Source organism: Rattus norvegicus, chromosome 10 (genome assembly GCF_021556685.1).
Source record: "Rattus norvegicus strain SHRSP/BbbUtx chromosome 10, alternate assembly SHRSP_T2T, whole genome shotgun sequence".
Classification (NCBI taxonomy): Eukaryota; Metazoa; Chordata; class Mammalia; order Rodentia; family Muridae; genus Rattus; species Rattus norvegicus.
This window is the reverse complement of record NC_141543.1, coordinates 101,078,330-101,150,418: the sequence shown is the minus strand read 5'-3', so window position 1 is coordinate 101,150,418 and position 72,089 is coordinate 101,078,330. Positions and strand designations below refer to the sequence as shown.

General features: G+C 45.6%; 1 protein-coding gene and 1 long non-coding RNA gene across 2 annotated transcripts; one reads left to right on the top strand and one right to left on the bottom strand.

The window, feature by feature from the left end:
• Positions 1 to 30,541: 30,541 nt before the first annotated feature.
• On the bottom strand, positions 30,542 to 31,867 carry LOC148003155 (uncharacterized). The gene is made up of 2 exons (XR_015632221.1): positions 31,719 to 31,867; positions 30,542 to 30,801 (listed from the first exon to the last, which is right to left on the bottom strand). It is a non-coding gene; the product is annotated as an uncharacterized LOC148003155 (long non-coding RNA).
• A 2,850-nt stretch (positions 31,868 to 34,717) lies between these two features.
• 1700012B07Rikl (RIKEN cDNA 1700012B07 gene like) lies at positions 34,718 to 67,986 on the top strand. The gene is given in 5 exon segments (NM_001134497.1): positions 34,718 to 34,909; positions 46,846 to 47,042; positions 61,453 to 61,589; positions 65,216 to 65,389; positions 67,750 to 67,986. Coding segments are annotated over 5 exon segments (807 nt in total). The 5' UTR covers positions 34,718 to 34,841; the 3' UTR covers positions 67,981 to 67,986.
• Positions 67,987 to 72,089: the final 4,103 nt, after the last annotated feature.

Sequence of the window (72,089 nt, the reverse complement as noted above, 5' to 3'; positions counted from 1 at the left end):
GAAATCAGATCAATAGGGTGGGCTAATGCCCAGGGGTTTTTATATTAATTTATGCACCTTCTTAGACAAAAACGTTCTTTAGAAAATAACCTCAGGGATAAAATGTTATACAAATGGGAGTTACAGAAGGCATATCAATTGCGAGAAGCAATCCTGAGATGAAGTCTCTTTGGTACCTTGCTAAATAGAGCTCACCCTTTGCAGACCTTGCAAAAGTGGTGGGCCTCCTCCAGAAAGGCCACCTGCTAGCCTTGGCCTATCTTAGATGGCTCCTGTCATATGCATATGCACACATGCACACATATATGCATACATATAAGCATGTATATGAACACACATGCACATAGGTGTGTGCACATATAAGTATATGTACACATATATACAGAGCATATACATACATGCATCCACAGGCACACAATTCATACATGTATATTATACACACATGCACATGCATACACACACTTGCACACAAATACAAGTCTTGACTAGCACTCAGAGATGGCAACTTTCCTGAATTTCTGACAAGCAAGCAAGCTTCTTCCCTGTACACTACTTCTGTCTACCCATTCATTTACTCACACTGACCCACATCTGCACTGCAGCATTAAACTCAGTGCCAGAGGCTGGTGACACTGTCTGAGCCTGGGAGAATCACACAGCTAGCTTCCCTTTCAGATATAAGGCTCCAGAGAGTACAGAAAACATCCTGTGCAAACCCCTAGAAAATAAACAAGTTGGCTTTCTTTGTCAACATAATTTTCAAATTTACAGGAATGGAGACTCAGTAAATTCTGCAGAATAGTCTCCTCTTTACTGTCTTTGGAATGATATACCCTGTACGTCCCTTAATCTCTGCTTGGAGTTGGGTGAGGTTGTGGACCCGTATCGGTCAGTTGTACATTGCTGTAAGAAAATACCCCAGTCTAGTTGTTTATATTTTTTTAAAGATGTTCTCTTATTGTAATACTAAAGGTTCGAGGTGACTCATGCATTGGCTCAACTCTAGAGAAGACCCTCTTGGCTACATCACATCATGGTGATAGACAATGGCAGGTGCTTTATGCAGGAGTGAACCACGACATCCTAGACAAGCCAGAGAGGGGCTGAGAAGCTCCAAGCTTAGACTTTTAGCATCATCGTTTCTTGAGAACTACGACTCCTGTGGGAAATCCTTTCTGAAGACAAGCCCCCAAGTGGGCCTACGGATTTTCCAGAGACACTATTCATTAAAGACTCCACCACTTTCCCCAGTGCCACACTGATGGTCAAGCCTCCGGTACATGGGTACTTGGGAGCTAAGCCACACTCAACACACAGGATCACCTTTCTCACTCGGATAGTTTGCTAAACTCATGTGAAGCAATCCCTCAGGAAACAGAATTAGTTGGATTGTAAGTTTTAGTAGAGCATCCTGAGGGGTGGCAAGGACCATGCCCTCTGATAGCTTTGCAATCCTGAGGCTGTGGAGCAGGGAGCAAACTAAACAGTTCTTTGAGCAGTACTTACAAAGGGCCTCTCCCTCCTTTTAGATCACATGGGCGTCTCCATCCCAGGGCACCTTCCAATGGGTTCACCATCAGCATCAATAGACGGTTCCTATTCTGAGTCTTTGAAAGGCCATTTGGTACCCTGGGCCTCTGAAAACAATTTGACTAATAAATATTCGAGAATACTTGTTTAATTCATCCAGCCCCAAAACCATGCCACTGCCCTGGGAAGCTCACTCTCTTCTCCACCATGATAAAAGTCCCAATTCCCTTGGAAGAGCTCGTCCATCATCCTTCTATCTGTCTAAGGCAAAACCAGCTTTGTAACTTGACTGAAGTGTCTCGTGCCACCCTGGAAACATCCCTTGGGGGGTAAATAGGAAAAGCCATGGACTTAGTTCAAAGGCATGGAGTCTAATGGTTTTATCAAAATGACCCTGTAGGGGCAGGAATTGGTTGTGGAATGTCAAGTTTCCAGGTCGTGGCCTCTTCTCAGAAAAATATACTACTAACTTAGAAACAGATACTTTCTGGAGCCAAGTGACCATCTATGCCAGGCAATTTCTCCTGATCTCCCGAGAAGCTTTAGGCTCACCTTGTGGCTCTACTTCGTGGATCCCTGAAGATCTCATATCAGGAAAACCTTAGTTTTCCCTTAACCAATTACGAAGACAACACAGCTTGGTAGAATATGCCATTGGGGGCAGAGATTTATCTTTGACTGGTCAATGAGATGGTTAATGTTGACTTTCAATTTGACAGAAGTTGAATCCCCCATGAGACAAAAGACTAGGCATGCCTTTGAGGAACTCTCTGGGCTAGGCTTGCTGGGGTGGGTACACTCACCTTGGTTTTGGTGGGGCTGGGGTCCTGGAGTACAAAGGAGAAAGCTAGCTGAGGATTCTCATTTATCACTCTCTACTTCCAAGCTGGAGATGCCGTGTAAGCAGCTGCCTCCTCAGAATCCTGCTACCATAACTCACTCACCACGACTGACAGCATCCCCCAACTGCGAGCCAAGACAAACCCTTCCTTCGGTTTCTTGTCCGGTATTTTATGACAGTAATGCAAACAGTACCTAAGACTGTCAAAGGTGATCTCTAAATCTCCAACCAGCTCATCCAACGTGTTTCAGAGTGACCGATGAAAACGTCCTGTGGAAACCCATGTGAAACTTCACTGGGCTTTGATGTTCGTCTAAATTTATTAGAACAGACAATCAGCACACCCTCCGGAGGTGGGAACCCCTCCCCACATCTTAACATCATTAGACATCTGTTCTCCTCCTTAAAGAAACGATGAATGAAATTACAGTGATCTTTTAGCTTAAGATAATCTGTGTCAACTGCAACTCTCTGTGTTAGTTAGCCTTTCCTTTCTATAACAAAATACTTGAGGCTGGTTAAATTTAAACTGAAAGAGAGAGAGAGAGAGAGAGAGAGAGAGAGAGAGAGAGAGAGAGAGAGAGAGAAAAGGAAAACAGCTAAACCCAAACAAAGATCATTGAACTTGTGGGACTGATAACAATGAGATCTAGAGACAACACTACCCAAATACTTGCTTCTAAAACTCAGGATCCATGTAGTTTAAAGAGACCGGTTGAAATTTTAAGGAGACAAAATACAGCTAATTTAATTGACTTGAGACCTGTTCAGGAAGCAAAGGACTCATCTCTTAAGGCTTGCCCCTGCTTGCCTCCTCTGGGAAATCATCCCTGGCCATCTTCCACACAGCCTGGTTTGCAAGTGTGTTCCTCTTAGAGTCTTTGCCACCAGAGGCAGAACTCAGTGACCCCATGAACTCAGCACAAAGGACCACGAAGGCCTTCTCATTCACGTGAAACCCTAAACGGCTGAGAGTTACGGGAATCGAGGAAAAGATTTGAAGGCGTTGCCCACAGAATCCATCAAACCCACATCAGAGTCCTGCCTACTCACCCTACATCCCATGGTTCAATGGCCATCTCTCCAGCACCTGTGTATAAAGAGCCTTCACTCTGCCCTGGGGAGAAGACCAGGAGGGCTGAGCTTGCTCTTCTGCACCGGTCCTGTCAAGCTGTTTGAAATGTCATTGGCTGGGCCACACGAGCACAGAGGACCACCCACCCTTGTTGTCATGAGGATGATGCAACCCATCTAAGCAGAGCACAGTGTCTGCCTGACCTCACTCTTGGAGCTTCGTGTATTCATTGCACTCACTCCACACAGTGCCTTTTATTTGAGGTTGGCTTTACTCTCCCCATTCCACAATGGAGAAAACTGAGACCTTGAGGGGTTTAATTCCTATTCAACATCGGCTGGCAACCGGAAGTGGACTCCACCCCTCCCAAAGCCCCTGTAGCTACCAGCCTCCGTGGCTGCCCTCTCTTAAAAGACCAACTGAAAGGTGAAATTGCAGAAAAGGGGGAAGAGGCGTTACGGAGAGGCAGTAATATTCTAAGTAATTTTCTTTAAATGGATTTCCTTGGAAGGCATTAGGAAGGATGGAATTTTGAGTTGGAGTGACCCTGATGAAGCCATTTCCGCTGTGTCACGCTGCGGATGGCGTTGAGGGACCCGGGCTGGGAATGAATTCACCAAAGACAGAGGGATGCGGAAGTAATTTATTAGATACACTAGCACACCACAGCAGGGGAGCATTCGGGGGCCATGTCTACACAGCATTCCAAAGCGGCTGTCTTTATGAGAGGGGAGCTTCTAGGGGTTCATTCAGGAAGTGTTTCAGTGTCATGGTGTCCGGTAATAATTGCATCTGGGGCTCTCCGTGGTTAGTGATGGCCTACCCTCGAGACAATAACGGTGTTGTCCTGAGTCACAAGTGAACTGGTGTCCGTATTCTGCAGCTAGGGCTTGTGTGTGACAAGCACTCTGAAGAGACAATGGCCCTGCTTGCGGACAGCAGTGACCTTGCTCTCAGCCCTGCCTGCTCCAAGCTTGTTCTATGGCTAAAATGGTTCAGCACACACACACACACCTTCACCCCCCCGCCCAGAACAGTCAACCGGTTAAATCATATTATAAAAGGCAAAATATTTATCCGAAGCATGAGAAACTCCCTTTGTTATCTGCCACTATGTGTCAAATTACTCCAGCATTTAGTTAGAAGGAGCGCATATTTATCACCCCCACAGCTTCTTAGGGCAAGCCATTCAGGAGTAGCTTAGCTAGGTGCCTCTGCCTCAGGGCTTCTCATGAGGCCCAAGCTGACAGCCCTGGCTTCTGTCACTGGGCCCCCGGTGGTCTGTTTCTGAGCTCATGCATGGGATGCTGGAAGGAGGTGTTAGCCCCTGCCACTTGGGCCTCTCCATAGGTTGCTCAGGACTTAGCAATATCTGCAAGCCCTACGTTCTGCCTAAATTTGTGTGGCTGTCAAAGTACAGAAAACAGACACAAGGGTGACAGAAGGGAGGCAGACGCCACAGGAGGCCATCTTAAGGGCTGGCTATGGCTGCTGTGTCCTGGGAAAAAGTAACAAGAAATTGTTTTTCTATGAACATGGAATGTTGTTCAACATATGCCTCATGATGCTGAAATGCTCGGAAGCTGAAAGCTACAGGGTAAGAGGGTTCAGTTGGTAAAGCGTGAGGACCTGAGCGCACTCCTTAGAACCCGTGTAAAAAGTCCCAGCATGGTAGCATGTGCTTGTAATGTCAGCACTGATAAGTCAAGGACAGGCAGGCCCCTTTGGATCAAGGGCAGGCAGCCTGGCCTACATTAGAGCTCCTGCCAGGGAGAGACCTTGTCTCACAAGAACAAAGCAAAACATGATGGACAGCTCTTAGGAAGGACTGATACCTAGGGTTGACCTCTGACCTCCACAGGCACATGTACACATATATACATGCACACACACACACACACACACACACACACACACACACATGTGCGTGCTCTCTGTGTGTAATGAGAGTTTTGGTTTCTTTAAAAAAAAAACAGTTATATGATTATTTTTGTTTTAACCCCAGGTGTGGAATATGGGGCTGTTTCAGACTGTCCACAGCCATTAATCAGGATTATCTCATGTTGGGGTGGGGGTGGGGGCGTGATTTTTGCCAGCTGCAGATAGTTTGATTCTGGGGACTCTGGAGAGGGTATAAATGAGAAAACCCTGATAGGGAATGTGGCAGCCCCTGCTGCTGCCCCTGCAGATGCCCCTGCTGCTGCCCCTGCAGATGCCCCTGCTGCTGCCCCTGCAGATGCTGCTTCATTGTGTTTGCTATGGCTGGACTCCTGGATATTCTGACAATGAAGACTGGTTTTGCCCCCAAGAAATCCGTGACCACAATCAGCAGGAAGTAGCCTATAGAAGTCTATGCCCCCTTCCACTCTCATCTTCTTTCTCTCCTAACTAGTTTGGGGAACTGGAAAGGATTAAGGTAGAATAAGGGTTGGAAAGGCAGGAGAGATATAAGAACTCAATAAAATAATAAAATGAATATACCAACTGTGGTGGGGGGATTGCATATGCTTGGTCCAGGGAGCGGCACTATTAAGAAGTATGGCCTTGTTGGAAGAAGTGTGTCACTGAGGGAGTGGGCTTTGAGATCTCCTCCTAGTCACCTGGGAGCCAGTCTCCTCCTGTTTGCCTTTGGGACAAAATGTAAAGCTTTCGACTCCTCCAGCCCCATGTCTGCCTGGGCACTGCCATGCTCCTGCCTTGATGATAATGGACTGAACCTCTGAACCTGTAGGCCAGCCCCAATTAAATGTCGTCCTTTGTAAGAGTTGTCTTAGTCATGATATCTGTTCATAGCAGTAAAACCCTAAGACACCAACTCTCTCTCTCTCTCTCTCTCTCTCTCTCTCTCTCTCTCTCTCTCTCTCTCCCTTAGCTTCAGAAATGGGCCATATCTTTCTTTCCAATAGGTAAGGAGACACTCAAACAAACTGTCATCTGTATGCATAGGTGTCAACATGGGAACGAGAGTTCAGCCTAAATAGATATTATAGATGTATGACTAAGATATCAAAGTCCACATGAACCATCTCAGGGAGCGATGGCTGGAGCTTGATACAGCTCTTTTCACCTCTGTGCTCAATGGAGATGAAATCAGCCACAGAGAATGTTCTAACACGAAAACCAGTGCGGTTGTCCATTTCAGGACTGCTGACTATTAAACACCAACACTGCTCAGAGAGAAATTCACCTTCCTAACCTCTGACGGTCCCACAGCTGTAGATAAAGTCTGCTCCCAGTCAACTCTGAGTCTTGATAACAAGAGAACAAGTGTCTGAATGTGACCACCTACATTAAACACTCCAATCCCCTCCCTCACCTTACGTTGGTGACCAACTGGGCCATCTCTGTACCTGTTTAAGCCAGGCCTTGCAAGGAGTACACTTGCACATGCATTGTGGTACACACATGCACACACATGCAGATACATGAACAGGCAACACAAATGAATAAATGTAATTTGGAAATAGATGCCATCATGGTCCCCATCTATAAGCTTGCCATGAGGATTAACTAAGAATATTTATCAAAAGTAGGTTGTGCAGGGACCAACAGAGAGCCAGCCTTTTGATACCAAGCCACAGTCACTATCTGTCTTCCATCCCTAAGAATCATCCACTGTCAGCACACTCTCAGCCTCCACCGAAACGCCATTTCCAATCTAGAACACTAGAGAGATACCGGTCGTCTGATTCTCCACCAGTTCCCCAATGCCCATGATAATCAGAGACATCAACCAAGGACGGTGTTAAAAGGTGAAGTTGGACCACATCTCTTATACCCGAAAGGTCAGGTGGGAGAGCACTGCCCCTCCATGCTGCCATTCACTGGGCTACCCGGTCCCATACCCTATCCATGCTCCCTCTCCAGGGGGTAAGATATTTTTTTCGCTGCTTCTCCTGGAGGAGCCAAGAGTTCTGCACTGCTGTCACCTTGCTTCAACAGTCACCCAGTAGCCACTCTCAGAGGACATAACAGAACCACTAGAGAAACTCAAGGTCAGATTCTCCCGGACTCTAAACACCCAGTGAAATGTGGACTTTGTGTGCACTGCCTCTTGCTGTCCATAGAAGAGGCTTGATGTGTTTCCTCAATTAAGGGAGGGCAAAATGTTATTTCCTGCTCTCTGTGCTTGACAGAAAAAAAAAAAAAAAAAACACCATGCACTTCTCTCTTTCTGAAGGTAAGGTTTCAGCAAACCACCTCCAGGCTCAGGGGCATTTTTATCAGCTATGGGATGAAAGGGGAGCTGGTGGTTCAGGGTGGCACTTGCTTAGCATCTGTGAGGTCCTGCGTTCCTGTTCCCAGCACCAATAAATAAATAAACACCAGCCAAAGTAACCCACGGACAGATCTAGCACTGGGACTCCCGGACCTCTACTCAAACATCCTTAAAAGGGGATTCAAAGGTCTGAAATAAAATCAAGGCAACAGACATTTTAAACAAGGTGAAGGGTCCAGGATCAATAAATCATGGTTAACTGATAAAAAACACTTTCCAAACCTTCTTTAAAACTTCAGGTTTTGCTGTGTTCTGGACAGTCTGTTTATTGCCTTCTATGGGTTTTCTCACTGGGTTCTCTCATCAAACTGTTTGTGGGAGTACAATCACTAGACCCGATTAAAACCGGTGTGTGTGGGGGCAGGGGACCCTAAAACTTAGTTGGATTAAGCGGCTCATAAAACCATGTAGCAAATTCTTACTCCCTCCTCATTTCTTAAAGTACAGAAGGAGAGAGAGAGACAGAGGGGGGCAGGGAATGAGGGAGGGGAGAGAAGGAAGAAGAGAAAGGAGGAAAGAAAAAGAGACAGGAAAGGATTGGGAAATAAAGGGAGAGAGGGAGGGAGGGACGGATACGTGGATGGACGGAGGGTATAGGCTTAGATTTATTTAAAACCTTCTTATTACCCTTCTAACCTACCGACCAGAATTAGGGGGAAAAGAAGGTTAATAGGAAAAGGGTGTTGTGGATCTGTGTAGAAATAGTTCCCTGGGGCCATTCCACTCTCTGTTGTCAGGATACCAGCAGTTCGGTTCAATAGCAAACACCAAACACCAATCAGTAACAGTGGCACGATCCAGCAGAAACAGCAAGGCTCTGCCAAATGGAATTGGCAGACATCAGTGGACGTGGCCAGAATTAGCCGAATTGATACCAAGAGAAGGTCTTTGGCGCACGCATTTCTCTCTGTGCAGTGAAGTCCAGCAAACACCAACGAAGACTAGCAAAGAAGGGAAGAAGCAAGAAGGGAGATCAGAGAAGGCCACCGAAGATGGGAAGCGTTGCACGGCGTAGCAATGCAAGAGCATCCTCTCACTGCTTGTGGGGTTCCGTTTACTCTTTTCTAACCATCGCACGCCCTCTCAAGTGTCTGTTTTCAGCAAAATATCACATAACATGCCCTCTCATAAAACAGCTTCCGGAAAAATATCACGCGACACAACTGAACTGTGAACGACAAACTCAGAAATTTCCACTTGGGGAGGGAAGCAGGGAGGGAGAGAGGGAAAGAAGGAAGGAGGGGTGGAGGAACAAAGAAATGAAGAAACAAAATGAGAGAGAGAAAGGGGGAGGGAAGAGGAGGGGAGGGAAAACAGTTTATCTGGAGAAAGTTGAGTTTAGGAATCTCTGAAGAAGGGAGAAAACGGCTTCTTCCTTTATCTCTTGGCCCCTGGGATGCAGGATTGGGGAGAGATGCGTGAGTTTGACCACTAACGTCTTTAGGTGCCCGCTGCCCAAACTCTTTTCCCAGGCCACCTCCCACTCCCAAAGCACAAACCAGCGGACTGACGTCCTTCCCTGGTCCTGCTCTCAGTGTTTCTCTAGTGGTTCCTACTGTCACTTGAGGTCAGGACAATGTTCTGCTATAATGGAAGAGGGACAGGGCCCTACACAGAAGCAGAATGGAACTGCTCCACAGGCCTCTGTTCTGTGGCCACGCCCTCCTAGGCTGTGGCCTGGCTTCCTTCGCTGGAGCCACAGTTGGTTCCGAGAAACCAGAGCCCCATGATTCCTGCTAATCCGGAATCAGATGGTCCTCTTACTGACAGGCTGCTGTCTCCCTGAACCTTTGTGAAGGCTTCTGCTTCTTAGCCATCACCTAGGTCTCCACCACGTAACCCCTCGAAGCCCTCACCATGATCTGAAGTACGCTCATTTTTCTTTGCTTTCTACGGCTCCCCCTATGGTTATGCCATTAAGATGTTTTCTGGAGCCACAATAATAACACTTCCAGGCCTTTGGTTAATGTTTGTCATATTTGTCGACACAGACGTTCCTTACGTTGAGCCATTCTCCACGTTGCCTCCGTTCAGTCTCACCTTCCACCTCTGTCGTCTTGGTTCTAGACCTCCATCCTCTGAGCCATCCGCCATGTTGTTTCTCCAGGGTTTTTTTTTTTTAATTAAAAATAATTTCTTTCTCACACAAGAAGCCTTTCTGATGCAAGGTTCTCCTTTATATCGAATTGATTCTATCACGTCCATGCTTAAAACCTCTTTAACTGATAAAATCCAGGTTCCGTAGTAGGGGCTTTAGCCAGTGCCGTTTAACATTGCATCGTCAGAATCCTGTTCACTCACACACGCTCCCACCTGAGCCGTACACCATGTCCTCTCCTTTCTCTGCGTGCTTTTTCTTAGACATTGCTGTCTGCCTTCAAGTTTCCTAAACACGTTGGCCTTTCCCTCTACCCCTCTTCTTTAAGCATTCTACAAACCAGGGGGAAAGATAAGAGGGGAGAAAGGTAATCCTTTCCCTGTTGTACAAGATATGGAGCTGTTTCCGCCTTCTGTTCTGATAAACCCCAATCACATGACACTTTAATTACCAAGTTACATGCCTGACCAGAGTGTTCCCTGCAGGAGAGGTCATGTTGTATTTCTTTATATCCCCTGAACTTAATTCATAGTAAGTATTCAGTAAGTATGTATTAAATGATATAGGTAGAGATAAGATAAAACTCCTCTCTTGTTTCAGATTCCTTCTGACTGCCAGAGGCAAGCAATCCTCTTCCATCATGCTCAGACAACAAAAACACAAGGCAGTGTCCAAGTGCATTGTCCCTTGTACCATAGGGTCACGATGGCACTCCGATTAAAAAGATTGGTCCTGAAATGAATCACGGCCAGCACACACACACACACACACACACACACACACACACAAACATACACACACATATTCATACACACACACCATCACATACACACATACACACACATACACATGCACACATACACATACACACATACCACACATATACACACACTCACACATATATACACACCACACCACACCACACACACACACACACACACACACACACACACACACACACACACACACACTGGCTTTTCTAGACCATGTTTCTCTATATCCCTGGCTGTGCCTGGCTTTGTAGACCAGGCTCAAACTCAGAGAGCCACACCTGAACCTTCCTCCCCTGTGCTGGGATTAAAGGCATGCATCACCACACTTGGCTTTCTGTGTTCGTCTTAATGAAAGCCCCTCTCCAATCTTTAAAGTGAAGAGTCTCTCTTAGCACTCTCTCTAAGCTCCACCCCCACAGTTACCTGGCAACAGTCAGGAATGCTCCGCCCCACAGTTACCTGGCAACAGCCAGGTATGCCTGACAATATAAATGGGGCTGCTTGCCCCCTCTACTCTCTCTCTTGCTTTCTTACCCTCTTCCCCCTTTGTCCCTTCTCTCCCCATCCCCCCTCCCGTGCTCATGGCTGCTCAAACGCTCTCTCTCTCTCTCTCTCTCTCTCTCTCTCTCTCTCTCTCTCTCTCTCTCCCTCCCTCCCTTCTCTGCCCCTACTACCCTCTTGACTTCCCTCCCCATTCCCTGAATAAACTCTATTCAGTGGCTGATCCCTCAGGGGGAAGGGATGCCTCAGCGTGGGTGCACAGGGGCACCCCCCTTTATCTTTAAATATAAACACATCACTCTCTCCCTTTAAGGCCAGGTCAAGTCTCCATCTCTACACAATAATGTGTGGTTTCTGTCTAATGCTCTCCAACCCACAGCAAGGTCCAGCCACGTCCTTGAGGCCGTCCAATTCTGATAAACCGAATTCTGAGAGTGGGACAGCTTCCTTTCTGGACTGTTCACCGCTGCTGCTTTTATTATATTTATCAGGTCTTGTTCATTTATTTTAATAATTACAGTGTGCCCCTTACTGTGCCCCTTCCCAAGGGATATGTGGATGTCTCTAGACCTATGAATGTGATCATATTTGGGGAGGAAGAAATTCAGATGTTAGTTTAAGGGGATAGAATTGTATCCTACCTGGCATCCTCTTTTCTAATATATTGTATTTTTTTTCTTAATTGCATTGTCTTGTTGATCTTGTCCCAGTTTGGATAGACTCTGGTGTGGTTTTCTTTATATATTTTGCTTAGACTCTTGACTCTGTCCATTGATGTCCCCTGTGAACAGGGAAATCATCAATTAGGATCTCTTTAATGAAATTATTCCCTTCCTCAACTTATTCCTCCTCCTTCTAGCACTTCAATTATACATGTTAGTTTTGGATTTTTTTTTCTGAGAATTTCTGAATTATACATGTTGGTTTCAGAAATACTTCTGATACTTTTTTGAAGTGTTTTCCATTTTTCATTTTAATATCCGTGCTCCGATCTATTCCCCATCTTCTGAAGTGGTTTTATATAACTCTCTATAACAAAAAACAAAATTAAGGACAACTTGCTAATCACTTCTTTTTCTGGTTCTAATCTCCCATTAAATCCACCTACTGTGTTCTTAATTTCTTATTTTTTAAATCAATAATTTTGACTTGACGCATTTTGTACATAAATGAGATAGTTTCCAATTTCCTACTGAAATTCTCCAGATTGCAATCTATTTTAAACATATTTAACATACTTATTTTAATGTCTGTATCTCACTGCAGTCTGGTTTCCTTTCTAATATCAGGTCAGTTGGCCCCGTTTCTGAGCAGATCTGGTAATTTTTATTTGGCTGTCAGACATTGTACATTAAAAATAATATGAAGTCCCAGGCTGGAGATTCAGCTCAACTGTGGAATATTTGCCTTAAATAGCATGTATGAGGTCCTGGGTTTGATACCCAGCACTGAAAAACAAAAGCAAAACACAAACAAACAAAATCCCGGAGGATACTTGATAATGTTATTTTCTTCCGATGATGATTAAATGTTTAGTTAAGTCACCTCCACTTGGAGAAAAAAAAAGGTCACACTGAGCTTCCTTCAGGTTTTCTGAGAGTGCTGGCTATTGGTGCTGCAGTGTATTCAAATGCTAAATACTGGCCCAAGATCTGGTTATGGTCCCAGGAGCACATTTTTACCAAAGAATATTGTATAAACCTTGCTCCCCAATTCAAAGCTATTGGTTAAATATAAGCGGCTCCAGCCAATTACTGGGAAGAATAAAGGTGGGCGGGGCTTTGGCTACTGGGCTGGGGATCGCAGGTAGTGACCTTACGGGAGAAAGAGAGGGAGAGAGGGAGGGGGAAGGGGAGGGGAGGACTGACGTGGGGCGGGGAGAGGGAGGGAGGGGGAGAGGAGGAGGGAGAGGGAGAGGAGGAAGGAGGTGAAGAAGAAAGGACAGAGGGAACAGGAACCATTAGACTAATTGGACCAGGAGCACTTGGCGAGTGAAAAGCCTCCTGAGGACAGACTGATGAGCAAAAATAGCCCCGGGCAAGACTCAAACAACTAGTACTTGGGGAGCACAGTTGGGGAATTAGACAGTCTAGCCTTAGAAAAATAGATTAGAGGTAATTCGCCCAGTAATTGTGCTAAAGCTGATTAAATAAATCTAGTAGGACTGCGTCTCAATTATTGGGGGCGAGGGAGGGGCCGCCAGGGTCAAATTAAAAATAATAGAATAACTGATAACATCTGTAAGCGACATAAAAGCTGGTGGCTATCTAGTGGCCCTGGATCCTGGTGAATAGTACTTCAGCCCAGGATCCTTCTCAAATCCTTGGATGCTTAGCAAATCTGCCCTGGGATGCCTACCAAACACTACCTAAGATGCTGCTTCCTTGATAAGAAAGCTTATCAAGCTTAAAAAAAAAAAAAAAAGCAGCGCTTTGTTGTCCCACAATCTCCATCGAGCGTCTTCCTCCTACCCTCTTCTGCTTAGTATTTTGGTAGAAGAGGGGACGGAAAGATTGTAAGAGCAAGAGTCGGTGTGTGACTGACTACCAGGAAACTGTTTTCTGGATACAACAGCACAGCAATACAAATGAAGTCACGGCAGTTGAAACAGCATGCAACAAGACCTCACCAGCTCAAGCCAAACATCGCAGCATGGAGTGCGGAGGTGATGTCCCACGCCCAGCTAGGCATGGAGCGCGCAGAGGTGGGCGTGAAATCCCACCCCTAACTAAGGACCCATTGGAAACTGCGAGCTTCTGAGAGAGACAGTCATATTCTTTAATGGTGTGGCCCTCTCTCCGGTGTATAGAGCATCCTCCAGAGAGAAGGCTACGCATCTAAGAGTGTATGAGCTATAAACTGTATTAAATGAGTTGGGGGGGGAGGGGCACAAACTTGAATGGCTAGGAAGAAGGAATGGACCTTGAAGGGTAGGGGGACAGGGGTCAATATCTTCGAAATGAATTGTACAAAATACTCAAAAAAAAACTAATAAAAGAACGAGAAAAAATAGAAGCGGATGTAGAACACAGAGGTCAGGAGTCAGCCTCTACTTCAAAGGAAAACTTCACTTAGAACATGCTGCTAGCTCACTCTCCTGCAGTTTCCCTTCTTAGGGACTCTGGCTCTGCAGTCCTGGTTCCCTTGGTGATGCTGAACTCACCAGTCATTCCTGCCAGCCCAACAGAGGCAAACTGCAGGCAACCTCATTTTGTTCTCAGAGACCTGTGGTGCAGCAGGCAAATCCCCTGAGGGGAAGAAACCAAACATAGAGCCTCAGGACTTTTCCTGCTTCTCAGAATCTTGGCCCCGGGGCCTCAACTGCTCCGGCTGCCTCCTAGCTCCTCCGCACAAGAGTTTTGTGTTGTGTTGCATTACATTTTTAGGCTTTATGCACACCAGGCGTTACCGTCACCGCTACTGGATTCTACCATGGTGATGTGAACGTAGTAACGGAAAGCCACTGAACAAGTGTCCATGCCTGTGTTCCATTTAAACATTGTTTACAAACACATGTAGCAACTATGTTCGTGGCGGACACCAGCTGCTGTTTTCCTTTCTTTCAGTGTCCATTTTGAGTTGTTTGTTTGTTTGTTTGTTTGTTTGTTTGTGGTGGGGATTGAATCCAAGTCCTTACTCATACACAAGAAAGAAAACTACTCTTCCTGGCCCTGTGAACCACAGGACATACTTAGGACTTAAATATGATTGTCTTAAAGGTTATAAAGTATCTTCATTTAGTGTCTTTGTGCTTGTGTGTTGTTCTTGGGGTTTTGAGGCAGAGAGTAGGGTTAACTGATATCTTTGATTTCTTTGCCTTAGGGTTTGTTTGTTTTTAGATTTATTTATTTGTTTATTTAGTGTACGTGAGCTTGATTTTAGATTTATTTATTTTATATATGTGAGTACACTGTCGCTGTCTTCGGACTCACCAGAAGAGGGCATCGGATCCCATTACAGATGGTTGTGAGCCACCACGTGGTTGCTGGGATTTGAACTCAGGACCTCAGGAAGAGCAGCACCTTTGTCTTTGTTTGAACGTCACATTTTCTTTTAACTTTCCCTTCCCCGGGCATTTCTCTTCTCTTGCTTTTATCTTTATGGTCCATGAGCCACTCTGTGTTAAATATGTCTCTTTCCTCCCTTAGATCGGGTTTAAATTTGTTTTATTATCCAGTCATGTTATTTTAAGTTATGGTCTCTAGCCCACTTATACTAAATGACGCACTAGATGGGGTTGGTTTTAATTTACTTAAATGCCTTGCTTTTTTGTGCAAGGTTCTGAACGAAGTCCAAGAGACAGTGATTACAGAAAACCCATATTCCATCAGGATTTGGGTCTCTGTGGGTAGGACTTGATAAAGATTAATGTGCTTAGTGTTCCATGGGATGCCTAGCTTTTGACAGACTGAATATTTGCACTCAACCTGTAGAGTCCCTTCAAAGAAAACCACCGAGGAATAAAACCGGCATAATGGTCTTCTCATCTCCTGCTTCCAGGGCCCCAAGGAGCCACACTCTGGTTAGTATAAAGGATTTTATTTTTCCCTTGTACCAACAGGCTCCTCCACCCTCCTGGCTGCTAGCTGTCAGCAGCTGGCCCTCCCTTCAAGAAGTGAAGGAGTTCATGCATGTGACATTTGGAACTCCCTCTGCTGCTCAACGGAATTGGAAAAATCTGCTGTTTTACAGTTCCAGAGCTCCAAGCTGCCCAAAGGGAGGAAGAACTTGTAAGAAAAGTTCTTCATTCCAGGCCTTCTTCTCTTCTCTGTGCTAACGGAGGAAGCTTGAGAAGGAAGTCTGAGGGTGTAGTTTAATTGGTAGAATGCCTGCCTAGCATGCCGGAAACACCAATCCCCCAGCATTGCATTAGCCAGATGTGCTGATACACGCCTACAGTCCCAGGATCTGGGCGATAGAGACATGGAGATCAAGAGTTCAAGGTCACCCTCAGCTCCATAGTGAATTTGAAGCCAATTCCGGCTTTGGGAGAGCCTATCTCAAAAATTAATTAACTAATAAAAGAGCATCTTTGGACCCTTGGTAAGTAGTACCCCTTCTCCCTTGTCACATACCTGGAGTTTCCTCACTCCCTGGTTTTTCAGGGTCCCACAGTTAGAAGGGAAGGGGGAGGGATGGTAAAGGAGTCTGACTCAGGACAGTGAGAAGGAAAGGGATGGTGGGGTATGTGTATATCAGGATAATATGCTATTCTGTAATGGGGTCAACACTGTGATGGGAAGAATCCCTAGCCCATCCTTCCACCCAAGCAGACAGACTCGCAGAGATCAGATCACCCAGTTACCAACCAGTCTGAAATGCCCAAGCCTCCAGCTTGAGTCCGCTGAGCCCTAAAGCCTACTTTCGGCTGACACAGTCCAGTACAGTATGGCTCCTGTTCCTTAGCTGGCCCTCAAGGCCATCTGTCAAGTTCCCATTGGGCGTCTCATATCAACAAGAGGTCATAGACACAATTGTGCATCTTTCCAGAGTCATGTCTCAGACTCCAAGGAGTGTGCGTAGATGGAGAAAACATGGGCCCAGAATTAGAGAGACTTGGATTAGAATATTCTCTCTGCCTTGATTGAGTAGCCATTAGACCTTGAAACGCTCTCATCCATGGATGGATACTGCCCAGTGGAGTTGTCATGGCTCCCTAGAGGATGAATAGGTGGTGTCAGGAGATGAGCTGATTTTTGTTTGGTTTGGATTTTTTTTTTTTTTTGAAGAATTGGTCCACATGATGGCGGTGATTTTGTAAGCCCAAACTCTGACCAGGAAGGATGATGACCACGCTAATAAGCCATAAAGTGCCAAGGCTACAAAGAAGTCAAAGGCAAAACTTCCTCCTGTTCAGGGTTGTCAGGTTTCGACAGATAGGAGGCAGTTCATTAGGATTATAGAAGAAAATTTGCTCTAGTTGAAGACCACCACGTGGATTGAAATGTCAGTGCCATCTGAGTACATCCTCACAGAAACGTTTTGAACAATGTTTTTGACCAACTATCTGGGCATTGTAGCTCAGTAAGTTAAACTGCAGGATCATTCACTACGATGATATATTGATTACTCTTCTCTGACTGTGGTTAAGTACCATGACCAAAAGCAAGCTAACGAAGGAAATGATTTATTTTCTCTCTTACAGTTATGGAGGGATAGAGTCCAGCATTGCAATAGTCAGAGAAAACATAGTTGAAGGAGTGGGAAGCTAGCTGATCACATTTTCATCCATACATGGGGCAAGGGGTATGATGGATGGATGGATGGATAGCTAGATAGATGGACGGATGGGCAGATGGATGGATGGATAGATGGATGGATGGATGGAGCAGAAAATCAGGCAAAGCTATAAACACTCAAAGCCCAATGGCAAACTTCCTCCAAGTCTCTCTCTCTCTCTCTCTCTCTCTCTCTCTCTCTCTCTCACTCTCCCCCCCCCCTGAAGGTTATATAAGCTCCCCAAACAGCACAACCAACCAGGGACTATGACACACTCAAATACATGTGCCCATTGGAGACATTTCTTCCTAAACCACAAGTGGTAACACACACTGAAGGTCAGTATGACTGCTTTTCCTTCACATTTCTTATTCTTTTTTTTTTTTTTTGGTTCTTTTTTTCGGAGCTGGGGACCGAACCCAGGGCCTTGCGCTTCCTAGGTAAGCGCTCTAACCACTGAGCTAAATCCCCAGCCCCCACATTTCTTATTCTTAAATTGTGCATTCGTTCATCCAACTCCCTTATTATTGTCATGCCAAGCGCTGCTTAGCACTGAGACACTTTAGAAACCCTGGCTCCCAGGATGAGATCTGCCATCTGCTGCTCTCTTGGTGACTCTCCTCCTTTGTACCTTTGTCCCCTACATAGGTACAGGACCTGCTGACCTAGACACTCTACAAACATGTCCTCACACCCAAGGCCACCTGTTTTGTGTCACATGCAATTCCTCCCTCTGTGGACTCTGTCCCCATCACAAGAAATTAAAGATAATGACAAAATAATCATAAGCAGAGACTAGCAGTCTTCCTGACAACTTACTGTTTAAAATACTCCTGGATTCTATTTTCCTTATACTTGGCTTCCTTAGATACACAACACTGTCTCCCTCCAGGTTCCTTTCCTTTTATTCTCCTTCCTTTGGTCCTGTCAGGGGAGCTATTTTATGAAGTTCTTCAGGCTTCCACCCCCACCCCCATTCCGGGTTGGGGTGGAAGCACACAGAGATCCCCAATATGCCATCAGCAGAAAAAGGTCATTCCTTAGAAGCCTAGTAACAGAGCCCTACACAGCAGCCAGGGGAGGCTCTGCAAAGATAAATACGATACAAGAAACATAGGTGCACACATAGAGGAGAAAATGAAGAAACTTGAGAAAATGTAGACAATGCCTTTAACTGCCAAACAGCATGGAAATGGAAGGTTATAAATATGAAAAGCTGTATTGATAATATACATCCAGAAAGACAGAAGAGCCATTTCATTCTCTTATGCAGGCTGGCCTCTCTTCAGTGTTAGAGATTTCCCCCAAACACTCAACTGATGCTATCTCTTCCTTCTCTACATCTTTAATGAGAAGTGTATTGTCACGAACACCAATTGGTGTTGGGTTATGTCATCCAATCAGCTATTAAGATTCTGCTTCATGGCTTATTGTCATTTGTTTGTTTGTTTTTGCAAACTTGTGTGTTGCATTTGTCTCAAACATTATAACATTGCCTAGGACTGCGCCCTTGACTTTCCTCTCCAGGTCCCTGGAAAACTGCATAGTGCCCACAATGGTCACTCAACATGTATGCATTTGTTTGTTATGGTCCAATCCCACTTTATTCAACCATTAGAAACATCCTGAAGACCTGTACCTGGTAACCCAGAAAAGAAGTCCTATCAATGGGATCTTGTGAGATGACTCAGTAGGCAAAAAGGCTTTGCTGCATAAGTATGAGGTCCTGAATTTAGATCCCAGAAACCCACATAAGATTCAGGCAAGGTGGCTCACAGCTATAACCCAAGCACTGGGATGGGTGTGGGGTAGGCAACAGAGGCAGACAGATTCTTGGAATTTTGTGGTCAACCAGTCTACATGAATCAGTGCAAGTTCAATGAGAGACTATCTCAAAAAGTAAAATATAGAGAGGCTGAGGAAGACACTGGACATTAACCATAACACTCTACATGCCTTTCTTAGAGTTTTATCATTGCTGTGCAGAGACACCATGACCAAGGCAACACTTATAAAAGAAAACATTTAATTGGGGCTGGCTTACAGTCTGAGAGGTTCAGTCCATTATGATCATGGTAGGAAGCATGGCAGCATGCAGGCAGACATGGTGCTGGAGAAGGAGCTAAGAGTTCTACATCTTGATCCAAAGGCAGCCAGGAGGAGACTGTCATCTGCAGGCAGCCAGGAGGAAGCTCTCTTCAGCACTGGGGAGAGCTTGAACACTAGGAGACCTCAAAACTCACCTACACAGTGACACACTTTCTCTAACAAGATCGTGCCTATTCCAACAAGACCACACCTCCTAATAGTGCCACGTCCCATGAGCCAAGCACATTCAAACCACCAGAATGCCTGTGCACACATATGCATACACAAAAGAGTACTGCCAACAGCAATTTTACCAGCAGTTGGAATGTACCGAGTGCTTATTCTGTAACAAATTCTAAGTACTTGTATTTCAATCTATTCAAGGTGCAATGTATCTATGAGATGTTGCTCACTCCATTTCTCTATTGTAGATGACAAAACTGAAGTACAAATAGCCCAGTTTTATACCAGATAAATGTTATGGTTACTGTTGACAGAAGTCTTTCTTAGTATGCCTAGTGCCTTCAGTTCAATCCCTGGTATAACAAATTAGACATGGTGGAGCACACCTCTAACCTCTGCCCTCAGGAGGTAGAGGCAGGTGGATCAGAAGTTCAAGGACATCTTCAGGTGCACAGCAAATTTGAGGCCAAATTGGGATATAGACCCTGTAGCAACAAAAATAGATAGGTAGATAGATAGATAGATACATAGATAGATAGATAGATACATAGATACATAGATACATAGATGATTGGTAGATAGATAGATAGATGATTGATAGAAAGATGATAAATGATAGATAGATAGATAGATAGATAGATAGATAGATAGATAGATAGATAGATAGATGGTAGATAGGTAGATGGTAGATAGATAGATAGATGATAGACAGAAGATAGATAGATGATAGATAGATGTAGATAGAGATAAATGATAGATGAATAGAGAAATAAATAAAGCAGTTATAGTGTTAGCTTTTATGCTATGTTTAGAAATGATATTTAAAAGCTTTCAAGCAATAGAAAGGCACATTCAAGAGCCTCTTAGAATTATTCTATATCCAGCACCCATTATTATTTTGTTCTTGTGCCAGATCTGAGTAACTTAGATGGTTCCCCATCTACATAATACCATCTTCCATTTAATGGCCTCCAAGAAACTTACCTGCCTGGTCTAGAAACACTGCTAATCCTCTCCCCTCCCCACTATTCTGTTTCTGATAGAGCAACTCATAGAACATTTACCATATGGTCCCTCTTAGGCAACATGGCTCAAACCCTCTTAGTACTGGCATGCCCCTACACCCCAAAACCACTTGTCAGAGGTGTACCCACCTTTTAAGACACAACTTAGATCAACCCTATCGAATAGCTTTACTCACTTTTATTGCTCTCCACTCTCTCTCCCAATAGTGTCTACGATAATGTCACTGTTAATAACATTGCATTTGAGAATCATTCCAGCGTTTGTGAGAAAGACAGAGTCTAAGCCAAGGAGCTGAGTGTTACACACATGCATGTGCACACACACACACACACACACACAAACACACACATACACACACACACACACACACACACACACCAGCACCTCTCTTATTCATGTATCAGGTGAAAGGAAGCAATCAATTCCTATATAAGAAGAAGGTAGTCTGGGCAGGTGAAACAAGAAACAACAAAAACAGAAGAAAACTGTAGCTTCACAAGTCATACAGCTAGAACAACCTAAAGGGTAACTCGAAATGTCATTCTGAGTGCACTCGTATTTGTGTTTCTCTAAGACAACGTATTCTATTTATCTGTACTATACTGATGACACATCTCATGACTAGCTAGATGCACAAGGACATGTCAACTGCTAAAGTGGAAAGCTGACGAGAACTCTCCTGCCTGAAAGGCTCTGAGAGACATACGCTGACTGACTTATTCTCTTAAAGGTCCCAACCCTACATTTCACTCCCAACAGGGGCTTTTTACCGGTGAGTAGCCTCGACCAGAACTGAGTGAGGGTTCCGTCAGGCCTGATCCCTGAGTGCAAGAAACAGCAACACTTGCTGAACAAGCCACCCCACACATTACCTTAGAGACCTGCAGTGGCTATTCCTGGTTGTCAACTTGACTATATCCGGAATGAACTGCAATTCAGAATTGGAAGGCTCACCTGTGATCCTCATCTTGAGGCTGGGAGATACAAGTTTCTGACCTGGATCTTGGCATGGAGATCTTGAAGCAAAGTGGCTATGAGTCCCAGGAGAGTAGGGCAAGGAGATCTCTGAGTTCAAGGTTATCTGGGACAAAGCAAGTTCCAGATCCAGGAGTGGTGGTACACACCTTTAATCTGGGACACACCTTCTGCTGGAGACATACATAAGGACATTGGAAGAAGGAAGAGGCTATCTTCTTTGCCTGCCTGCCTTATGGGACTGAGCCACTGCTAGATCCTTGGACTTCCATTCACAGCTGCTGCTGACCATTGTTGGGAGCTGGACTACAGACTGTAAGTCATCAACAAATTCCCTCCCTATACAGAGACTACCCACAAGTTCTGTGACTCTAGAGAATCCTGACTAATATAAGAGACCCTAAGTCCATAAGGGGGTTCAGATGTTGGGAGGTAAAGAAAGCCTATCTGAGCTGGTAGGGTGGCTCAGTAGTTGAAGGTGCTTGCTGCCAAGGTTGGGAATCTGAGTTCAGTCCCTGGAACTCTCATGGTGGAAGTTAACCAACTTCCATGGGTTGGTTAACTCTGATCTCCACCTATGTACCATGGTGTGTGCGTATGCACATGCAAACATGAATGCTCACACACAGATGCACAAATGAAAAATCTACCCATACCTGTTGAGAGGGTCTATGGGAGACAAACATCACAAATATGCAATCAGCGTAAATCAGCCCAACAGTCGATCTAAGGATACATTGAGAGGTGGGTGAGGTGGGAGAGAAGAGACTTACAATCACTGCGGACAGAGAGGCTGGTTGTTAAGCTTCTGTGCTTCTGTTTCTCCTACTCGTTAGTACCCAGAGCAGGAAGTAGGCTATAGGTACCTTGTTTTGCATGCACCCCACGAGTGGGAGGGGCTGAGATTGTCTGAGCCCTGCTTGAATTCAGTAAGACTCCTTCTGTAGAGTGTAGCCTACATAACCCAATGTGCAAGGGTGATTTGTCCTCACTGGAAATCTAAATTATGACAAAAGCAATTTACAGAAGCAAGTATGTTCTCTGCCTGGTCCATCAGTCCGTCACAGCCAAAACGGCAGCTGATGCAGCTCCCTCTAAGGCAGGAGAAGCTTGTGGCACAACTTACATCTCAGCCAATCAAGAAGCATAGCACCCAGGCCAGAACAGGGGGCGGGGCATCATCTTAAAAGTCCAACCTCCAGTGACCCACTTTCTCCATCCAGTCTCCACCTCATAAAGGTTCCACAACGCCCTTCCCCTACAAAAAAAACAAAACAAAACAAACAAAAACAAACAAACAAAACAACAGCACCAACAATTGGATGCCAAGTGCTCAGATACATATGCCCATGAGATACATTCTACATTCTCCGACAGTGACAATGTATCAAATGTCCCGGATTTACTAGTAACCATCCGTAACATAGTAGCTAAATCTCAGGCCGCCGCCCCTTGGCTTAGTTTCTCCCACTTCTAGAATGCGGATAAATCATTCCTCATGAACGATAATGTGAAAGTTCATGAGACTTTTATCAACGAGGAGTGATGCTGGCTAGGGTTCTGCTGTCTGCATTTGTGCCCTCACTGGGCTCACTGGTCAGTTCTTGTGGACACACACAAGAGCCATTTAGGAAAGAACCTCAATAAAGGAATTACCTCCATCAGATTGGCCTGTGGGGGCATTTTCTTGATCTAATTAATGATCAATTAACTAATAACAATTTAATGATTGTCGAGGGAGGGCTCAGACCACTGTGGGCAGTGCCACCCCTGAATAGCAGTTCTAGGTTTTGTGAGAAAGCAGGCCGAGTAAAGCCACAGGAAGCCAGCCAGCCAGTGACATTTCTCTAGGACTTCAGTTCTGCTTAGGTTCCTACTTCCACTCTCCTGTCCTGCTTGGGTCTCTCTGCTTTGGCTTCTCTCAGCGATAGACTGTGACCAAATAAACTACTTATTCCCCAAGTCTTATGTAGTCATGGTGTTTATCACAGCAACGGAAAGCAAGCTAGACCCTTGGATGGCAGGTAGATGGCCAGCGTATCTGAGTCATCAAAATCCTTCTTTTCATGGAAATGTCATGGTGTAGCCTTTAGATATTTAATTTTGATCCTCAGATATATAATTCATTCAAACAGAAAAGCTTGAAATCCTTCAGTAATGTACCTGCTGCCTGTGTTTTCATCTAAGTATTTTTTTTCCAAGTCAGAGTAAGTAGCCCTCTCATAATTCTCTTTCAAGAATAAGGAGGAGTCTCAGTCCATTTCTGTGTTCATTTTATCTCAGGCATTACATGAGACTGACACTTTTTTCTGGATGAGCTCAGAGCGCCCGGTTCAGAAAGAGAAAGAACGTCGTGCCAGAAAAGATTAAAGTGAAACTGGAAAGATCCTGTCCTACATATGACAGAGGCAGCCTAGGGAATCCGCCGGGCTCTGATTTTATTTCGCTCTTGAGCTAAGGAATTATAGATGCTTGCAATTCTCTCAGCACAATATGGTGCAAGATAATTACAGAGAGAGTGCAGGGCGTTCAGGCTGTGAGAGCTTATGTTGGTTCCTAAAGAATCGGGTCACACTTGTACCCTGGATTCATAGGTGTGTGTGTGAGTGTGTGTGTGTGTGTGTGTGTGTGTGTATGGGTATGCACTCACGTCTGACACAGAAGGCTTTCTGAACATAGAAACTTCTGATACTGACTGACCACAGATTCTGAAAAAGGACGAGGATGAGGTGGGGTATGAGCACCCCAGGCCTGCATATGATCGCTTCTCTTACTCCTTCATTTAAACATTCATTTTTTGGTTCTTTTATGGAACGTGTGTTTAATGGTATGTGTGCATGTCTGCCACATGCTTACAATGCCTATGATAACCAGGAGAGCCCCTGGATCCGGAGTTACAGCTAGCTGTAAGATGTGTACTGCAGAGGCGGGTGGAGGGTCTAACACCCGTTTTGTTCACAAATAACTACAAGCATTTCTGTGCCTTCTCTAGTCTGTTTTACCTCCTGAATAAAGACACAGAGACCTGGTATTTTTTATTAGCAAGCTGGACAGGTTTTGAGCTATTCTAACCTGAATAGGCTGGTATTACCAGACAAATGCCCCGTTAGCTGCCATCTGGTCTTGCCCTGGCTCGCTCTGGTCCATGTGTGTCTTCCTGGCTGCTCTGTTGTCTCACAGCGAATCCTGTTTTCTCTCTGTGGTTTCTCCATCCTTCTCCTCATGGTCCCTCTCCACACTCCTCTCTCTCTGGTCAGTCTAGGACCCTCCCCGCCTGACTAGGATTGGAAGTCCCACCCTATTCTCTTCTGCCCAGTTAATTGGCTGGTCTGCTCTTTTGTTAACCAATCAAACGAGATAGGAAACAATTTTTATACAACATAAACACCAGAGACGGTTGGCCACGCCATCATCCAAACTGCAACCAGATGTCTGGATGGAGAAATCAGCATCTGAAGACACAGTGCACGAAACCATCCCCCAACACTATTCAGATGCTGGGATCTGGTGACGGTCTTCCGAAAGAGCAACATAAGCTCTCGACTGCTGAGCCATCTCTCCAGCCCGATTCTCTAACTCCTGATCCTATTGAAAAAAACATGGAGGTCCAGTGACATTTCCAGAGAGTGTTTCTAAGGTTCCATCTCCACCTACCCCTCCCCCCTTAGAACTTAGAATCTCTGGATGGTGTCTTCCAGGGTATCCCCCAGCAAGTTCTATTGATTTCTACAAAGGACTTAATACTCAGCCCTGTTGCAAGAGAAGAGATCAGAAGAGAAATGCAGGTGACTTTTATCAACGGTGAGGAGTAACACTGATAGAGTACCACTGTTTGTATTAGTACACCGACTGTGTGCTTGATAGTCAGTCCAACAGCAAACAGGTCCGTCCGAACATCTCTTCGGACCTCCTTTCGGTCCTAGATAAATTCCGTTTCGTTAGCTACACCAGGACCCAGTTCAACTCTGGCAAGAAGCCTGGCACAGAGAGAGAGAGTCAAACCTTTGCAGATGACAGGCCCAGAAGGAAATACCCACGACCTGGTGTTAGCTGTGATACTGAACCCTGTGTGTGACTTTTCCAAGTCCAATGTTACTTATAGACACTCACAATTGGGAACCTAGAAGAATTTTTTATTTTATCAAATATTTAAATTTAATTTTTTTCACTGCAGAGCAAATCTCAATTCATTCAATTCTTTGTTAAGCCCAGGAGAGAGGTACTGAGCCGTAGATGAGGCTGAGAGAGACAGCGCTGTTTACCAGACTCATGCTGCAGCCACGTGAATTCTGGCTGCTGAATCCTTGCTAAGTACCATTTTAGGTTGTCCTGAATAAACAATCGAGGCGGATTTTTCTCTTCCTTTGTTCTGCTTTGTTTTTGATGGATTGGTCTTCTTTGGTTTTGTTTTGATACAATGTCTCTCACTGGCCTGGAACTCAAGCCTGCCAGGCCGGCTCTCCAGGAGGGGAGCCACCTGACTCTACCCCACGCCCCAAAACCAGGATTAGAAGCAGATGCAGACACGAACACACTCCACGTTTTTAAAACATGGGTTCTCCGGGTCAAACTCCGGTCCTCGATCAGGTAATGATGGAGCCATCTCCAGAGTCCACCAAGCTTGTTCGTTTAATTTTGAAGAGCTTTTTAAGAAGGATCCACCATTTTGTTATGGAAAATTTCAAACACACAATCGTCATGGTCCTCCACCAGCTCTGTCTCCTTTAGTTAGATCCTCATGTCATGGGCAATGCCTTTAAGGTTCACACGATACGTGTCGTTTATTTCACTGACTTTCCCCGCCAGCCTTGAAGGCAAGCAGTGTGGCTGCTGCTACACCTCGCCTGCGATGGCCGCATGGAGCATAGAAGATTTAAAGGATTTGCCACGAGTCACATGGGAGTTCAGACTAAAGCTCAGTGGTAGAGTGTCTACCATGTGCAAGGTCCTGAGTTCAATCCCCTGTGCATGCATGTATGTATGCTTGCACGCACGCGCGCATACACACACACACACACACACACACACACACACACACACACTTTTGCCTTTTTTGTCACCTTTTTTTTGTTTGGATTTTGATATTTTTTTTGTGGGGTTTTGGTTTGTGTGTTTGTTTTGATGAATTCATTTGAGACAGGGAGAGAGAGCCAGAGACAGGCAGACAGACAGACAGACAGAGACAGAGAGACATAGAAATAAAGAGAGAACATGAACTTAGGTGGTGGGATGGATCTAGGAGGAGTTGGGAAAGGAGAAATAATACGATCAAAATATATTGTATGAAATTAAAAAAAATAATAATTTGTGGGCCTGGGCAAATAGCTCAGTCAACGAAGTGCACATCACACAAGCACAAAGATTCTTGACGCCCAGGTAAAGAGCCAGGTACAGTCTCACGCACCTGTAATCCCGGTGCTGGGGAGGCAGCGACAAGAGGCTCCCTTCGGCTTGTAGGCCAGCCAGGCTAACCTAACTGGAGCGCTTCAGGGTTAGCGAGGGACTCGAGTTTAGTCTCAAAGAAATAAGGTGGAGAAATGTGATGTAATGAATGACAAATGTCCCCCCACAGTTGACCCGTCCAGTTATTCAGGGTCCTGAAGAGGCTTTCTACCTGTGGGCCAATGAGGGTGAAGAGAAGGAGACCAAGCAAAAGTTCTGTTGTCAAGGTCTCGATTATTGGGGTGAGCGTTACAGCTTTTAAGGCTTTCAGGTAGGGGGAGTGACCTTTGTGAAACACAAAGGAAGGAGGGATGAGGGTATAGGCAGTGATAGCAGGAGGCAAAGAGGTCAGGCGGTAGACACCGGGTGTTGACTCAGGAAATAACTGGTACCTGCTCGTTATCTTCTTGTGCTGTAAATTCATGGGAGAGGCTTTTGTCCAACAATCTCAAGGCTTTATGGCAGTCCTTTCAAGGTTGAACATCTGTGGCCATGCAGCCAAGAGTCACGTAGGCATTCTGAGCTATACAGTCGAAAAACGGCCAGGCCCAAGTCCAATATGGCTCCCTACACACAGTCTTGGGCCTTAGAGTGTCTGGTCCTCTGTTGGTGGCCCTGTTTGGGAAGGCTTAGGAGGTGTGGCCTTACTGTGGGGGGTGGGAGATGACAGCTTAAAGACTCGCACCATTTCCAGTTCTCTCTCTTGGTTTAGTCCTTTGAGGCGTGAGCTCTCAGATTCCAGCTCTGACCTCCATGACTGCCGCCTGCTGTCCCTACCATTATGGACTCTAACCTGCTGAACCCGTAAGCCCCAAATAAGCTTTCTTCTGTCTACATTCCTGTTGGTCACGTTGTCTATCATAGCAATAGAAGGCTAAGTAGGACAAGAAGTGATTGAGGACCACACCTGACCTGCACACACCCGTTCACACCCAAACATTAATAATAATTACTACCAATAATAGTAATAATAATAACAATTTGTATATGGTCACTTAGAATGATTGCCTCACGAAAGATTACCTTTCTGAACCCTAACCACAGGGGATGCTTCGTATGTGGAATGATGAGCTTGGAATCAAGAGATCAAAATTCTAAGTTCGTTTTTATTATTAACTGGAGAGGTATTTCTCTTCTTTAGTTAAAAAAAAAAAAAGCCAAATCATATGAAACTCAGCGCTTTCTGTGGCCTCAGATGACATCCAGTTGCACTCAGAGGAAATCCGCAGTGTCCTAGCGCAATAAGCTTTGGTTTCTTGGGCTGAAATCTCTTGTTTTGATATTCCACAGCAAAGATTTAGAAATGGAAATGAAGTCACGTGACGTTGTTGTTATTCTCCTCTCGGAGCCTCTGTGACCCGCATCTAAAGGGAATGTCCTGACCCTCATCCTCTCTGAAAAATTGAGATTCAGGATGGGAAGTCTCAAAGGATGCCTTCGGCCACTGCAGGGTTGTGACTCTCTTTATGGGACTGGAGCTGATCATTATTAACAACGGTGGGAAGTTAAGTGCTGATCTCACAGCTGATGTTAAGGCTCCTCAAATCCACCCCGCCTCTGTTAAACCGAAGCAAACTTCCAATCAAATCAAGTAAGCCAGCAAATGGACTAGTCATAAAGGGTTCTGAGGGGCCACAGGAAGCAATTTAGAAAGATCCTCAGAGCATTTGTGCAGGGCAAGGAACTCTATAACTGGCTTACAAAAGTGGGAAACCAAGTTGTAGGTACTGCTAAGCGCCTGTTCCACACAACACTAACCCCAGGATGGACTGGAACTAGAAATTCGGGATGCCTTCCAGAAGCCAGGCAGCTCTGGACCTCTCTCTCTCACATTTCCTGATCCCCACGACATGACTCCCAGGTCAACCTCGTTTTGCCAACTGCTGTCTCTCTTCACTGATCCACTTGCCTTGTCTAGAGGATCCTTCAGTTCCTCTAACAGCTAATTGCTCTTCTGTGGGGTGTTGGGAGTGCATATATGCCCGTGTGTGTGTGTGTGTGTGTGTGTGTGTGTGTGTGTGTGTGTGTGTGTGTGTCCGTGTCTGTATTTCTATATCTGTGTCTATGCAAAGGTCAATGTTGGGTGTCTTCTTCAGTTACTCTACACTTTAATTTGTTGTTGATGTTTATAGATCACTCTTTTGTTCTTTGTAAATTTCATGTAGGTGAACACTCACCATGCTACATCCTGCTCTTACGTTCTTTCTACTCCTTCTTCTGCAATGTGCCCTGAGCCTTGCCAGAAGCTTGACTCAATATAGATGTCCCATTGAGGGCCGAGCATTCAAAAGTTACTTATTCTATGCAGTTATGAGTCTCTGCAATCACTACTGCCCAGTACAAAAGAAGCTTCTCTGGTCGATGTTGAAGGCAATGCTCACTTAGGGATGGAATCGCTGGCACAGCTACGTTGAACTGAAAGTCTCCCGTCTCGCTGGTCCTGGCAGGCACTGTGAGGTGCTATGTGCAGAAAAGGTGAATGGAGGCCGTTGGTCTCTGCAGCCTCAGTGTTCTTTGGGCTTCTGATGTGTGGGAAAGAATGGAAATTGTAAGTCCCTCCCTGGTAGTTTCCTGCCCACCCCCATCCCCTATCCCCTCCTTTGCTGGTCCTGTGTGTTGGATGTGTAAAAGAAGTAGCATTTCCTTTGCAGTTTCTCTACTTTAAAAACCTTTCATTCAACCCAGACCTCACCACTCCAGCCAAACTAGCTGACCAGTCAGCCCTGGGGACCTAATAGTCCTTTCCTTCCCCAGTACTGGGATTATAGGTACATGCTGATGCATCTGGATTTTTATCTGGGTGTGGTCTTATTAGCTCTTTGAGAATTTCAGCATTGTGTTTTCATCCCATTCTCTCCCCACCTCTGCTCCTTGAAGACCCACCCCAACCACCTTTGCTACCCACCCTACTTTATGTCTTCGTGTGTGTGTGTATGTGCATGTGTGTGTGCATGTGTATATGCATGTGCATGCATTTGTATGCATGTGTATGTATGTATGTGTGTGTTCATGTGTGTGCATAGTGTGCATCTGTGTGTGTATATATATCCATGTGTGTGTACATGTGTGCATGCATGTGTGTGTGTGCCTGTGTGTATGTGTGTCCAATTTGTACTAGGAGTAGGAATTCATTCCCACCTCCCCTCTTCAGGCTGGGATTTGATCTGGCTTAAGCTGGCTCAGAGCTTGTAGATGTTGTCATGGTCACTGTGAGTTCATAGTGACAGCTGGCCCTTTATGTCCCGAAAATATCATTTCATTATAGTCATCTATCACCTCTAGCTCTTCACCTCTTTATGTCCCCTCGCCTGCCAAGACCCCTGAGTCTTGGGAGGAGGGTACACAGTAGAGAAGGCTCTTTAAGGATGAGCAGTCCACAATTATGCTCGACATCATGACCAGTCGTGGGTCTCCGTGTTAATGGCTAGCCACTGCAAACAGATGCTTCTCTGGCGAGCTGAGAGAGGGTGGATCTGACACAGGGGTATGATGACACACTGTGACAAGTCCGTTTGATACTATTTCTTGCTTCAGTATTTATGCCTCAGTTTGCAGTTGCCATATCAGCACAGCTTAAGTCTAGCACATGGCTGAAGAATCTAACCCACCAGGAGTCAAGAGTCACACAAAAGTCAACAGGCCCAATCCCGTCAGATTGCTTTCTCCAACCGGAAGTGCTTTCGAAATGAAGAGAACGGAGTTAAATGATTACAACCGAAACAATGGCATAGAACGGCGGCTCCTCCAGAAATCTGCCATGTGTGCTTTCCCCTAAAATTGGAAGAACAATTTTGTTCGTTGCTTTTAAAGGACAAGAAACATCAGAGGAGTAGATGATTAAGCAAGGGCGTTTTAGATAACCTACGCTATTAGGCAGAGTTTCTGGTTCCTACTCCCTGTGGACCCTCTGATTCAACTCTCTTTCCCTCCCCCAATAAATAGAATACAAAATAGTTTGTTCCCTAAGGGCCTTGGGAAAATGACCTGATTTTCTCTGATGAAATCCTACCCTGGGCATTGTTGGGAATTGTGAAGTCCTTTCTAAGAACCAAGATGCTTTAGAATTCTGGGAAATGCTTTCTGTTAAACAAAGGTTACCTATCTAACTGGCTTTCTGCCAACAATGTGAAGCCAGAAACATGGCCAACCTCAACGGCGGACTCTCAATTGCAGCCTGATTGTTCGAATCCACATACAGAAAACACACAAGCATATCAACTTCAGAACGTCTTTAAACACACGCAATACATAGTCATTTTAGAAAAAATGAAACAAAGCAATAACCATACAATGTCATAATCTAGGAAATTCCACACATCTTTTTATGTACATGTGAATACAGAGAATATTTTAATTAGCTTACATCGTGTTTCCTGTTTTGTCTTCCCACCTATCCTTCCCAACTAGCAGAAGGATTTTGACCCTGGAATAATAGCTACCGTTTACCGGACATCTGGTCTGTAGTTTTCTGTGTTCCTGAGCTGTTAGCTTATTTAACCACCATGGACACTTCTTGGAGAGGAGCCGTTATGAAGATGAAGAGATCAGGGCACGGGGAAGGTGAGTGACTTTTTTTTTCTTTTCTTTTTTTTTTCTCGGAGCTGGGGACCGAACCCAGGGCCTTGCGCTTCCTAGGCAAGGGCTCTACCACTGAGCTAAATCCCCAACCCCGAAGGTGAGTGACTTACCCAGACTCACAGAGCTAAAAGCTGCAAACACCTGCCAGCTGCAGACCTGGGGAAGTCTTCAACACACTGTTACACCTCCCTACTTTACCTTGTGTTTGAGATTCGTTCTTTCCCACCACAGAGCCTTGGGGGCTGAGAAGGGGGCAGGTGCTGGGAACTGCGCAGGCGCACTAGGGAGAGGAGAAGACCTGAAGCGGATAGGGCCGTCCTGTATCAAGTGGCGTTCATTCTCAGCCACCTAGCGAGATGTGAGTAAGGGTAGGGGCATGGCCTTCAGAAAGATTTTAACTTGCAACACTTTGATTGTTTGCTTACTATGTAAGCCCAGCTCCCTGAGGTTAATTATGTTTACAGACGCTTTCTTCAATGTTTGCCTAGTAAGGAAGAGCATCGTGTGTGGTGATGGGATTTAATAAACCGAGCTCTGAGAAATGACTAATCTTCCACAAGTTTTACCACCCCACTCCACCACACACACACACATGACAATGTCTTGCTTTGCTCATTGGCCCTTTTCTCCAGTGTCTGGATTACTGTGTACTGGATTTCCTTCTGCTAGTTGGAAAGGATAGGTGGGAGGACAAAACAGGAAACACGATTTCTGCCCAGTATCTGAATGTAACTGCTGCTGTGCATGTATGTAGGGATGTAGACAAGCCTGAGCTACTCAGTAAGACGATGTCTCTAAATAAAGAACAAACAAACCTACCCAGTGGCTGAAAGCAACCATATGTCACAGGACACATAATAGATGACATAGAAGGAATATAGTGTTAACCGTGTGAATGCAAGTGTAATATAAAATTGTAAATAATAAAATGTCTGTTATAGTGTCTTAGTGTTACACGGAGGCTTTCTCAATGAACAAGCGTATAAAGTAGAAGAAAACATGGTACAAGCTTTAGAGCTTCTTAATCTTTTGGCCTGACTCCGTGAAGGTGCTATTGGCTTGAGGAATTTCACGTCCTTCATCACTTCCCTCAGATACTTATGTGGTTGTTGGATCATTCTTTTCTATCTGTGTGGTTTTGTTTACCAAGCGGGTTGCAGAGTAAAGTAAAAATGAGGTCCAGAAATGCACTTCTAATATGTTAAACAGATAGTGTTCTAGTTGGCTTTCTGTTGCCGTGATAAACACCATGACCAAAAGCAACTTGAGGAGGAAAGGGTTTATTAAGTCTTACAGGTTGCGGTTTATCATCCAGACAAGAGGCAAGCCAGGGCAAAGGGCTCAAGGCAGGAGCTTGAAGCAGAAACCACAGAGAAATACTGCTGCCTAGAGGATTATTTCCTCTGGCTTTCTCAGCTACCTTACCTACACATCCTAGGTCCACTTGCCTAGGAATGGCACCACCCACAGTGGGCTGGGCCCTTCTCCATCAATCAACACTCAAGAAAACGATACCCACAGACATGACCTTAGTCAAATCTGGTGGAGGCAACTCTCCAACTAAAATTCCTTTCTCCCAGGGGTGTCTAGGTTTGTGTCAGATTGATAAAAACGGACTACGACCATTGTTATAACACGCACTGGTAATGGCTCGAGGGAAGAAAGTTAAACTAAGTAGACACTGATTTAACCAAAGCACTTCCTTTACATTAAAATGCTCAAAATGTAGGCTCCTAATAAACCTGAGGAAAGAGTCTAGATGGAGTCTAGATGGATTTTGCTTAGCATGTTAAATAAGTTACCCACTGAAGAGCTTCTTAAATAAAATAAATTATGGCTAAAAGAATAGTGCGAAAGAGGAAACACACCGAAGGAAGGTAGATGGGAGCAAAGAATTGAAGCAAAGAACAACAAAACGCCAGAAAAACAAAACATCAATCCAAAGAAGGAAATCAGAACGAAGAAACATAAGTTATATTTTTAACTATGACTATGATTAACTGTTTAGTCATGGAAGTTGAGGTTAAATAAAGTTCAGACTATAACATCATTTAGTGAGATGGAACGCTATGGCCTAGTATATCAGAAAAACTAACTAATTTGAGCCAAGAAACATCAGTAGCCCAGGCTTAGAACGTTGGCTCGAAACATAGCCAGACCAGCGTTTGACGTGGTGTCTGTGTGTTTGGGATTTTTTTTGTGTACTAAACAGCAGTGTGTTGAAATCAAAAGCCAGCAGAAGTATAAAACCGTGAGTGTTTTCAAAGTTGACGTTAATATCAAACTATTACAAATTGATTAAGTCATCAAAAACTCAATGGCAACAGACGTTAAACGTGAGACAGTTGATGGTGTTCACCTCTGTAGAACCTTCTGCCCACTCTTACGGTAATCTACATTCTTTCCAATTGCCCAGGAAATATTTTCAAAGACTGAGTACATTCCAGGCTATAAAGGATGTTTCAATGAATATTTTCAAAGCCACATAGATGATAATCTCTGATAATAATATGTACCAATACAGGAACCTAATTCCAGAGAGAGAGAAGAGACAGAAGAAAGAGGATGAAGATGATGAAAGAGAAAATGTTGAGAGAACGGGGGCGGGGGGGGACTCTTTATGGGTAAGAAAGGAAACCACGGTGGAAATTATGAACAACGCACATTTGATTCGATTCGTGCGGTCATCTCTGGTAGCACACGAAAAGCTAGGCAGTGGTTTCCCCAACCAAAGCTCCCCGTTAACTCTGATAGTTAACTCTGCTGGCACAGGGCTCTCCCCTGCTCTCAGATGTGGACAGAGTTCTAAGCTAAAGAAGGCAGTCTTCAGAACTTCAGACGCCTTCGAATCCGAAGAACGAAAGCAAAAGCAGGGCTGTGCGTTTGTGGCACACCCATTCTTCAGTCGACCAAGGGAAACACTTCCCTCAGAGGTCGTGCTATAGAACTCGGCAAGGGAAGTGTGCAGAAAGGTTGCACAGAGCTGGCATCTGTCCTCTGGCGCCCCGTTCTGTGGAACCCTGGGGATGACATTGCCAATGCCCTTCCCACAGCATCACAATGTTAACATTCCAAAGGAGTCTAGAGCCTCGGAGTCAGGATCTAGGATGCCAGAGAAAGAATGGAGAGCGATCTCCACAAATCCTGGGGTTTTGTATAAAGGCAACGGCTAAGGAAGGAAGGAAATAGCAAAGCCCCTGCCAACACTGTCGAGTCTGGAAACCATCCTGGGAATGTCCCATTTCAGTAATTGGAAGAACAACCAAATGAGCCAGAGTGTGACGCCCCATGACAGCATCAGGTAATTGCACATCTCTCTCTTTTGCTTTGTGTTGAGCAAAGCATGGGTACCACAGACTCCCTGAGGCGGAAGGTTCGGTCAGTCAGCCAACCAGTGTTTTTAACCCAAAGAGGACACATCACTAAAAGGATGCATTTGTTTCATAGATAGAAATTTGTCTCTTTGTATTAATTTCCTTTCGTGCCATTGTATTGGAAAAATTACTTGGTGAGCAGAAGCAGTAGTGATTATGGTCAACAGAACCTACCTGCCCCAACCTGTTACATTGATTCCGAGGCTCAAAATGAAGGTCCAAGAAAGAATCGACCTTGTGAGAGAATCCAAAAACAGAGTCAAAATTTACACAAAACACTCACACATTTCCCCCAGAAAATGAAATTCATTAGAATTGTGTTTCAGACAAGGATTCTTTAAGTAGTTCCATCTGGCCTAGAACTCACGATGCTGAACAGACAGGCCTAGAACTGACAGAGATTCTCTTGCCTCTGCCTCATGAACACTGGGATTAAAGGCAGATTCCAGAACACCTGGCTCATTGTTCCTTTATAACGTCACTACTCTCTTCCCCTGGAGCCTCTACCGATTCTAATAGTGGAGATGATCTAATTGTCAATGGAGGCTTAATTATGATGCCCCTGTTACAAACAGGTCACTCATACTTAAACTCAAAGTTCACCGAGAAAATAGATACTAAATTCAAAGAGTGAAACTTTCCCTCTCAGAAGTCACTTTGCCCATTCCTCTTTTCTAAACACAGGCAGAGAAAAAAACAACTAAGGGGACCCTCCATAGAATAGGGAAAGGGACTAGAAAACATTGCTTAGCAGGGAAGGAGGAAAAGAAATTCTGGGTAGGTACAACCAGTCACTTATAAAACACTGTAAGCCCCCAGTCTACCAGGTGAAAAGGAAAGTAGAAATGCACTGTCACAATGGTCCTTGGAGCCTTTTGTGTCCCTGGCTAAAGCTTGCCCTTGTCCCTAAACACCTGACTAGTGTTTGTTGGAGTTTAGCTGTCCCTGCTGTTCTTTGAGTCATCTGTCATCTGCGTCATCTGCTGCTGAAGTCCAAGACCCCTGTGGTCTTCCCATCACTCAGACCCTTGCTCTTTGTGCCCTCTTGCTTCCTTGCCCTGGTCCTAAGCCTGTGCCAGGACCGTTGTTCTCTAATGACCTCTAATGAAGACAGAAGGAGATCCAGACCATGAGGAACCCTTCTTAGCCATGATGGACATAGTGGGGATGCTCAGAAAGACTGACTCTTCTTGGGGATTCTTGAGTTTTTAATGTATCATCAATCTCTGTCCCAAGTTTGCTTAAGGGCAATAGAGGGAAGAAGTTCATAGTCATTCTTCAATGACCAGTTGTACCCTCTCAGAATCTCTCTGCTTCTTCCCTCTTCCCTCCTCTCTCCTCCCTCCTCCCTTGGTAATATTTTCTACTTCTTCCTCTCTACCAGAAATTCCCATCGGTCATTTTCTCTGCTTGCTTTATACAGTAACATTGATCCTACAGGATCTAGCTGGACTCCTCACATATTTTTTAAAGACTCTAGATTTTTGGAAAATCATTTCCTTTCTCCATCGCGGCTTACTTCTGGAATACCTTGTGGATTCAAAATACCATCTTGAGATTTACAACTTTAAACCTGACTTCTTTTTTTTCACTTCCTACTTTAGCCATCCTAATTTTTTCAATGTCTTTGAACACTTCATCCCTTTTCATTTACTCAGAATAGGATATTTCGTGCCAGGTGTAATGGAACACAGTCCACTTCTAATCCCAGTACTTGGGAAGCTGGGGTAGATGAGATCATGGGTTCAAAGATAGGCAGGGATGTGAAAAAAGAGGGGAATGGGGAAGGAAGGGAGAAAGAATATGGAAAGGAAAAGAGAAGGAAAGGGAAATGCGGCAGATAAATCAAGCTAAGATAAATCAAAACACGATACCATAGAAATGTAGGAAGACTGCAAGAAACTGATTGACTAAGTCATTGTTGTTAGAAACCCAAGGCCCAAGGCCTGCTGAACTCAGGGAATGGGCATCGAACTCAGGAGTATGCAGAGAGGAAGGATAACCTTCAGTTAAGGTCCTAAGGATCCCAAGCCCTCTTCTCAGATTAGAATATAAACACCAGCATCATTGCCTTTTTTAAAGCATCTTTTGAGAGCCCACTAGAGCAGCCCATTGACCCAACTTAGCTGGATGTTAGAGACAAGTCAGTGTTTATCTATATACAGTTGTGCCTGGGAGCCTGGTTCATGCATAGATGCTCAAGGCCCATATATATGATATAAGCATTTCATTTTCACAGAGTATGGCAATCAATACAGAAGCCAAGCAACTGGTCAGAGGGCAAAGGATGAGTAATTATAAAACAGTCAGTCTGCACAAATAAGTTATCTATAGTGGGCCCACTCCACATGTAGCTCAAGGAATATTGCATAGGAGTCCACAGAAAGGTGATAAGAGCCAGAGATTAGGGAGACTTCTGGAAACCCATGTCTTCTGGACACACCAAAGCCATTGTAATCACTGGCCCGCAGCAGCCATGCCTACTGGCATAAGATCTGTATAAGATCAAACCTACCAATTCTAACATAGATGGGGAGGAGACTTGTGAAGTCCCACCCTTAGCTGAGAAGCTTTGGCAGTTGAAGACTGCTAAGAGAGGGAGAGTCAGTTTTCTTCAGGGAACTGGTCTTCGTTGGGTTGGTCATGCTCCAGTGGGTGGACCAGCACCCATGCTCACAAGGACAGTAGGGATTGAACTCAGAGGACTGTGAAGAACAGTCATGAAGTTGGGAAATGAGTGAGGTAAGACATCTGTGTTGAGCTGGAGGGGGAATTGATATGAACAAAACATATTGTAAACTCATGAAATTGACAAAGAATAGACTTAAAAACAGGGGGAAACACCTGGTGTAGCATTTGCATGCCACCTCTGCCCATTCAGTCATCCTGACACAACAGAAATTGTTGTTATGGCTGCATTTAGGTGAGGACGGCACAGAAAGTAAGTCCACCCATGTGCAGGACCCATGCCTTCTTCCCTCTGAAGCCTTTCAATCCACAGCCATTTGAACCTACGCTTACAGAATTCTTGAGTGTGGAGAGAAATATCCGGGGTTTAGACCATAAGTTAGAATGACCCAACAGGTCTCAGCAAATAGCAGCTCTGTGTACTTAGCCACTGTTGTGAAACTTAAGAGAAGCTGTGTATTTGGTGAGTGCATTGCATATATGTGTGCTGTGGTATATTCGTGTGTATATTCTGTGTCCACATGCATAAAGATGCATGCACACATATGTGCATGTGGAGGTCAGAAGCTGTATTAGTCAGGGTTCTCTAGAGTCACAGAACTTATGAAATGTCTGCATATTAAGGGAATGTGTTGTGATGACTTACAGTCTGTTGTCCAACCCACCCAACAATGGGCAGCTGTGGATAGCAAGTCCAAGAGTCTAGTAGTTCCTCAGTCCCACAAGGCTGGTTGTTTCAGATGGACTGCTGTAGAAGTAGGTTCCAACAGATGAGCTGGCAAGAAAACACAAGCAGAAGAGAAAACCTTTCTTCTTCCAATGTCCTTATGTAGGTCTCCAGCAGAAGATGTGGCCCAGATTAAAGGTATGTTACATCATGCCTGGATATAGGACTTGCTTTGTCCCAGGCTGATCTTGAACTCAGAGATCTCTTGCCTTAGTCCCCTTGGAATTAAAGGTGTGTACTCCCTTGTCTGGGCCTAAGCTTTTCATGACCACTATGCCTCAAAATCTTTATGCCAAGATCCAGATCAGAAACTTTCATCTTCCGGCCTTGAGATCTGGATCACAGGTGTGCCTTCCAGATATAGTCATTCCAGATATTGTCAAGTTGACAACCAGGAATGGTCATTACAGAAGTCAGTGTCAGATGTCTCCTCATGTATCTTAATTCTCTACCTTATTTTATAAGACAGAGCTTCTCATTGAACCCTGTATCAAATCCACTGAAAGTTGGGTTGGCCATTGAGCTTTGGGTATACACTCCTCTCCATCTATAGGATTACAGGGGGGATCAAAATTCAGACCCTCGTGCCTCATGGCAACTGCACCATGTCCAAAGCCCCAGGAAACATTAATTCCTCACTGTCTTACCCCACTGAACCATTGGTAAATCTTTCAGAAACTACCTCTGTGTTGCCTAAACTGTGCAGCCCAGCACAGTGGGCCACTGTGGGTTGCCCTGGTGATGTTTGTGTTTTGATGCTAATTCCACTTCCTCAAGAGGGGCTGCCTCGGGGGAGGAGTGAATCACACACTCAGGTGACTTCATTGGGACCTTCTCCCCATTTTAACTTGTAAAATAAAGGCTAGAGCCAATGACTGGGTAGGGGGAGGGAAGGTGAAGCTGAAGAGTTGGGGGAAAAGAGAGGAGGAGAGAGGGGAAGGACGGAGGAATGGAGGCGGAAGGAAGATGGAGATGAAGCACATGGCCTGGGAAAACCGCAAGTTATAAGAGATCTCATAGCTGGGGAATAGAGTAGTGTAATGGTGGATCTGCCCAATGTAGGCACCCAGCTTGTATTCATATTATTTGAACTGTGTTTTCATTGCACGGGTTTTCTGGGTTGGAGAATTTACAAACAGCGATCCACCTCCTCCAAGAGAATATATGTCCTTCTCCTACTTCTCCAAGAACTCATGATAGATCTGTTTCTAGGAAGGTCACCTTGATGCCCATCACTTAGGAAGACTTTCTGGTGGTACGAGTGGCTAGTCTCTGTCCCTCCTGGCAAACCTGTTCAAGTTGGTTACTTTATCTTCATAAGACCCTTCTGGTGGCAAACAATATTACCATCCCCAGGTGACAGATAGGCCATCTAAGGCAAAAAAAAAAAAAAAAAAAAACCAAAACCCTCAGGAGCCAAGGAGAGATGACAAAGGAATATGTCTATGAATTAGTGAAAGGTCTAAGACTGAAACCAAATTATCTGAGTCAGGTATGGAGCTGGGGATGGAAGAGAAACCTGAGGAAAGATGGCCTTCAAAGTCATGGCTGAGCACAGCCTGGAACTTGCCAAGAAGATTAGGGCAGGGTGGCTGACCAGTGAACTTCAGGGATAAAACCCAGATTCTCTCAGGCTTGCAAGGCAAGCACTTTACCAACTAAAGTTATCTCCCTCTCCCGTCCCCATGATAGTGGCTCTCCAAGGAGCCCATGATAAGCTTCAAACTGAGGCTACTCCTGCCTCACCCTCCTGACTCTCTCCTGGGTGCTGGTATTGCAAACATGCTTCATCCATGCCTGTAATCTACCCACCTATCCATGCCCGTCTACCCTTAATTGTTTAATTTTCAATTTTTAATTGAATTTGAAAGCTTGATGAGTGCAACCTGCCAGGAGTTTCCAGTTTACAGCCATTGCTGACTATAGTAGAGAGACTCCCCCATCACTTCAACACCCTCCACTCGTGGCATCAGGGCTACCAATAGCCCTTCCAGGGTTCCAAACTCAGAACGTACTTGCCAGCAAGCTGGCAGCCATGTCTGCAAACTCAATGGTTATAATATTATGATGGACGGAATAGGCTTGGTGCTCCCCAGCAGGGATTAAATAGTGTGCTAAGCGCTTTCCATGAGTTATAGCAATTACCCTGCCGAATGTCCCTGCAATTTGCATATCTATAATTATCTACATTTTGCTGATGACAACACAGAATTCAAAGACGTGCAGTCACAAGCCTAGAGCTACAAAGCAGAGAACAGCAGAGCTAAGCACTGAACGCAAGCTTCTCTCACTCCAAACCTTAAGTGTTTTATACCAATCACAGAGAGCTGGGCCCTGCACAGTGCCAAGATAATAGATGCATAAACCAGAAACCTCTGCAGCAAACCATTCTCCCAGGTCAGGTGCCTTGCCCTGTGTACACCTCAAAATTATGCATTCTGCTCTGTCGACGGCTAACCGACCATCCAAATATTATGCTTCCTAAAAGTACCCTGAACCCTGTCAGAAGAGCAAACAAAGCAGAGATAAGCAGAGCCAAGCACAGGACAGTGTGTCCTCGGAAGTGGGCAGGCTGGCAGGAGAGCAAACAGGCCAGTGAAATTTAATAGGAAGGCAGAGCTCTGCTGAATTATGCTACAAAGGGCTTTGGGGCTTTTCGCCTTCTGTGGAATACTTGCTTTATGAAGGAAAATTTCACTTTAAAAGGTAGGTTATTTTAAAACTCCGAGCTACGTGTCCTGAAACACCCAAGAACAATGCTAAATAAGTAAATTGTGCCATCTATTTTATTTATTACCTTTTACTAATTACTATCTGGTGGGGACAGACAGACAGACAGACAGACAGACAGACAGGCTGTTCTCTCCTTCCACCATATGGCTCCCAGGGATCAAGCTCAGGGCCTCAGACTCTGCAGCAAGCTCGTTTACACCCGGGGCCATCTTGCTGGCTCGTTTTCTTCTCTTTTGAATCATCCTTGCTCTCTCTAGATGCTCTGGCCATCCCTTTTCTCACAGCTGTCGCTCTCCCTGTGCCTGCACGTTCCCAAACCCCACTAGTTCAAAAGCAGTAACAAGATCTGGCCAGGCAAGCTGCAAGAAAGAGAAACCTACGACTGCACACTTCCACCCGTTTCATCGTTTGCTAAATGTATTGTCGATCCTCTCATCGCCTCCGATGCCCCAGACTAGGTGTCTCAAGCTCTGCGACCTGTTCTTCAAAACATTTCTAGCACGGTTTTGAGAGAGAGCTACGCCAATAAACGACAAGACTTGACATTCGAATGATGTGTTGCCAAAAGGTTTTACTTCTTCATAGCACGAGCAGCAGGTTTCCCCGACTTTCGAGTTCCTGTGTCTTCATCCTCCAGCTCCTACGAAAACTCTCCTTAAGGGTTCTCCGTTACCTAGTAACACCAATAACCTCCACTACTCATCTCCAAGCACTAGCAATGAAGCTGGGGAGGTGGCTCAGTGGGTCAAGTGCTTGCCTTGGAAGCATGAAAGCCTGAGTTTGGTCACCAGAACAGTGCTGCCACCCCCCACTCCCCTTCCGGGGTAGTGACTACATTTGCCTGCAATCCCAACACTGGTTAATTCAAAACAGTAGGATCCCTCGAACTCAGTAGTCAATCAGTCTAGCTTAACTGGCAAGTTTCCAGCCAATGAGAGACCGTGTCTCAAAGGAAGTGGGTGGAGTTCCTGAGGATGACAAAGGTTGTCCTCTGGCTTCTAAATGTACATGCATACGTAGAGACTTGTGCATCAGAACATATACATACATATGTAAAGAAATCCACTCGCCTCTCTCAATTCCCTCAGTCCAATGCACTAGCGAGTCTCATCAGTCCTGGCTCCAGAACTATCATCCATCCTCCCTTCTCTACCTCATGTGGCACTGGTCCTGTGCGCTCTACCGTGCGTGAGTGCACGTGCGCGCGCGCACACACACACACACACACACACACACACACACACACACACACACACCACCTCCCCCCTCCCTTCCTGTCTCCTCCCTTTCCTCTTCAATCTGTTCCTCAAAGGTCAGCCAGATTAACTTTCATAACATGAAAATCCCATCCTGGCGCTTTCCCTTGGTTTTCTTCGCCTTCAGACTAGGATCGGAAATCATAGTTATTACCCATGAGGCCTTGTGCCCGGCTCGGGCTTCTCTTTAGCCTCATCACGTGCTGCTTCCCATCTCGGCCACTCTGACGGCTTCTCTCTGTTCCTCGGATACCCTTCAACTCTGCTTCAAAGATTTTTTTTTCTCCTGTACACACTTTGTGAAGCCCAGTTTCCATCTGGGTGGCTGCCATGAGCCCCAGGGATTCTGCTCTAAATTCTGTTGCCAGCGGGCCTTTTACAACCATCTAATTTCAGCTACTCCCTCAGCCTCTCTGGCACCCTCCATAAACTACAGTTACCTTCCTGATTTCTTTACTGACTTGATCCTGCCGTACCTCTAACAACTAGCATAGGTCCTGGGGCTGGGGAGCAGGGACTGGGGGGGGGGAGGAGCGGCAGAACAGATACCCCAAAATAAATAAATATGGCTGCATAAAGCCAATGAACAACATGTTCCCCCATCAATTAGAGCATACATTTGGGGGGCAGGGGGGTTACTACTTTGTATGTGCGATGTACAAGCCAGCAGCCACGTCAACTTATATTAATGATAATTTAAAAAAAAAAAACGTATTAAGATTGCCGAAGATACTTTCTGATTACATCGAGGGGGTGATAATAAGCACGTTTAATTTCGGAGAGAAGAAATCTGGCCACATCCCGTTAGTTACTAGATTCTGGGGCCTTTTAAATATTATTATTTTCCATCAATATCTTATGAGAATAATTTTTAGGTGTCCGCAGTTGTTCTCTGGAAGAGCATCCCAGCTTCCCCAGCAGCCCCTGAATGACTCCTTCCTCTTGACAAGGCCTTGCTTAATTGAGTCCCGCGGACATATTTGCATATTTACCGAAGCCTCAGGGAAGCTTAGTAAACAAGAATCTCGCAAGGTATGAGGAGCGCTTTCAGGGAAGACCCCTGGAGAAATACAGGATCACTTACTTATGGAGTGTAGATTCCCTTGGTGTGCCAAAATATGCCTCAGGGTTGTCAGTTCCAGTGTTACAGCTTGCTAGAAAGGTTGAGGAATCCATCGAGTGGACACAGAGCAGATGTTTTCCTAAGCTTAACAATTCCGTTTTCCTTTTGGGAAAAAAAAATGCCTAGCTTCCCGCCACTGTGTTTACAGGAATTGCTTAAGTTGGGTCTTTGGAGAGAAACAAGAGACACATCAGAAGGGAATGTAGGCGTTGGAAACCACAATGATAGAAACGAGGTTCAAACCCATAAAAGAAAAAAAATGGTACAACTCTTAACATCTGGATGCTGGCGAAAAATTTCCCATTGTCTGTCCAGTATCCGTGTAGGTAGGTTAGAGACAGGTGAGGACAGGAGGGGCCATCCAGGAGTTTGTTATTTCTAAACCCACATCTAGGACAATGGTGTTCAAACTTAGTTTCTTTGGTTTGGGCAGAAAATAAATAATTAAAGCCAGCAGATAGCATTATCACTTAATACTCCTGCAGACGGACTAACCTCATAATACCAAAGAAAAGTTCTGAGCCCTGGTCCAACTGTGGAACACCCTGACTCAATCCTAAAAATGTGTTTACTAATCTTAGGCAACCTGACCCACCCTTGACCAATCCCAAGACAGTCTGATCGCATCTCAGGACACCTTCAGCCAGTGAGAAAATACTCTGACTCAATCCCCAGGCACCCTTAATCAATCCCAGACACAATCTTCTCAGCTAGAAATGCATTGGGGTTGGGGATTTAGCTCAGTGGTAGAGCGCTTGCCTAGGAAGCGCAAGGCCCTGGGTTCGGTCCCCAGCTCCGAAAAAAAAAGAACCAAAAAAAAAAAAAATGCATTGCATGACTGTGGATTTGGGGTGGGTCAAAAAAAAAAAAAAAAAAAAAAAAACAATGCAAGCCAGGTCTGGTAGTACAGGCCTGGTGATCTCAGCTACTCGGGAGACTGAAGGAAGACGATTCCAAGTTCAGTTGCCTTGGTAAATTACGGAGACCCTGTATCAAAGTGAAAATAAGGATTAAAAAGGCTGGTTGGGGTTGGGAATGAGGCTCTGTTAATAGAAGGCTTGCCTAATACACACGCATACACACACACACACTCATACACACACATACACATGCACACACACACGCACACATACTCACACACTCACACATACACAAACACACCTACACACACATACACACTCAGACACACACTCACACATACACAAGCACATGCACACGCACACACACTCACACACTCACACAATCACACACATTCACACACACTCAAACACACACATACACATACACTCACATACTCACACAATACACAAACACACCCACCCGCACTCACACACTCATATATACACAAACACACCCACACACACTCACAGACACTCATACACACTCTCACACACACACAGGCACACTCTCACATACACACACACACACACTCACACATGTACATACATGCACACATAAAACCCTGGGTTCAGTTCCTAGCACCACATACATGGATGTGATGGCACATATATGTAATCCTAGCATTCAGGAGGCAAGGTCAGGAATATTGGAAGTTCAAGGCTGTCCTCATAGTGAAGATGAGGTCAGCTGAGGCTGCATGAGACCCTATGCCGAAATGGAGGAGCAAGGAGGCTGGAAGATGGGTATAGCTCAGTGGCGAACTTGCTAGTATACTCCAAATCCTAAATGGAGTCATGTACTGCTCTCTCTCTCTCTCTCTCTCTCTCTCTCTCTCTCTCTCTCTCTCTCTCTCTCTCTCTCTCTCTCTCTCCTCTCCCCCTCCTCTCTCCAATAGGCTTGCCTCAACTCTTCCTCCCGGTAGTTAAAATTTTGAATCACTTATTTCTGGGTTTCTCTACCCTCACCCAATGTGCTTCGTCTGCCCATGAAACACAGATTGCCCGCCTCATGGCAGACACAGCACTACATGACAGAGAAATACCCTTGCTCACAGAAGGCAGAATCCGGGACCTCCAGGAACCTATAATCTCATAAACGAGTAGACATAGGCCCTGCCTGAACATTAAAGTGTGGCTGGTTGTCGTGAGAATTTACTCACAAGTGAGGACCAGGAGAAAGGTGGGAATCGGAGGTGTCACAGACAGGATTCACAGGAAGGGGCCCTAGGCACCAAGGCTCTGAAGCCTGAAACATCACTGAGGAGGGAGCAGGTGGAGGTGTAGGAAGAACAGGAGGAGTCTTGCTGAGTGAGGTGTCCAGAGCTTGGGAGTCACTGAAGACCCGTGTTGGAAGATGCACGAGTAATTGAACGTGGAGGAAAATGTCCGCAGCTAATATCTTCAGACCGGAAAAATGAAACAACGTGATATGTTAGGGTTCCAGACACAATACTGGAAGAAGTCAACTTTAAGGAGATGAAGGTTTAGTTCTGCTCACAGTTTCAGTGTTGAGTCAGCCGGCTCCATGGGAGCCTGCGATGAAGCAGAAGCATCACCCATCTCCATGAGGTCGTCATGGTGAGGAGCGGGAAGAAGTGCAAAGCTGCTCGTTTCTTCATCAGAAGGCGGGGCAGAAAGGTCAGGGGCAGAAAGGTTAGGGGCAGAAAGAGAAGGGGCAGAAAGAGAAGGGCCAGAAAGAGAAGGAACAGAAAGGTCAGGGGCAGGCTACACCCTTCAAAGGCACACAGGCCCCAAGCACCCACTTTCTCCCACTACACCACACTTGCATTTCTACAACTTCTCTGCAGTACCATGAGTTAGGTATCTTCAACACATGGGGTCTGGGGCAGCATCCCATATCACAAAAGTGCCCTGATTTAAATATGAAATGCCCACCCCATGTAGAACTCATGAATTTAAATGCTTGTTCACAGGCTGGTGGGTGTTTGCGAAGGTTGTAGAACCTTTCGATGGAACCTCATGGGAGGAAGTAGGTCATTGGCGGGGGTAGGCCTGGAGGTTACCTAGCCCTGCCCAGCTTCCTGTTCCCTTTTTGCTTCCTGAGGACTGGTACAGTGTGTCCTGCCAGCCTCCCATTCCCACTATCATGGCTTCCCCACTGTCAGGGACTGTCTCCTTTCGAACTGCAAGCCAGAATAAACCCTTCCTTCCTAAGATTGCTTCTGGTCAGGGATTTGGTCATAGCCATAAGAAACAACTAAAGGGCTACCATGGCCAGCATCACCTCAGGATTGCTAACCCTCTCCCAGCCATGCCTTCTTCAAGAATCAGCTGACACCATTCATTAAACAACTTTTCGTGAAGTTGGAGGTTCAATCTCTTCCTCGCTTGGCCACACACCAGCTGAGTCGTTTATAGGTCACTGGGTCATTTTGAACATACCTCATGGCGGACTTGTGTCCCTCTCCGCGTTTAGGGTTTCTCATGAGAGGAAGAAGGAGAACAAAAAGCATGAAGAGCTTCCAGAAGGCCACCACTCAGCCCATGGTCAGACACCGCAGGACAAAGAGGGTGTCTGGAGTCCTGGGAGCAAAACTAAAGAGGCAGGAGAAGATGGAGCTGAAGAGGAAGGACCTTTCCCCAGCAAAGAAGAACTACAAAAAGATATGCAAGGTAGGAGAGCCCAGCCCTGGTGTACTTGTGGGCATAAAGGGGTTTACAAAACAGGACTCTGGAACTAGGTGCCATGCCCAAGGACAAGAGCAAAGACAGTGTCATAAGACTAATCATATCTAATATGTGGTATATTAAATGTTTCGATGTTGCAATAACAAGTCTGGAGAGCAACTTCCATGTATGATTTTGGCTCAAAAATTCTACATTCCACGTTACATATTTATCCCATCGTTATCACAAAATACCTGACGAGAACAACATAGGAAAGGGTGGTATTTGTTTAAATATATTTTATTTAAAATATTATTAATTCTTTGTGAATTTCATATGTTTCCACCATATTCATCCTGACTCCATAACTCTTCCCAGATCTACCTACCCCAGACTTTAGTCCTCTTTTTAAAAATTAACACATCGAGTCCAGTTTGTTCAATGTTACATACTCTGTTCTGCGTGGTCACCCACTGAAGCATGCTCCACCTACCAGAGGCCACACCCTTAAAGGCAACTAACTCTTTCTCAAGCAGCCATGGATTTCCAATAGCTAGAGATGGGATTGTAGACCCATCCCACCCCCATTCCACACAGATTTTTTTTTTTTGGCTGTTTGGGGTGTGCACAGATCTTGTGCATGCTGTCCCAACCACTGCGAGTTCAGATGTGAAACTGTCTTGTTGTGTCTGGAAAACACTATTTCAACCTATTCATCCCAAGCCTGTACCACTCTTATAACGTTCCTGTTCTCCCTTCCATGGCGATCCTTGAGCCTTGGGTGGAGGGATGTGATACGGATGTCCAATTTAGGGATGAGCAACCCAATTGCTCTTATCCTGTGAACTGTGACCAGCTATGAGTCTCTGTGGTGACAAAAAGGAAACTTACTTAATGAGGGTGTTTTATAGATGTCATTAGGAATTGGTTTGATATTATGTTCATTTAGTAGAACGATAGTAGTATGTTCTCTATCAGGGCCTACACAACCACACAGGTTCTTGGCTTGATCATGGTGCCCAGGTAGGAGTTTCATCTTATAGAATGGGACTTAAATCCACTCAGAAAGTGGCTGGTTCTTCCCATGTTCACACCATTATTGCACCAACGGGCATGTCTTGTCAGGCCATTACTATAGCTGCCAGAGAGCATAGTTTGGTAAGACTGCTGGTTACGTGTCTCCTCAGTAGAGTGTACAGCACCTCTCAGTACTATAAAAGCCAGCCGATAGGGATGCCACTTCCTTATCTCTTGACTATACTAATAACAATGCCAGGCTTTTATGGGGAGGGCCTTCACTTTCATGTTAAACCAGCATTCTATCCACGAGCACGTCTTGACAGGCTGGTTGTTAACATAGTTCCCAGAGTTCACAGCTGGTCAAGATTTTACTTACTTAAACCCTCAGAAAGAGGATCTGACTGAAGTGTGCAGAGCTCGAGCTTTGGGGACACTTGGCTTTGGTAAGGGACCCACAACTCTTTGTCCCTTTGTTTTTTACACAAAGTTGGGTTCCTCCGACTGAGCGGAGCCTCCAAATCCAGTAAGGTTCACCCCTGAGTCTCGGAAACATCCCCATACAGACAATAGCTACCAGCCAATGAGAGTCCTCTTCAAGTGTGAACAAGAGACCTTGCCCAGTGCCAGTGCCAGCCAACACACCTTGCCTATGCCAGCCAGGTGCCTTCAGAGCCAGGGTAACGATGCTGTGACCGATAGAGTTGAAACGGAGTCCTATCACAGCCCCTCCTTCCACGTACTCTTGACAATTCTTTTCTTTTTTTCAAATAGAGGAGTGTTTTATTTCCTACATGTATTTATTTGTGAGATAGTGGTTTATATGTGTTTATTCATTCATTTACATATTTGTAGACACAGTCTCATGTATCATGGGCTAGCCTTTGACTCACTATGTGAGAGCAGATGTCCTCAAACTCTAGAGCCTCCTGCTTCCACTTGCGGTGTGACAGCTGTGTACCGCCAGATCAAGGTGATGTTGAAGAACAAACCTGAGTCTTTCCTAGGCAAGCACTCTAACCACTGAACTACCAAGTGAGCTACACCCCAGTTCTTCTGGAAGACTCTCCTTTCTCCCCCTCTTTGCCCCTTGCTCTCAGCCTCACCTGTTATCTACCCACAGAATTCTTCTATCATCAAAGGCAAGGGAGGACTTTCCACCCTGGAGGTATTCACTCTGTCTGAGCTGAGGGAGCTTAAGAGAGGCAAGCTGCCTTCACATTTTCATGTCTTTCTCTAGCTAAAGGAATTGAACTCTTTGCTAAGGCGTAATGGGTCTGCTAAGTGGGCTTCAACGACAGAGGGACAAACCAGGAGGTGATGTTGAGGTAGACAGCTTTCTGTGACCTCATTAACAATCTGAAAGACAAAGGGCTTCCTGGTCATGAACACGGAGCCATTAGTGCTGAGGAGATTGACAAAATGCATTTGCCAAATTCTCCCAGTGACCTCCAGGGGCCCGGCCACACAGACTCCAGAACAGATTTCGCTTGATGCAGACTCTACATCCTTGATTGAAATGTACAGTCTTGGTCCTCAGAAAAACCCTTGTTGCAGTGGCGTTCCAGTCCATGAGAGCGAGGAACACATGACCCCGATAAGGAAGAGCTTAGCAAATGATCGCCCACAAAGCCTGCCTGCCTTCCTAGTCCTCAAGGAGAGCTGTGGGGGAGGCAAAGAAGGGATGACCTGCAGCAAAGTTGAAAGACCCTTTGTCTTGGGATAAAAGCTTTGACTTTAAAGTCAAGGAAGCAAGAATGCATCGGACTTTAAAGGTGGTGCTTGAATCAAAGGTTGTGCCCATCTCCCATCAGTCACCTTCTAAGAGTCTCCCAGGAGCCTGCAGCTTTTTCACTGCCCTATGCATCCATATTGGCTCTCTCCCAGCTTCCCCAGTGTATCTTTCTCTCCAGTTCTGTTTAAGGACCAAGGAACCCCAGCTTTCTTACCTCTACTCTAGGCATCACTTATTCAGCCAACTGAGTGACGAGACCTCCACACAGAGCTTCAAATGGAAACCACATTCTGTCTTTCCCTCAGCAAATACTTGCTGAGCACCCACAGTGCATCAGGCTCTGCTCCAAGAACCGAAAACATTCTCGAGGATGCAACCGATTTTTTAAAAAGTGGTCAAAGGCATGGAGATAATGATGACCCAGTCTCCAAGCCATCCTATGTTTGCAGAGAACGGTTCTGTTGGGAGGTGGGGGCGTTGAGCATTTCATCCAAAGGTGGTCCCATCTGGGCCAACTAAATTTTCTCAGGCAGTTAGCTCTCAAGCTCTGGGCAAGGAGTGTTTGGGGAACGTTTATCCTTGAGCCTGAGTTCAGAACCCACTCACCGTACTTCTTCCAAGTCTCTGTGTTTCTTACTTACCTCCCACATCAAAGTGACTCGAATTTTCTTCTATCTCAGGGTGTCCTCCCACTTCTGACCCTAAACGTTCAGGAAACTACAAAGCAAGTTTCCAACAGATGCTTTTGCCAGAGCCAGGCAGGTTTCCATGTCTGTCAACTTACTTTCCCTTCATCTTCCAAGCCTGACCTACTGTGGAGAAAGAGAAGCGGGAGCTGGGCGGCCTTGCTGGTTTTACAGCTAATGAGCTGCAGAAACAAGATTGGCTTCCACTGACTGATAAGGGAACCTACAGAAATGTTAGCATTTCACACGGAGTCTTAGTGTGTGCATGAGCAGTGTGTCCACGTGTGTGTATGGGTGTGTGAGACAGACAGACAGAGACAGAGACAGAGACAGAGTCAGAGTCAGAGTCAGAGTCAGAGTCAGAGTCAGAGTCAGAGTCAGAGTCAGAGTCAGGCATGTTTGAAAAAGAAATGGGTTTGCTTGGAAATGTGTGGTCTCCACAGTAAGTTTTGGAATCTATGTGCAGACAAATGGCAGAGATGAGAGACTGAAGAGTTCGTTCCCAGTCCTCCCTCATCCTCAAGCTGTTTATCGGATGCAACTGAAACCACAAACCTTGCTTAGGATCTGTTTCTGCTTGTGGATATCAAGGAAAACTTTGGAGACTGCAGATCAAAAGGGCCTGCTCCAATTTAACCAGAAAGCACATCTTTCAGGCCAATATTCCATAACCGCACATCCTGGTGGGACATGCCCACTGAGGCTGGGTTGTTTAGCAGAGCATGACTGTTTTTCTGGGAAGGAGCTGATCTCTGAAAAAAGGACGGTGGATAGGCCCATGACTTTAATTCAAACCTTATCTTTAGTGATGGTTCTTAAACTCCCTTGTCGACTACCAGCTGCTACAGGTAGTAGGGGAGAAAGGATATTGGGGTAGTGGACCTGTTTAGGAAAGCTCTTTGGAGCAACTCCCATCTGTGTGGTCTGGAAACCAGCAGTTCAGTTCACAGGTTAGCAGGCAGCAGCAGCTCGATCCATTTGCGAACACTTCACAGATACACCCGCAGTTCAGTTTGGTAGAGTCAGGTTAGCAGCAGTCGTGACACAACCTAGCAGAGGCAACCAGGCCTCAGCCTTGGCTTAAGTCAGTAGAAGGGACCACCAGGAGCACCAGGAGAAGTTCTCGGCTGTGCCTCTCTCAGGGACGCAAAGATCAGTGAAAAGGCGAGACCCAAAAGCATTGCACAGCTGGCTGTACCAACAAGCCGAGCTCTGTCTCTGTCACTCCGTGGAGTCCTATTTATACCCTCCAAACATTGTGTGTCCTTCACGGGTCTTGCCTCAGCACGCGTCTTACCTTAGCATGTGCATCCAATCATCCCAAGTCAGAGGAAGCAGTAAAGAACTGCAGCACACCACCAGAAGTTTTTGGGTGAGAGTTTCTCTCAAGGGAGTCCCAACAAATGCAGCTCAAGTACACAGTATAAGGCAGGTCAATGCATTCATGTTGTCAGTGAAGAATCTTTCCTCACGTGTCCCTTCACGTGCTTGCTTTAGCGGAACACCCTCTCCCCTGTGTCTGCTTCAGTGAAACGTCCCTTCGCAAGTTGGCCTTAGACTTTCCCACCTGTGTCCACTTCAACTAATTGTTCAAATTCACCTGTTTGCCCCAGCAAAACGCCCTCCAAATGACTTTGCAAAGAACCCTTAAGTTTCCACTTCATAGACCCGAGACTCAGGGGGAGTGAATGCTCCTGCACAAGCCTGCTTGTGTGCTGATGGGTAGTTTGCCTCTGATCTCAGGAACCTGGTCTTCGGTGATACAAAATGAAATTTGTCATGCGCCAATTTCCCTCTGCCTCCCAGTCCCCTGAGTTTGGAGGAGTGCCAGCTACACATTCCTGAAACTCAGAACTCTGCCATCCCTTCCCTGCTGTGGTGGACCGTACACTTGGAACTGTGAGACAAAATAAGTCCTTCCTCCCTCCAGTTCTGTCGGGTCTTTCACAGGGACAAGGAGCACCGCCACTATATTGTTTCGTGGAAGATATTGATAGAAGGTTTTCCCTTAAATCCACATCCAAGCGCACCTCTCAGAAGTCACCATCGTTAGTTCCACCTGCCTTTTGGAACCAACGAGTGTGTCCCACGATACATGAGATTCTAGAACAACCGTATGTCCATCCCCAATTGAATCTACCCTTTGTATAGATGGTTGTTTCCTCCTCTCATAACCATGGCCCTAAAGGACAGGGAAGTTTTGCTTTCGTCAACCCCTTCACCATCTTCCACTCATGAACCACATTTGCTCTGTTTCCTCCTACAGCCAGCCCTGGTGTTAGATTGAGAGACTCTGCTATGACTAGAATGGGAGAGAACGGCCCATCTCCTGGTTCCAACCCCCTTCTCTGTTGACTTAGGACATAGTTTTGCATAGATAGGCTTGGTACTTCCCAAAGTCTTTATAATTTTTAGATTTATCAGTGTTCAAAGACAGAAGGCAGCACAGTCTTCGGTGTGCTGTGCCTCTGACAAGACCATATTTGTTAGGCTGCTTAGTGACTTGTTACTCTGTTAAAGTCCATTTGGGCCACACTTATGCCACATTGGATTGATACTTCCCAAGCATCTGTATCGAGAAAGAGAGGTGTTTGTCTCTTTTTACCTCTACACCTCTTGTCTACATCCATTAACACCTCTAGAGAGAGATCATTCAACTATCATAGTGTATGACTTATTTGTTCTTTATCATTTTAAAAATTCTTTTAAAATAACATACCATAAACAGAAAGAGGAAACAAAGTGATTAAGCTCCCCACTGACCACTTTTAGAGTCAACTTTATAAGGGTTTTTAACTACAAAATACCCTCATCTTTGCCCTGTGGTGCCATAGTCATTGGAACATTGGATCATCTAGGGCATGTGCCACATGGCATTAGAATCTTAGGCATTTTAGAATTCCACCTGTCATATCCTACTAAGGAAACACATTTAACAAGATATCCAGAACAATGTATACAAGGATACTAGGTCACCAATGTTGCCATCAGAGACTCAAGCTTTCCACAGCTTTCTAACCCTCCTTAGTCTCACATCCACAAGATGGCTATTCACCTCCAAGGTATAATGCATACACATCCCAGGTAGGAAAGAGACAGGTGGATCCTGGAAAATGAAACAGGCTTATTCCAGCTATGTACTAGAAAATAATAGTTTCCCATGATCCTCTTCCCCACGCCAGACTACCCTTGCTTACTAGGACTGAACTAGGACACAGGTTCATCCCAGCTGCAAAGCAATGGAATGGGTTTACATGTAAAGCCCTCACTTCATGACTTAAGATCAAGGATGATGGGAAACTGATGGTGAGGATCAGGGCTGACCAAGTATTAGTACCCCTGACATAAGGAAACAAAAAAAAATCCCATTATGAAAGTCTAGAGACTTTTCCAAGTTCACAGCACAGACAGCTGCAGAGAATAGCCCCTCTCAGCTTCCAAGGACCCATATCTTCCATTGTGTGGACACCAGTGGCTTGCAGGAGGCAGCATTTAGAGTCAGCTGTTGAAATCCATCTACTCACAAATGCTGCCTTTCATCTTCTGGCACAGTCAGCATCCCACAAACAGAGCCTTGGTGGTAACCAAATCCTGACTCTGCTACTGTGTGTGCATGCATGTGTGTGTGTGTGTGTGTGTGTGTGTGTGTGTGTGTGTGTGTGTGTATGTGTGTGTGTGTGTGTGTGTGTGTGGTGTGGGGTGTGGTGTGTGGTGTGATATGTGTGTGAACTCTGTGTGGTACTAGCAGCTCTTCTGATTTTCACAAAGCAGCAGAGATTAGAATCAGCCTTGATTTGACCCGGTTCTTATTTTCCAGAACATAAGCGGGTCATTGCCAGTGAGCCTCTTTCTATAAACTGATGGTGGGATGGTGGTTACTAGCACCCTGTGGCAAATGAAGAGGCTGGACTCCCAGCTCCATCAGCCTCCAGTCCCTGGCCAAGTCCCTTAGCCTCTCTCTGTTATTATCTCTCTACCACTGTACCAGAGTCCTCTTGCCACAGAGCTAATGACCACACATCTGGTGGATTAAAACAAACATCTACTAATTATGTCTTGTTTTTATGAGTCAGGAAACTGGGCAAAGCTTAGCTGACTCCTATCCTTGGCATCCCCTTGTGGCTTTGGGTTCTTGGCAAGATCCATTTGTGTGTGTGTGTGTGTGTGTGTGTGTGTGTGTGTGTGTGTGTGTCTGTGTGTGTGTCTGTGTGTGTGTCTGTGTGTGTGTGTGTGTGTGTGTGTGTGTAGACCTAGAACTCACAGTGGCTTGTCTCTTGAAGGCTTTGAACCCAAGATCATTCCTTTTTTTCTTGAATATTTTATGTATTTACATTTCAAATATTATCCCCTTTCCCTCCTCTCCTATACCCCTCCCCTTTCCTCTGCTTCTATGAGGCTGCTCCCACTCCCAATTCAATGCCCTGGCATTCCCCTACACTGGGAAAACAAGCCTTCACAGGACAAAAGGCTTTGCCTCCTATTGATGCTGGACAATGCCATCCTCTGCTACACATGCAGCTGGAGCCATGGGTCGCTCCATGTGTACCCATTGGTTGGTGGTTTAGTCCCTTGGAGCTCTATGGGATCTGGTTGGTTGATATTGTTGTTCTTCCTATGGTGTTGCAAGCCCCTTCAGCTCCTTCAGTCTTTTCTCTAACTCCTCCACTGGGGTCCCCTCGTTCAGTCTGATGGTTAGCTGTAAGCATCCTCATCTGTATCAGTAGAGATCTAGCAGAGCCTCTCAGGAGACACCCATATATGACTCCTGTCAGCAAGCACTTCTTGGCATCAGCAATAGCGACTGGGTTTGGTGGCTACATATGGGATAGATCCCCAGGTGGGGCAGTCCAAGATCATTTCTAAGAGACTCAGAGAATTAGGTCGGGCCCGCCAAGATACACTCTTTGTTTGTCTTTATTTTGGGGGTATGAGAGGTTTGCTTGTATGTAGGTATGTGTTACCCTATGTGTGTAGTTCCCATTGAGACCACAAAAGGGCATCGGATCTTCTGGAACTGGAGTTCTAGATGGTTCTTAGCTACTATGTGGGTTCTAGTGAACAGACTGGTGACTCCTGAAAAGCAACAGGTCTCTTAGCCACTGAGCCATCTCTCCAACCCATAAGCTTCTCCTTGACCCCTTCGCAAGTCACCTTCTAAGGGTCTTCAACTACTAAATCCCTTTATCTTTTCCATGCCGTGTCATAGTCATCGGAATGTTGGATTGTCACATTCACCAGCCCAGGTCACATCCAAGGACATGGATGTCTAGGACATGCATCATAGGGTGTTAGAATCCTAGGCACCTTAGAATTCTACCTGCCATGCTCTACAAAATGAAGACTCAGTTCTGCCTCCTACAATCCTTCTGAGTACTCAAGCCACAGGGCAGAACCCATCTACGAGCTGCGGAATTCAAACAATACTAATGCAAAACTTGTTTTAAAAGAAACCTTGCAAGCCAGGCTTGTCAGTGTATGTATGTCACCCAGCATTCGGGGGGCAGATGAAAGAGGGTCAGATGGTCAAGCCGACCTTGGTTACACAGAGAGTCTGAGGGGCTGGCTTGGGTTTCACCAGACGGCGGTGAAAGTTACGATAACAGAATCAAATTAAAACGTTTAAAAATGACAGTGTTTCTCTTGCATTAGTAGCTTTCTTCTGATGCAAAAAGTTGGCAAGAAGCATTAAAGCGTTTATACAACTGAAGCACACACACATACACACACACATTTTTTTAAAAAGGTGTTTTCTTAGCATATGGGAGCCACTGTCAGAAACAAAATGAGCTTAAACCAGTCAAACACTATAATCCATAGGGTTATCATTTCCACCCTCAAAAAACAAACAAACAAACAAACCAAAAAAAAAAAAAACCAAAAAAACAAAAAACCATGGTTTGGCTTCTAGCTCGCAGCACAGAGGAGCATCTGTTTGGCTGCCGGAGTCTGCACAAGCAAGTCCAGATTCTAATAGGGTACTGGATGAGCCCCTGCTGCCCTGGTAGAAATCACCCAGAGGTTTGTCCACAGCAAAGCATTACTCAGCACAACTCAGACTCGGTGGGCATGGGCGCACCTGCGCACTGGAGTGTTTGAAAGCCCCCATGGGAGGCTCCAACACTACCAAGACCCAGAACCGCTACTCTAGCCAGTGAAAGTTCCGTGCCCCTACCCTAAACACGAAAATCCCTTTGAAAATAGCTCTAAAAGGTTGCAGAGATGGTTCCGTCCATACAGGGCTTGCCGTGAGAGAACGAAAACCCGAGTTCAATGCCCCAGAACCCACATAAAGCTGCAGAAACGCTGGATGTAAAGGTAACCTGGGTTTCCAGCACGGGGAGGTGCAGACGGGAGAGTCTGGAAAGCTTTCTGACCAAACAGCCTAATTGGTGAGCTTCAAGAAGATGAGAGAGCCTGTCTCAAAGGTGCTGGAGAGCCAGAGATGACACCCAGGGTTGCCCTAAGGCCTCCAGGCACGGTGGCCTATGCAGGTAAGTTAATGTATTTCGATGTAGCCTGCACGTGGCGAGGCCCTTTCTCAAAGGAAACAAAAATAAAAACAAAACAAAACAAAATAAAATAACCAAGATGAAGAAGTGCAGCTCAGAGATAGAATGTTTGCCAAGTACGTGTTCTTTCCTTAAGAGGAAACATTCTAGTTCAGCAGAAGAGTATTTTTACTTTACAGGGCTCAGAGTTAAGTAGGAAGGTGCCCTTTCTGGGCCCAAAGAGAAGTATTTTCAGCATCCAGGGCATGGGATTAATCTTGAGGTTACAAACAAATCTTTTTTTAAAAAAAATTTCCAGTTTTCTATGAGTTTATTTTATCTCTGGGTTTAATCACTTCCAGAGAATGCCTCCCTGCACCTTCTCCTCCTTCCCTTCCCCTGACCCCTAAAAACCATTACTAAAGAAGGAATTTTAAAATTACCCAAATGCCCTGGTTATCTAACCCCCCCCCCAAATAAAAGAACAACCTGGAGTCTCCCACTCCCTCTCTTCCCGGTGCCTTCTCTCACCCCAGCGTCTCCTTCATCCCAGCCTGGGAGGGGCTGTCCCCGCGTGCCCTGCTGGATGAATAGTCCCTGAGCCCAGCAATACCAATTGCAAAGCCAGACAGTTAATGGCTAAGGGGGCTTCAGCAAAGCCCCAAGAGACTTGATTCCTCTTAAGAAATGCTAGGGATAGTGGAATACATTTGAGGTTGAAAGCCATGCGTGCTCTGGTGCCTGGGGTATAAAGGGGAAATCCCTTCCGCATATCGGACGCTGCTGCCGATTCCTGACAGGAATCCCAAGAGGCAGAGCATCTGGGAAGAAAAGGAGTTTCGGCACAGACGAGCGTCTTCATAGTCCTCGTCCCATGAACTTATTCCCACACATTTATTGAGCCTCCATTAAATTCCAGACACCCCATTAAACCGTGGTACCCCAACTATCACCTTATTCATGCCAATGAAAATGCTCAGAGCTGGAGAGATTTCTGTCCGTGAAGTACGTGTGCACTGTACAAGCATGAGACCCTGGGTTCCATCCCCAGCACCCATGTAATAAGCGGCAGCACACATCTGAAATCCCAACACTAGGACCAGAAGAAAGATGGATCTTTGAAGTCCATAGCCCAGTCTAGCCTAACAGGCAAGTTCCAGGCCAATGGGAGATCCTGCCACTAAAATACAGGTAGACAGTACATGAGAAACAACACCCAAGACTGACCAGGATCTTCCACATGCACACATACATGTGCAGGCACACTCAGAATGCAAGCTCAAATTCTCTGTTTGGCTCTGCACCTCATTTTTAAATTGGATTATTTGGGTGTTTTGTGTCTAATTTCTTGAGTTCTTTATATGTTTTAGGTATTAACCCCCTGTCAGTGTAGGGTTGGTGAAGATCTTTTTCTTATCCTGTAGGCTGTCATTTTATCCTATTTGACAGTGTCCTTTGCCTTACAGAAGTTTTCTAGTTTCGTGAGGTCCCATTTATTAATTAATTCAGGGGGTCCCACTTATTAATCGATCTCAATGCCTGAGCTACGGGTGTTCACTTTAGGAAGTTGTCTCCTATAGCAACGAGTTCACGGTTATTTCCACTTTCTGTTCTTAGCTTTAGTGGATCTGGTTTTCTGTTGAGGTCTTTGATCCACTTGGACTTGAGTTTTGTGCAGGGTGATAAATATGGATCTATTTGTATTCTTCTACATGCAGACATCCAATTAGACCAACACAATTTGTTGAAGATGAGCTCCCTTTTGCGTTGTATGGTTTTGGTATCTTCGTCAAAAATCAGGTGACCACAGGTGTGTGGGTTTCTTGTTTATTTTCATGTGAAGGTGAGAATGTTCTATCTCTACAAAGAATTGTGTTGAAATTTTGATGGGAATTTCGTTGAATCTGTAGATTGCTTTGGGCAAGAAGGCCATTTTCACTGACCTAAGAGTATGGAATAGCTTTCTACCTTCTGATACCTTCTTCAGTTCCTTTGTCCAGAGACCTGAAGTCCTTGTCATTCAGGTCTTTCAGTTGCTTACTTAGAGTTACACCAATATATTTCTACGTTATTTCTGGCTATTGTGAAAGGTGTTGTTTCCCTAACTTCTTTCTCGCCTGGTTTATCGTTTGTATAAAGGAGTGCTACTGATTTCTTTGAGTTAATTTTGTATCCAGTCACTTTGCCGGCGTTATTTTTTAACTGTGGGAGTTCTCTGATAGAATTTTTGAGATTGCTTTTGTATATTATCATCCAAAAGTAGCAAGACTATAATGCCTTCATATCCAATTTGTATCCCCTTGATCTCCTTCAGTTGTCTTATTGCTCCAGGTAGCGGTTCAAGTACTACATTGAAAAGAAAGGAAGGGAGTGCCTTGTCTTGATCCTTACTTTAGTGGAGTCGCTTTAAGTTTCCATTTATCTTGATGTTGGCTCTCGGCTTGCTGTATATTGATTGCCTTTACTATGTTTAGGTATGTGTCTTGTATCCCTGATCTCTCTAAGACTTAACACGAATGGGGTGTTGTATTTTGTAAAAGGCTTTCTCAGCGTCTAAGGGGATGATCCTGTGGGGTTTTTTTCCTTTCAGTTTCTTCATATGATGGATTACATTGGTGGGTTTTCATACATTGAACCATCCTGGCATTCCTGGGAGGGACCCTACTTGATCACGGTGGATGATGTCGTTGATGTGTTCTTGCATTCAGTTTGTGAATATTTCATTGAGGTTTTTTTTGCATCAATTTTTATAAGGAAAATTGGTCTGAAATTCTCTTTCTCTTTTGGGTCTTTGTGTGGTTCTAGGTACCAGGGTGAGTGTGGCTTCGTGGGATGGGTTTGGCAGTTTTCCTTACTTCTTTCTCTGTTTTTAATCCTTTGAGAAATGCAAGGCTTCCACTCAGCCTGAAGGAGGGGTTGAAGAAGCACACAGCACACAGCAGCCCTGGCTCTCTACGACGGCAGCTGTATCTAAAGAGCAGCAGTGGTGGCCCCAACAGAGGAAACCTCCAGAGAAAGCCTAGGGCATGCCACAGCCTTGTTACCCATTGGTGGTCGTGCGTGGGAGGATGACTAACCCCCTCCCACAAACTTGGGAGGTAGAGCACACCTAGGAAATTCTCACGGATCCCCGAAAGCTGGCCAGCATGAGAAGGGACAATTAAGGAGTGTGACAATGGAATCATTTACTCTAGGAATTAGTGCCCTTTATTACATTTTATATAAAGGAGCCTTGAGGCTAGAGAGATGGCTCAGTACGTAAGGTGTTTGCTTCACCAACATGAGGACTTGAGTATGGATTCCAAGCACTTGTGAAAATAAAAAGCAGGCACAGCAGCGTGCAGTACAAGTCCTGGGGATCAAACTTGTGTCACGATTGCACAGCGAGCCCTTTCCTGACAGAGCCATCTCCCAAAGCCCAACCAAAGCTATTTATGTGCTCCAATAGACATGCTTTATATCTGAAAACACATGCAGTCTACAAATCCTAAAGTATTTAGCATCTGGCCTTTGAGGAGAAAGTGTATCAGCCTCTGTTAAGGGAGGAGAACTCTTGATCCGCGCAGCGAAATGGAGGGTTTGCACAATGGACTCCTTAATTGACCCGATTAAACAACCAGGAAGGAGCCCTAATGATATTTCTCCACTCAGTTAAATCCCCACAGTGAGGATCCACTCGACTCACAGAGCTGCAGCAGAGCAAATTCCCGATAACACACGTTCTCACAGCTTCCACAAGGCGTCTCTGAGCAACACGTAGGAATTTCACAGCACCTTTATTAGCCAGTTCTCTATTTTATTTAGTTGTATTGTATTTCATTCTCTGGAAGGAAAATACAAATATTAAAAGGAAGCTTAATAGCTTGGCTAAAGGATGTGGTCCTTTTAGTCCAATAATGGCTATCTCACAGTAGAGATGTCAAGTCTACAGTGGCTGTTCAGTTCATGAGGAAGACTGTCTCAGCAGTTCTCAAAAGGGCTCAGAAGCCCTAGAGGGCTCCTGGTCTTACATCAGAATCCTAAAGAAATCGGTTCTAATATCGGTGAAGGAATGTCCCCAGAGCCAGCTGGATGAACTCGCCAGTGAGAGTGTGAACAAGCAGAGAGAAAAGAGTTTTCTTCTACTGCATCCATCTGGTAGATGTCCAGAGGGTGTCATCCACATTTAGGGTCAATCTTCCTGTTTGAAACCATCTGATCAAGAAAATCCCTCACTCACCATAGTGCCAAGTGATTTCAGTTAGTCAGATCAGCCCCCACGCATCACCCCCATGGCTTCCGTTCTCGGCTTTTGGTGGAGAGTGTATTGTGTTCTCCTGCTATGCCTTGCGGTCAGACACCGAAAAAGTAACCCCGTTCATTATAGCAAAGAAGCAAGCATCACATCGGGGAATCCTGGAATACATCCTCTCTCTTCCTGCTCCTTGGAAACAGATTGGAGGTTGCCAACCCCTCCGAGTCCTATGAATCTCTCTCTCTAATCCCCTTAGGAGCGAGTGACACCAAAGCTGCAGAACAAGGTTGCGAATTGTCCCCTCTGACAACAATGAGCTTCCGAAAATACGACCCGAGCCCTCTTTCTTCTCCTTACCCGCTACAGACTGAGAAGATAAGTCCCCACAAACGGGTGAGTTGAGAGCATGACGAGCCGTGACTGGATGGGTGGAGGATCAGAGGGACAGGATTCCCACCCGGACCCTGTCACCCGCCTGCCATTGTTTAAGATTAGAAAGAGAAGTGTGAAAATACACTGTAAGCCTCAGTCGGGGAGTGACCAAAAGAAGACGCTCTCCAGTGTGCGCAGTTCTCCGAGGTTCCTAGACGCATTTCGCACCCCGGGATGCCTCTGTTCTACCTCCACGCCCCGAATGTCTACTGCGCATGTGTAGACCACAGAAGATGGTCTTTACCTCTTGACGCTCCAAAAACCCTTTTTTCTTTCCCACCATTGACGGGCTAAACCACCGTCTTCCCCACAGGTAATAGGTTCCTTTCACTTTGTGGGAAACGTGTTCCTCCAACACTTTTTTTGAAATTTTGAATTTTTATTCCTATTACAGACACTTTAAAAATCCAGAAAATCCAAATCCAGCTGTTCACATGGGTGACAGATTTCTGTGGGGAAATTTCCTAGATGGTCTGCAAGCCATGCAAGTGGAGGATATCTAATTGGGGCAGGCTCTGTTAGTTTTAAAACAAAATCCCAGTCTTTTGATTTTACCACGTGAAGACTCAGGAGCCAGATGCTAGGGGAAAGCCTGCTAGCTCAGAGAGGCAGAGAACGCACCCAGCTGACCTTCCTCCTCAACCAAAGTCCTAGAAGGACAAAGTTCCTTCTCCACACTGTCTTAAAAATCCTTCAAACTGAATGTCTCTCCTTTCTACTTCCTGTGCGTCTCTCTTATCTGTCCCCATGACTTCCTCTTACTCTATGGATTTTTCCTATGTTCACTTCCTGTCAACTGGTTGCTTGCTCCGCCTCTTGATTTATGGTTGACTTTATTTAATCTTGTTTACAATAAACAGAAAGCTCCTGAATTAAAGGTGTGTGCTACGGTGAAGCCATGCCACAACTAGAAACAGGTTTTTCCAGTATACAATCTCAGGGTTCACAGCATGGTCAGATACCCTGTAACAAGGTTCAAATAGAGACATGAGCAGTAAGTTGCATAGGGAGAGAGAGCCTTTGAGAGAATGCTATGTGTGGTGGTTTGTATATGCTTGGCCCAGGGAGTGGCACTATTTGGAGGTGTGGCCATGTTGGAGAAGGTATGGCCATGTTAGAGTGGGTGTGTCCCTCTGGGCGTGGGCTTTAATATCCTAGTCCTAGCTGTCTGGAAGCCAGTGTTCTGCTAGCAGCCTTCAGATGAAGATGTAGAAGTCTCAGCTCCTCCTGCACCATGCCTGCCTGGATGCTATCATGCTATTGCCTTGATGATAATGGACTGAACCTCTGAGCCTGTAAGCCAGCCCCAATTAAATATTGTCCTTAATTAATTAATTAGGAGTTGCTTTGGTCACGGTATCTGTTCACAGCAATAACACCCTAAGACACTGTGGGAGTACTGAGGAAAGCTAGCTTGGTTAAAAATTTAGAACGGTCCCCAGTGGAGGTGATAAGTTATTGGAAGCCAAAGTCAGGGTCTTAGAAGATGAATTTGAGTAAGGGAGAAGGCCAGAGAACAATGGAAGCTGAGGATGGCTGGGATGCAAGCAGAAAAGACATAAACTTAGGACCTATACTAAAAATACGATGATGGTGAATGACGGTGGAGGAGGAGGAGGATGATACTGGTGATGAGGATGATGGTGGTGATGCTGAGTCTTCTAAAGAAAGTCAACACAACAAAGGGGGAGAAACAGCAGAGGTGGACATGGAGGGAGATGGAAAGACCACTCGTTTTTCACTGCAGAGAGAGCTTTATGGGAGGTCAGCTCCGGTCAGATCTGATGAGGTTGGTCTTGGTCCATCTGAGGTCTGTCGCCAGCAAGCCACAGATCGTCCTGGTAAACCCTGAAATGGCCTTCCTTTGAAAGAGCAGCTACCCTGAAACTACAACCACATGTTCAAAACTGAGGGCAGAGAAGGTGACAGGACCTAGAAAAGCCCCTCCTTCCACCCTTCTGAGTCAGTTCTTTCATCTGGGAAGGGAAAAGTTTGATCCCTGAGATCCGATTGGTCACTCCCTTTCTGCTGTCCTTTTAGTCAGTGGTAGAAGAAACAAAACCTGGTCTTATTTTCTGATATGTGGGAGACAGGATGTGGTTTAACTTCCTCACTGAAGTTCCTGTGGTGATGCCTAGTTAGAATGGGGGAGGGGAAAAAGCTCAGTTGTCCGCAACCCAAAGCCATCGGCCACCAATCGCAGTTACTGGCCATATTCCTGGCTCTGTGGAAACAAACAAGGATCAGGCTGTGGAGAGAGATGTTAATTTCCAGGTCTCCTCCACTAAGAAGGGAACCAAGCATTCCTGGAAAAAGTCTACCAGTGAGGAGTCTAAGATGCTCTCCCGCTGGGCACACATGAGCAGATCGTGAGGTGGAGCTCCTTGTATAAAACGACTTGCATTGTCCAGGAAGGATTTGGGACCTGTTGACAGTCTGAAGGGGCAAGGTAAGAAGAGAGAAACAACCTGAGGGTCATATGGTCGGAAACAAGAAAAACCACGGTGACAAAGCGTACTACTTATTTTTCTAATTGCTGCGAGAAAATGCTGGACACAAGCGACTTGCACAGGGGAGGGTTTATTTTGGTTCATGGTTTAAAGGGATGGTCGACCATGGGTGGGAGATCCTTATGGCAAGAGCAGGAAGCAATGGTGCTTCTGTGATACATTGCCTTCTGTTCAGTCCAGGACCCCAATCTACAGGACGGTGTCACCCACATCTATGGTGGGTGTTCTTACTTCGCTTCATCTAACCCAGAAAATGCCTCATGGATAGGCCCGGGATTTGTTGCCATGGTAATGTAGCACCAGGATTACGTGTGTGTGTGTGTGTGTGTGTGTGTGTGTGTGTGTGTGTGTGCAATGCTATCATCAGCTTCTCACATGAGTGCCGGGATCCAGAGTCAGAGCAGACATTTTACTGACTGAGCCCAATGTCTTGCTCTTCATCTAAATTATGCCACAGCAAAGGGCATAAATAACCTTGGCCAACAGTCCCCATGGAGCTGAGTGAAAAGGTCAAGGTCCCGTAGTGAATCCGCACTATTTCAGCTGAAACTCAGCCTGTGCTCTGACTCTCAGTGCATGGTGCTAGACTCCTGTCTTAGGGTTTCACTGCTGTGATCAGACACCATGACCAAAGCAAGTCTTATGAGGACAGTAATTTTATTGGGGCTGGCTTACGGATTCAAAGTTTCAGTCAAGTATCATCAAGGCGGGAGCCTGGCAGCATCCAGGCAGGCATGGTGCAGGAGGAGCTGAGAATTCTACATCTTCATCTGAAGGCTGCTGGAAGAAGACTGGCTTCCAGGCAGCTAGGATGAGGGCCTTAAAGCCCACACCCACAGTGACACACCTACTCCAACAGGACCACACATTCTAATAGTGCCCTTCCCTGGCCCAAGCACATACACACCATCACAACTCCCATTAGCAAGTGGCATGGCTCCTTCCTCTGTCTCTCAAGATAGCAGAAGGCAAAAGCCAATGAAAGTCCATCTCATTGACGAGAGGCATGAGCAAGATCTGCCTGCTGCAGAGTACGGCTTGTCTTACAATGCACCCATGCTAACTGGTCCTTTGCAGGCACGTATGGTCCGTCTGCCCCAGCAGGGCCCTTTCCGGCACCTTATGGACATGAAGACAGAGAAGAGGCTGGCAGGGTGGAAGGAACGCCGTAGCCGATTTGGTGACATCAACATGCACAAGTGCTATCAGTTCGGGCAGGTCTTCTCGCCTTTCCAGGCTCTGGCCACCACAGTAAGTGTCAGATACAGTCCTTGGGGGCACCAGGGCCAAACTCAGTTCTTCATCCTTTTCTGAAGTGTATTAGTCAGTTTGGGACCCAATAGTGCCGAGTAACAAAATAGGGTTAAAAACTAAACTCCGTAACTCGGTATCTTCGAATGGCAAGCATCTATTCTCCAGACTCATCATCTACAGAGAACATATACGTCTGCCACTTTTGTTCACCACCAGCTCACAGAAGATCTGACATTCGTCCTCCCATCTGCCACTATAAGTAGTCTCTCGTGTCATATGGGACAATGACCTGTCGGAGGAGTTCAGGGGATGCTTAGAAGGCAACAGCTACAGCTTTGGTGTTCAGAGATGAGGTCATTTCAAGGGAAGAGCTCTACTGGGAAGGAGAGGCAGTTGGTATACATTCCTATGGTCTGAAAATTTGAGTGTGTCTACTTGGAAAGACTGATTAAAAATATAGATTCTGGGGGCTGTGGTGATGACTCAACGGAATGTGCAAGCATAAGGGCCTGAGTTCAAGTCCCCAGGCGTCTACATAAAAAGCTGAGTATGGCCCTGTTCATCCCTGCAATCATAGTGCTATGGGGGTGGCAAGGGCAGAAACTGCAGGATCCCTAGGATTTTGTGGATGTCAGTCTAGTTATGGGTTCAGTGAGAGACCACCGTGTCTCGAGAGAATAAGGCAAGGAATGATAGATCAGAACATATACCACCCTCTTCCGGCTTCTATGTACCCATGGGTGCGCGCGTGCACACAGACACAGACACACACACACACACACACACACACACACACACACACACACACAGTGATTCTGCATATTGCCTTTGATCCTTATTGATGAGTCAGCACATCCCAAATTTGCCCCTGCCATGGCGCACACAGAAAATTATACATCTTGGAAGGTACAATGGGTATCTAATGGGTACCCATTAGAAGGATAGCTAACAGGGTTAAACAAATAGAACCCTGAACATGGAAGAGATAGGATGTCAACTGCAACTAGACACAGCCCTCCAGTGGGTGCTGGAGGCTGCTGTTGCACATCTGTACTGATGTTTATCTGAAATCGGAAATTAGATATACTAATAATGCCTAAACCTTTCTCAGAGCAACTAGATGAGAAGCTTGGGGTTGGATCCCAGCTGTCACATCTGCCTGTCTGAAAACTCTATAGATGAAGTCGCCAACTCATCCTTAGTTTTCCAAGACTGACTTTCACATTTGTCCCTGCAGTTTCCAACTTTTAACACGTGAAGTCTTGAGTCTCCGAAGACTCTGAGGTCCTTGTTCTAAAACCAAATATCTCAGCTCCTTTGGACCAGAGCAAATTAGATGGTTTGTCGTACTAACCACACAGCCCATGTGAAGCTGAATTTAAAAATTACCACTCTCTAATCTTTGTAGAAACTAGCCAGATTTCCTCTTCTGTCCGCTGACCAATATTCTTCAGACACTCTGCTTGTGTCCAGGCCCAAACCCAAGAATGGAAGTCCAAACCCCCCAAGGAGCTTCTGTTCTTACAGGAGCACACTGCCATGAACCAAAGTCATACAGTCATGATAAATGGTGAATGAGAAGAGACATAAACTGATTACTCAGAATGAGCTAAGAGTCATCCACATTGGCATGCGGTCTTGTTACAGAACAAGCCCCTACAAATGGATACCTTCTCTAAGGGAAGAGACTGTCTCCCATGTGCTAGAAGGAACAGTGCCCGTGCGTTAAGTTATTAACTCATGTCATGTTGTGGTTCTGTTACCGTGACAAAACATTCTTTATCAAGAAACAACGAAAGGAAGAGTTTATTCGCGCTTATATCTTTAGAGGGATAGAGTCCATGATGGCAGTGGGGAGGGTGCTACAGCATAATGGCAACAGGAAACTAGCTGGTGATGTTTTCTACACACAGGAAGCAGGAGAGAACAGGAAGTGGAGTGAGGCCAAAAACTCTCAAAACCCACCCCCCTCAGTACTTCCTCCAGCAAGGCTCCACATCCTAAAAGTTCCACCTCTCCAAACAGCATCACTGGGGGGGGGCTGAAAGTTTAAATACATAAGCCTATGGGGGCCATTTCTCATTTAAGCTACCACACAGGTTCAGCACTGAAGACTGTGCGGACACTTAGTTCTCACACACTTGGCCAAATGAGCAGCACCCTCACTCTCCCCATAGGACATATAGCTAGAAAAACAGATTGCTTATCTGCAACTGTTAGCATTCCACAGCGAAGCCAGGATTTGAACCTGGGAAGGTGTAGCAAGGCACTCCCATTAACAGCTCCCTTTGGAGATACCGACAGGCTCTCTCAACTCCCCACGCTCCCTCTCACCACAATTCTTCTCTACTTCACAGGAGATGCGAAGGTTGGTGCTACCCAGAGACTTGCCCATGAGTTCTCACATGCGGAGAATAAATACTTCATCCCTCAGTGACATGAATCTCCAGGATTTACCCCTGTCTCCAAAAGAGCTGGCCTCGGGAAAGGATGATAGCCATCGTGAAAAAGACAAGCCAGTGAGCCACATTAAAAAGCCTTTATTCCCCCCGATAGTCAAAGCAACGAAATATAACGACATGAAATAAGGTTGCAGAACCGTACTGTTTTCCCTCTCTGCGAGATTTGACATGAAAACAGAGAGTGCCCGGGCATCTGAGACTGTTGACCCAGCTTCACCTATGACCGTGTTTATACACTCTTAAGAAATGACTATATCACGCCCCGTGTGGATGCTCTGGCACAGACTGACCATTAGGATGTGTAAGAGGCAAAGCCGGACCCAAATCCTCAATGACGCTTTCCTCAGAAGCCTGAAACATTAGGGGAATCAGGCTGCCATTCCGTGCACCAGAATTCCAACATTGCTTACCTGCTACTCCTGGGATATTAGATGGCCATCTTGGGTTTAGTTCCTCACAATGTGGCTAATCACAGTGTATTAAGCTATGAGGGAGGGTCAAGAGAGAGAGGGGAGAGAAAGAGAGAGGAGGATAAGATGGGAGAGAGGAGAGAGAGAGACAGAGACCGAGAGAGACAGAGACGGAAAGACCTCAGTTCAAAGAACATTCCTCCTTTGCTGGAATGGGGTGGCTCATCTCTACCCTAACTATAAAGGAAACTAATACAAATCATATTGGGAATGTACTGGGAGACAAGATCTAGTATCAGAAAAAGAAAGAACGGGGTTGGGGATTTAGCTCAGTGGTAGAGTGCTTGCCTAGCAAGCGCAAGGCCCTGGGTTCGGTCCCCAGCTCTGAAAAGAAAGAAAGAAAGAGAGAGAGAGAGAGAGAGAGAGAGAGAGAGAGAGAAAGGAAGGAAGGAGAGAAAGAAAGAAAGAAACAAACAAACAAACAAAAAGAAAGAACACAGCTGATGGGAAAGCAATTAAGATCTAGGACATTTAGTGGCTTATAAATCAGATCGTGACAAGAAGAAATGTCTAAGGTGAATGAAAGCAAACCTTTTTATAATTTACAAACACTGGGGCTAAAGCTGCTCTCCTAAATGCACTCTTCCACCCTAAATAGCTTCCGTTTTCTTTGGATGTTTAAAAGCAATATGCGGTCATCATTTTTTTTTTAAAAAAGTTATTTTTAAAAATGATTACCACGGATCTCAGTCTTTGAAGAGCATGTGTGCTCGCACCTTAAGCTTTAGATCATCTGTCAGTGTCTTCCCCTCACTGACAAGGCAAAGGTCTCTTTGCCATGGTTGATACTGGGACGTCTCACAGCACCATTGCCCAACATTTCTCGAAGGGTCACCTGGTTCTGGGTCATTGGTTTCACTTGCAGTTCATCAGTAAACTGCTAGACACAAAACCGAATCTCTTACCTCAGAGGAGGGAAGTGAGAAATGGCTTGTTCTAGAACCCAACATGCGCAACGTAGCCAAGAAGTGCAGATCCGGGCTAACTGCAAATCCCATACTCCAATCGGTAACAGTTTGGAAATCATAAGTCAAGACTCTTTCAAATACGTTTGTGGGATATGGCGTGGGCTGCTTAAATCAGTGTGGGGAGAGCTCTGCTATTAGCTACACATGCCGTCTAGCAAGCTTCTCAGTCTTTTGGTTGGGGGCAGCTTCTGCTCTAGAAAGGTTTCATTTGCCAGTCCCAGGGCTGTTGGGTCAGAGAGGTGGGCAAGGAATTGCTACAAAGGGGCTAAAGATTACCCAAAATAAATAACACAGGCTCTAGGTCTGCAATGTTCCAACCTCCCCACATCATCAGTTAGTGAGCCTTGTGGAAGTCATAGTAGAATGTGTGATTCTTGAGGGGCCTCCACGTCAGCACAGAACACACCCAGACACCCAATTCTCAGCAAAAAGGAGATTTACTACCCTGAGGGAAACAAGTTGGGGGCTGCCTCTGGATCTGAGAAAGACAGCAGCAGGATGGTTCTTTCTATTTTTTTCAATTTTCTTCTTCTTCTTCTTCTTCTTCTTCTTCTTCTTCTTCTTCTTCTTCTCCTCCTCCTCCTCCTCCTCCTCCTCCTCCTCCTCCTCCTCCTCCTCCTCCTCCTCCTTCTTCTTCTATTTACTTATTCACCTAAACACTGTCCTCTTCCAGGTCACCATTTCCCACAATCCTTTCCCCCACCCCCCATCCGTCATTCCCCATCCCCTTCTCCTCTAAGCAGGTAGGAGCTTCCCTGAGAATTCCCCTACCCTCACACATCAATTCCCTATGAAACTAGGCACATCTCTCACATTGAGGCCAGACAAGGAAGCCCAGCTAGAAGAACACGTCTCACATACAGGCAACAGCTTTTGGGAGACACCCCCTCCCCCCGCTCCTGTTGTTCAGGACCCACATGAAGACCAAGCTGCACATCTGCTACATATGTGTGGGGATGCCTAGGTCCAACTTGTGCGTGTTCTTTGGTTGGTGGATCAGTCTCTGAGGGCCCCAAGGGTCCAGGTTATTCACTTTACGTTCCCAAGGGACCAGATTCTGTTGGTCTTCCTGTGGAGTTCCTATCCCTCTGGGGCCCACAACCCTTCCTCCTATTTTTCCCTGAGCTCCATCCAGTGTTTGGCTGTGGGTGTCTGCCTCTGTCTGAGTCATCTGCTGGGTGGAGCCTCTCCAGGTCCCCTCCCATGTGATGGAACTTACAGAAGCCTCAAAACTCCATTTGCAAACCACCACACTTCCCTTATACTAAGTGTAATGATTCCCTTAATTTTGCAATCAGGGTATAAGCTAGGAAGTAGTATTGTCCCCATTTTACAGAGGAGAAAATGAAAGTACACCAACATACTAGCTCGTAGCTACTAAGTACCAGATACGGCTGCTGGACCTAGAAGGTGTGGTCTCAGCCCCATACACTCAACACTGTGCTATCTTGCTTGCCCTGTGATAGTATCCTTCCTTGAAACACCCTCTCCTTTGTGTTCTCTGTCCTGACTGAAGCCTCAAGCAGAAGACTTCTCTGTGGTCTCCTCTATCCCCTCAGAGATCACACTGTCAGCCAGGGAAGCTAAGAATTTATCCAGGTCTTTTCCTGGAAGAACCCATAATGAAGATCAGTCTAAGGTGTTCCTGTCATGGCTGTATTTCCCTACCTGCAACTCTGTTTAAAGAAAACATCATGCACACTGATTGTCAGACCTGGATGCTAGTGTGAATTAAGACTCCTGTCTGCTCTTTTGGCCTGAACAACTCCTGTATCTGCTTACATTTCTGGGAGAAGAAAGATTTCCCACACATGGTTCTGCCCCATGTAGGAGTTTGGGGAGGACTTAACCTCAGTGGGACTCAACTGTATGATTTCTTTGTTGATGATGATGATAATGATGATGGTGATGATGATGATGATGATATGATGATGATGACATAGATTTGTTACATTTTTTATTATTTATTTACATTCCAAATGTTGCCCCCTTCCTGGTCTCCCTTCCCCTTTGCTCCCCCACCCACCCACACCCACCTCACCCCCAACCAGCAGCCCCCTTCCCTGGAGCATCCAGTTTCTACAGGATTAGGCATATCATCTCCCATTGAGGCCAGACAAGGCAGTCCTCTGCTACATATATGTTGGGGCCCATGGATCAGCCCATGTATGCTCTTTGGTTGATTGATGGCTTAGTCTCTGGGAGCTCTGAGGGATCCAGGTTGGTTGACTCTGTTGGTCTTCCTATGGGGTTGTAATCCCCTTCAGCTCCTTCAATCATTCCCCTAGCTCTTCCATTGGGGTCCCCAGGCTCAGTCCAATGTTTAGCTGTGAGTATCTACATCTTTCTCAGTCAGATGCTGGTAGAGCCTCTCAGAGGACAGCTATGCTAGGCTCCTGTCTGCAACTGTGGCTTGTGGCATCAGAAATGGCGTCAGGGTTTGGTGCCTGCCCATGGGATGGATCCCAAGATGGGGTGGTCTCTTCAGGCTCCATCGCCCCACTGTTGGGCATTTCGGCTAAGGTCATTCCCTTGGGTCCTGGAAGCCTCTCACCTCTTTGGTGTCTAGGACTTTCTAGAGGCTCCCTTGCCTCCCAACCCCCACTGCTGCATATTTCTATTCATTCTCCTGGCCCTCTGGACTTCTCTCCTGTCTTCCTCCATATCTGATCCTGTCCCCCTATCCCCCTACCTCCCAGGTACCTCCCTCCCTCTGCCTCCCATGATTATTTTGTTCCCCCTTCTAAGTAGGATTGCAGTATCCACACTCGGTTCTTCCTTCTTGTTAAGCTTCATA